The sequence below is a fragment of the Triticum aestivum genome, chromosome 5A (genome assembly GCF_018294505.1).
Source record: "Triticum aestivum cultivar Chinese Spring chromosome 5A, IWGSC CS RefSeq v2.1, whole genome shotgun sequence".
Taxonomy (NCBI): Eukaryota; Viridiplantae; Streptophyta; class Magnoliopsida; order Poales; family Poaceae; genus Triticum; species Triticum aestivum.
In genome coordinates this window covers 645,328,458-645,400,546 of record NC_057806.1, presented here as the reverse complement: position 1 = coordinate 645,400,546, position 72,089 = coordinate 645,328,458, and the positions used below count along the sequence as shown (strand labels likewise).

Genomic DNA, 72,089 nt, shown 5'->3' with positions numbered 1-72,089 from the left:
GCTTCCACAACAACATCCCAGAAGAAAAAAAAAGGCCAAATACATTTCTTTCCCTAGTGGGAACCACCCCACGGGTTTTGCCCTTACTTTCCGGCTCTGCTCATTTTTTACTTTAGATTTGTCTGTGTGGTCGTCCAAGTGTCCTTTGACCAATACTTTGAAAATTCATAACAAATTCATATGAACTCATAATAATGCAAATAAGATATCAAATGCTCAAAAAAACATTAACTTTATGTGCATGTAATTTCATTCAGTAAAAAGTAATGTTTAAACTACCTGAGGTCATTAATGTTATTAACATTATTTAGCATAAAAGGTATAACCAATAAATTTTCATGAATAAAAATCACAATTATAGGTGATAGTTTCTAAACATTCTGGTATCTTATTTGCATTTTTCTGAGTTCACATGAACTTGTTATGAATTTTCAAAGTAATGGGCGAAGTTGTTTGAAAATTCATAACAAATTTGTATGAACTCAGAAAATGCAAATAAGATATCAAAATGTCCAGAAAACATCACCTATATTTGCATGTGATTTTTGTTCATGAAAAAGTATTGCTTATACCTTTTTTGCTTAACAGTGTTAATAACATTAATTACCTCGGGTACTCTAAATAGTATTTTTTTTCTTAATGCAAATGACATGCACATGTTTTTTTAAAACATTTTGATATCTTATTTGCATTCTTATGAGTTCACATATATTTGTCATGTTTTTTTAAAGTATTAGTCATACGGCCAAAGGCACTCGGACAACCTCAAAAACAAATTGAAGGGTCAAAATGAGCAGTGCTCACGGGCAAGCCCAACTAAGTGCAAAAGTGTAATTGTCAAAAGAAAAAAGAAAAATCCAGAGCATGGGGTTGGTGGGTTGTACTTCAGGCGAAGATACAGCTGATCATGGATCGTGGATACGGATCAACTATAATATGCCGCCTCTCGACATATTTATTCAGGGTTGATGGGAAAATCATGGATACGGATCAAATATGTCATCTCTCTAGAGTAATTGACAAAAAACTACCACATTTCACATATCCATCCCACAGAACTACCATATTTTGAAAACTGACCAAAAACTCCAGATTAGTACTAATTCTGTGACAAAAAACTACCACTTTCACAAAATGGTCAGTTTAGACAATTTAAACATGTTTATGACAGGAGGGGCCCATTTGTCAGGGCTGACGTGGCGGAAATCGTCAACTCCATTTATTTTGACTGTCATGTTGACCGTGATGATGGGTCAGGCCCGCATGTCATTCTTCTTCTTCCTCCTCTTTCCCTATCTGACATTTTAACAAACACTTCATGTGCTCCCCTACAACACCATCTGGACCAGCATTCCGTGCGTCGCCGAAGTGGTCCGTCCATGCCAAAGACCTCCTCCTCCACGCGCCCTCAGGCCAGTGCTCGCCCGCGCCATGCGCCCTCCGGCCACTACTCGCCCGCGCCGCACATGGGCACCTCCTCTCCTATGCTCCACGCTCTCCTCCTCGTTCTCTTCTCGGCGGCCGGCGGCCACGACGTGTCCAGCGGCGTCACACCCTATTTGATAGCCCTCGGACGGGTGGCCGCGGCCGAAGCACGCGCTGGTGGGGGAAAGGCGAGGCGCAGGGGTGCGGCACGGGCACGGCCAGAAGAAGTCGAGCGCGGGCGGCAGTGGTGCTCTGGCCATGGTGAGCATCAACGATGGCGGGAGCGCTACAGTGGGCGGAGCTAGCAGGGCGTGGCTGGGCGCTATCGGCAGCGGCGCTGGGGCAGCAGCAGTGCATCAGTAGGCAGGGGCGCTTTCACTTAATAGGGAGCAGGGAGCAGGAGGAGGAGGAGGAAGGTCGCTGGTGCCACGGGTTGCCGCTGCTCACTGGTGTCGACGCGTCGGCACGGTGGTGCTGCCCGATGCACATAAGGTGCTTGTTGAAATGTCAAACAAAGAAGGAGGGGAGGAAGAAGAAGGTTGATGATGACGTGTGGGTCTCATTTGTCATAACGGTTAACTTCACGGTCAAAATAAACAGAGTTGACTTTGCTGCTGGTCCCACATGTCATAAACAGGTTTAAAATCATTAAAACGGTCATCAACTCAACTTGGTAGTTTTTTGTCACAAAATTAGCACTAATCTGGAGTTTTTGGTCTGTTTTCAAAATGTGGTAGTTCTGTGGGACGGATACGTGAAATGTGGTAGTTTTTCGTCAATTACTTCGTCTCTCTACGTAGGTCGGCGTGGGTGTTTCCAAATCCCAAAGGAAAATGATTAAATTCAACCGGCTGATTTTCTGCGGGAATCAACCGCGTCACGAGACGTTCGATCCAGCTGGATCATGCGGCCCTCATCACTCACACGCGTACTCCCGCACTCCATCCCGCGTGTGACACACGTCCTTGGCGGGATCCACCCACTGCCCCATCCATCTTATCCTCATCTCTTTCTCGGTCGAGTCGTCTTCTTCCTTCGATTTGTCCTTCCCCATTCCCATCCACCTCCACGAACGCAAGAGGACGCTGTTGCAAGCCCCACCCAAATAGTCGTTGCAAGCCGCTCTAAGGCTGCAAGGCAAGGCGCCGGCCACTGCTCCCAGCCACCGGTGTGCGAGATGTTGTAGGATCGAAAGTATGTCTAGAGGGGGGGTGATTAGACTACTTGACCAAATAAAAACTTAACCTTTTCCCAATTTTAGTTCTTGGCAGATTTTAGCTATTGTAGGACAAGTCAAGCAATCATCATACAATTCAAGCAAGCATGCAAAGAGTATATTGGAAGCGGAAAGTAAAGCATGCAACTTGCAAGAATGTAAAGGGAAGGGTTTGGAGAATTCAAACGCAATTGGAGACACGGATGTTTTTCCTGTGGTTCGGATAGGTGGTGCTATCCTACATCCACGTTGATGGAGACTTCAACCCACAAAGGGTAACGGTTGCGAGAGTCCACGGAGGGCTCCACCCACAAAGGGTAACGGTTGCGCGAGTCCACAAAGGGCTCCACCCACAAAGGGTAACGGTTGCGCGAGTCCACACAGGGCTCCACCCACGAAGGGTCCACGAAGAAGCAACCACCCACAAAGGGTCCACGAAGTAGCAACCTTGTCTATCCCACCATGGCCATCGCCCACACAGGACTTGCCTCACTAGCGGTAGATCTTCACGAAGTAGGCGATCTCCTTGCCCTTACAAACTCCTTGGTTCAACTCCACAATCTTGTCGGAGGCTCCCAAGTGACACCTAGCCAATCTACGAGACACCACTCTCCAAGAAGTAACAAATGGTGTGTAGGTAATGAACTCCTTGCTCTTGTGCTTCAAATGATAGTCTCTCCAACACTCAACTCTCTCTCATAGGATTTGGATTTTGTGGAAAGAAGATTTGAGTGGAAAGCAACTTGGGGAAGGCTAGAGATCAAGATTCATATGATAGGAATGGAATATCTTGGTCTCAACACATGAGTAGGTGGTTCTCTCTCAGAACATATGAGTTGGAATTGTGTATGTGTTTTGATGGCTCTCTCCCAGAATGAAGAGGAGGTGGAGGGGTATATATAGCCTCCACACAAAATCCAACCGTTACATACAGTTTTCCAATCTCGGTGGAACCGAATCAACAAACTCGGTCGGACCGAAAATGTAAACCTAGTGACCGTTAGAGATTTTCGGTGGGACTGACATGCAACTCGGTAGGACCGATATGGTCAGGGTTTGGGCATAACGTAATCTCGGTGAGACCGATTACACAAACTCGGTGAGACCGAATTTGGTAATTAGCTAACCAGAGAGTTGGTCAGGCAAACTCGGTGGGACCGATTTGCTCTTTCGGTGAGACCGAAAAGTTACAAAAAGGAAACATTGAATTTACATTGCAATCTCAGTGGGACCGATTCGCTCTTTCGGTGAGACCGAAAAGTTACGAAAGGGAAACAGAGAGTTTGCAATCCCATCTCGGTGAGACCGAGATCCCTATCGGTAGAACCGAATTGCTAGAGTTTGGCAGTGGCTTATGACAAGTGAAACTCGATGGCGCCGGATAGAAAGAATCGGTAGGACCGAGTTTGGCTTAGGGTTTAGGTCATATGTGGAAGTGGGAAAGTAGCTGGGGATTTTGGAGCATATCACTAAGCACATGAAGCAAGAGGCTCATTAAGCAACACCTCATCCCTCCTTGATAGTATTGGCTTTTCCTAAAGACTCAATGTGATCTTGGATCACTAAAATATAAAATGAAGAGTCTTGGGCTTTTGAGCTTGAGCCAATCCTTTGTTCTTAGAATTTTGAGGGTTCCACTTTCACCATCCATGCCATGCCAATCATTGAGCTTTCCTGAAATAATCATCTTGGAATAGCATTAGCTCAATGAGCTATATGTTGTTATGAATTACCAAAACCACCTAGGGATAGTTGCACTTTCAATCTCCCCCTTTTTGGTAATTGATTACAACATATAGATCAAAGCTTCGACAAATGATAATAAGCATGAAATATATCGTCGCTTTGAGAAGTATGTGATAAGTAAGAGCTCCCCCTAAATTTGTGCATATTTAAAATTTGCTTTGGACTGCAAATGCACAGGCGTTAGAGTCATGGGTTACTCTTCCATGTCACATACATCTTGGTGGAGCGCTTAAAATGATAAGAATGAAATACATGCACTCATCACCAAGAATAGTGAATGATCACATAAGATAGATAAGATAATAACATTAAGTAAACATTAAGTGTAGCTTATGATCAAACACATGATCATCAATGTCTCACAAGCAATGACATAGTATCTCAAGCACTCAAAAGCAAACAAAGTTCGAAAAACCACCAAATAAAGCAAGAGAGAAAAAAAAGCAACACTCTCTCTCTCGAAGCCTATGATCTATACATTTTTCTCCCCCTTTGGCAACAAGTTACCAAAAAGTTCCTAGAAAATGCATAGTGCTAGATCGACACTCAGGCTTGATCTTCTGGTGGTTGTGGAGTCCGGATCACTCCAAGGACGAAGGCTTCCGTAGACACTGAAGTAGACGTTGGAGTTGGAGCTGAGGTAGATGCTAGAGCTGATGGAACTGAGGCTGTAGCTGGTGCAGACGTGGTGGCTCTGGTGTCAGCAACTGGCACTGCAGATGACCTTGGACCTCGTGGCACTCTGGCAAAGGCATCAGTTGTAGTCCTGCCTCTCCTCTCCTGCATGTCATCCTAGAGCTGCTCCACTGCAGTCTGAATCTCTGTCACCTTGACATCCAAGTCATAGAACTTTTGTTCCATGATTCTCTCTAGGCTTGCCTGGTTCTGAGTTAGGGTGGCTAGTCCTTTCTCAATCCGCAGGGTGGATGCAATCAGGTAACCAAGCTACTCTTGTTTGGTCTTCAAGAAATACTCAGATGCCTCCTCTTGAGTTGGCATCTTGGCAGCTTTCTCCTTCCTTGCCTTCTCCTTCTTGACTTGTGCTTGGGCAGACGATGGTTCATTCTCAGTCATAATAACTTGATTATCCTCAAAATCTGGACGGATGGGCAAGTGTTCCTTGTCCAACAAGTATATGCCCGTGCCCATCTTGGAGTTAATGAGCTCCTGAATTTGTGGGGCATACCCATAGCTCCTCTTCTGATCTGCTGCAGTCCTCTTGATTGTCTCTACCATAAGGCTCATCACCTTGAACTTCTGTGGCACATCAAAGATATGTAGCAAATTGATTGCATGGCCTCTGATCATCTTGTGATCTCCAGACTTAGGCAATAAGGTGTGCCTCAGTATCCAATTGATTGTTGGCAGCCCTGACAGAAGATAATGCACAGAGCCAAACTTGAAAGTGTCAAGTGCCTCGTTTGGGATCTCCTTGTACATGTTGGACATAGAGTTGTGGTCCATCTTCTTCTTGGCATAAATGTCCAAGTCATCTGCTTGCTCCTCTGGGGCATTGATCAACTTTGCCCATTCCTCAATAGTTGATTGGTACCTTGTACCTTCAGACATCCATGTGATCCTACCATCTGGATAGAAGTGTGTTGTGGAGTAGAATTGCATAATGAGCTCCTCGTTCCACTTTGTGAGCTTCTGCCCAACAAAGTCTGCAACTCCACAAGCACTAAAGCTTTCATACACTCCAGGATAGTGTTCCTCATTTTCCTTCATGTAGGTCCAGTCGACCCATCTCATGTCACAAACAATGGGCTTCTTATCCAACAAAACTGTCTCATAGAAGTCCTGCTGTTCCTTAGTGTGGAACCTGTAGTCAATAGCAGTCCTCCTCCTTGAAGCATACGGATCTGCTTCTCTCCACTTCCTCAGCCCTGAGTCTCTCCTGAGCTTCATATCCTCAGCCACAGGATGAGCACCGTTGTGGTCTGGGATCTTGGGCTTGAGCTTTCTCAAAACATTCTCTTCCTCTTCTTCTGCAGCTTCAGGCACTGGGGCCTTGTTCTTTTCAGCAGCTGGGATGCTTCTTGTATTTCTCTTTGGTTTTGGCTTGGAGGCAGCTTTGGGTGCTTCTTTGGGCTTAGATGCAGCAGCCCCTGTCCTGATAGCATCACCCATAAGCTTAGGTGCCTTAGGTGCTAGTGCAGCAACCTCTTCTTCCTCTTCCTCTTCCATGATGGAAGCCTTTCCAAGCACTCTGGCTACGGTCTTCTTGACCCTTTCCTTCCTCTTCTTTCCTTCAGCAGCAACTGGCTCTTTGGGTGCAAGCTTTTCAGTTGAAGCTCTGGCCTTTGACATAGGCTGCCTGCCTGCTGGCCTTTTGACTTTCAGGCCTAGCTTTGTGCCCTGTGCTGGCTCAACTCTCTTTGATGTGGCTTCCTCTTCTGCCACATAGTCCTCATCCTCTGAGTCTGAGGTTCTCTTCCTCCTTTGTTTGGTGGCAGCTTTAGGCAGATTGCTTGGGGTACTCCTGCTGCCTTCATCTGAAGAACTTGAGGGACTAGTGCCCTCACTCATCTGCACTTGCTCTTCTGACATGTTCTGGCTATCACTTTGGTCTGACATGATGAACAAGCTGACTGCTGACCCTGTGAATAGTTTATAGATGAGGTAGAATAGATGAGCATCACAAAATGCAGAGATTTTTGCAAAAGAATGATCCAAAAACTTAGTTTTAGTTTCCCACTGAAATCATCTCAGATCTACCGATTTTTAAACTCGGTGATACCGAAGCAGTTTTGGAACCTAAACTAGTGAACTCGGTCAGACTGAGTCACAGTTCGGTGGCACCGAGACTGCTAGGGTTTCACAGAGTTCCAAAATCGGTCACACCGATAAGTAATTCTCGGTCAGACCGAGTCTCACTTGTGCAATGGCATAAGCCAAATCGGTGGGACCGAGTTTTTCAACTCAGTGGGTCCGAGATGGTTTCGGTGGAAACCTAACCCTAAAATTTTCGAATCAAAACTAATCTACGAACGCATTGACTGGACAGGAGTGTTTCAATCGTGGCAAGAATCATGATGATCACAATGTGCTAAGAATCAGATTGGGGAATAGCACAAAGATCGAGTCCATACCCTAGTTCGGCGGAGACTCGCTATGGCGGCAACGGCGCGGTTGAATTCCGTTGACGGCGATGGAGACCAGCGACTGGAGGCGGCTAGCGGTGACAAGACGATCCGGAGACCACGTTGGCAGAGCAGGCTATTGCGCGAGCGAAGGGGTTCGGAGAAATTTCCAAAGTTTGCCCGTGACTATATATAGCCCGACCCTGTCGGTGTGACCGAGTGGAACAACTCGGTGGCACCGAGATTCATAACTGCAAGCAGTTACTGAAACTCGGTGTGACCGAAAGGTTCAAATCGGTTGCACCGAGATCGAAAACCTAGATCAACTTAATGATCTCGGTAGGACCGAAAGTGGGGTATCGGTCAGACCGAGAATCATAAAGAGGTTTTGGAAGTTTAAGTCTATGACGAATCGGGGACTCCGAGCGCTCCTCACACAGAGTGGTTCGAATCTGACTTGATCAAATTTTGTGATGTAGCATGAATAGAGTTTGAGACGAGAAAAGCATAGATAGCTAGAGGAGGTTCTTAGGCATTCTTGTCCATCCACTTGGCAAAAGGAAATAAAACCAACCAATCAAAACAATAAGTGGATGTCCTCGAATGAGTAAAATATGCAACCAGCATGCTCACACAATAAGATGGCAAATGAAATATGTGACAAGGCATGCACAACCAATTCTAGCATCTATCAAGCAATTTGCGATGACAAGGTCATCTATATATGAGTATATTGACTTAGGAGTCAAGTGAGAACACTTGATCATAGGTCATACTCATCGTTTAAGCTCAAGTGGGGTTACCACTTTTACATAAAGCATTGTTGTGTTCACATCTTTAGAGTTGCTTTAGCTCAAGTCTTAGAGTAAAGCTCCCCCTAGATGTGATATCCCCCCTTAGAGGGATAAACTAACCTCGGGTTTTGTCGATGATGACTTCATGTAGATGTTGAAGATGTGGATGCTCAATGTTGATGTAGATCACTTTGGAGCTATCCATTTGAGTGAATTGCACTTTCAATACCTACATGGGTTAGTCCCACAAGGAACAAACAAGGATATCCATAGACATAGAGTGATGCACACACAAGATGATGTTCATGAAAACTTTTAGGTTACCTTGTCCCTTGTCTTACCAACAAGAGGGTTTGTGACTCCTTGAACTAGTGCAAGATGTGGAAGTTGATTGCACTTGTTCTTGCCAAAATGATAAGAGTGAAGTATGTTGGCGGAGTCACCCTCAAGAACTCTCTAGTTATTCTTCTTTTGGATCCACATCATCTTGATGGGAATCCTTGGAGTTGTAGTCCTACTTGATGAAGTAGAACTTGAAGTAGTCTTGGGAATCCACTTGACTAAGGTCTTAGGAGCTTCTTCAAATGCATCAATTTCCTCTTGAAGCTTGTCCTTGCCTTTTTGCTTGTAGTCTTGTGGTGGAAGATCATCTTGAGCTTGTGTCCCCTTGAAAGAAGTATCATACTTCTCTTGTTGAGGAACAAACTTTGTCTTGGGGTATTGATCTTCTTCCCACTCAACTCCATTGGCATTGAACTTTTGTTCAAAACCAACACCTTGATTCTTCCGGTGCATTCCTTGCTTGCGCACAATTTCCTTGAATTGTTTGCTCCCGGCAAGGCTTTTGTACACTCCTTTCTCTATAATTCCCTTCAATAAGCTATTTTCTTGCTCAAGTGTAACTTGGCTAAGAGAATCATTAGTGGAATCAAGAGAACTACTAGAAGCAACAATATTGGTTTAGCATGATCATTGTTACTGCTAGAGGAAGAATCTTTCTTGTTCTTGTTACTAGACTTGACTTGAGGCATGTAAGTGGATAAGAGTAAACGCTTGGCAATGTAAGAAGAACTTTTCTTGCGGAGATCATCATTGATTGCTTTTAAGAACTCATGCTCTTGCTCAAGATTGAGCTTTTCAAAGCGTAATTTCTCATGAGCTCTTAAAAGTTCTCGATGATCTTCGAAGATAGTTTCATGAGCTAACTTAAGAGTGTTTAGTTCTTTAGTTAGAGCCTCAATTTTCTCCTTATCATTGTCATTCGTTTTTATCTTGATTAGCATGATTAATTGACGTTTCATCATAGTATTCATCACTAGAGTTGTCAACAAGCAAATCATCACCTAACAAGTCATCTTCATCACTATTGAAATCAACATACTCGGGGTGTGTTACCTTAGGACCTTTGGCCATGAAGCATCTTCCAATTCCTTCATTTGGTGAGTCAAATATGTCGTAGGAGTTGGTTGACACAAGTGCTAGACCGGCAACACCTTCATCTTGAGTATCTTCGGAGTCGGAGTGATAACTTCTCTCGGAGTGGCTGTCGGAGTCGGAGCCGGATACCCATTCACCAACATGAGCTTGATGTCTTCATTTTGTGTAGTTCCTTGATGATTTTTCCTTCCTTTCCGAATCCTTGCTTCTCCGTGAGTATCTTCGTTCATAACGATCATTTCTACTCCTTCTCTCTCTTGGTGGCGATTCTTTGCTTCTTCTTTTTGGAGAATCTTCTCTTCTCTTGTAGGGAGCCGTACACTCATTGGAATAGTGTCCGGGTCTTCCACAACTATAGCAGTTTCGCTCTCGACTAGAAGATCTTTTGTCATTGTAGGACCTTGACTTGAAGCTTCTATCTTTGCTTCTACTCTTGTAGAACTTGTTGAAGTTCTTCACCATTAAGCTCAATTCTTCATTGAAGTCTTGTTTCTCACTTGATGATGTAGGGGCTTCACATGAGGCTTTGTAGGCACCACTTGATTTGTTGTGAAGTTCCTCTTTATCCTTAAGTGACATCTCATGAGCAACAATTCTTCCAATCACCTCCGTTGGCTTGAGATCTTTGTAATTGGGCATCATTTGGATCAATGTGCACACGGTATCATATTTTCCATCCAAGGCTCTTAGAATCTTCTTGATGATGAATCTATCAGTCATCTCTTCACTTCCTAAGCCGGCAATCTCATTTGTGATGAGAGCAAGCCTAGAGTACATTTCAGCGACACCTTCACCATCCTTCATCTTGAACTTGTCAAGTTGACTTTGAAGCACATCCAACTTGGATTCCTTGACGGAGTCGGTACCTTCGTGCATATCAATCAAAGTGTCCCAAATTTCCTTTGCATTCTCAAGACGGCTGATTTTGTTGAATTCTTCGGGGCACAATCCGTTGAAGAGAATATCACAAGCTTGAGCATTGTATTGCAACATCTTCAACTCATCCGCGGTAGCTTCACGGTTTGGTTCTTTCCCATCAAAGAAGTCACCTTGCAAACCAACACACACAATAGCCCAAACGGCGGGGTTATGTCCAAGAATATGCATTTTCATTTTATGCTTCCAACTAGCAAAATTAGTACCATCAAAGTAAGGACCTCTACGGTGACAATTTCCCTCGCTAGACGCCATACTCTCCTAGGTTGTGAAACCAAGGCTATGACCACCAAAAGCTATGGAGATCAAAGCAAATGGAGACCAAAGCTCTGATACCACTTGTAGGATCGAAAGTATGTCTAGAGGGGGGGTGATTAGACTACTTGACCAAATAAAAACTTAACCTTTTCCCAATTTTAGTTCTTGGCAGATTTTAGCTATTGTAGGACAAGTCAAGCAATCATCATACAATTCAAGCAAGCATGCAAAGAGTATATTGGCAGCGGAAAGTAAAGCATGCAACTTGCAAGAATGTAAAGTGAAGGGTTTGGAGAATTCAAACGCAATTGGAGACACGGATGTTTTTCCCATGGTTCGGATAGGTGGTGCTATCCTACATCCACGTTGATGGAGACTTCAACCCACAAAGGGTAACGGTTGCGAGAGTCCACGGAGGGCTCCACCCACAAAGGGTAACGGTTGCGCGAGTCCACAAAGGGCTCCACCCACAAAGGGTAACGGTTGCGCGAGTCCACACAGGGCTCCACCCACGAACGGTCCACGAAGAAGCAACCACCCACAAAGGGTCCACGAAGTAGCAACCTTGTCTATCCCACCATGGCCATCGCCCACACAGGACTTGCCTCACTAGCGGTAGATCTTCACGAAGTAGGCGATCTCCTTACCCTTACAAACTCCTTGGTTCAACTCCACAATCTTGTCGAAGGCTCCCAAGTGACACCTAGCCAATCTAGGAGACACCACTCTCCAAGAAGTAACAAATGGTGTGTAGGTAATGAACTCCTTGCTCTTGTGCTTCAAATGATAGTCTCCCCAACACTCAACTCTCTCTCATAGGATTTGGATTTTGTGGAAAGAAGATTTGAGTGGAAAGCAACTTGGGGAAGGCTAGAGATGAAGATTCATATGATAGGAATGGAATATCTTCGTCTCAACACATGAGTAGGTGGTTCTCTCTCATAACATATGAGTTGGAATTGTGTATGTGTTCTGATGGCTCTATCCCAGAATGAAGAGGAGGTGGAGGGGTATATATAGCCTCCACACAAAATCCAACTGTTACACACAGTTTTCCAATCTCGGTGGGACCGAATCAACAAACTCGGTCGGACCGAAAATGTAAACCTAGTGACCGTTAGAGATTTTCGGTGGGACTGACATGCAACTCGGTAGGACCGATATGGTTAGGGTTTGGGCATAATGTAATCTCGGTGAGACCGATTACACAAACTCGGTGAGACCGAATTTGGTAATTAGCTAACCAGAGAGTTGGTCAGGCAAACTCGGTGGGACCGATTTGCTCTTTCGGTGAGACCGAAAAGTTACAAAAAGGAAACACTGAATTTACATTTCAATCTCGGTGGGACCGATTCGCTCTTTCGGTGAGACCGAAAAGTTACGAAAGGGAAACAAAGAGTTTGCAATCCCATCTCGGTGAGACCGAGATCCCTATCGGTAGAACCGAATTGCTAGGGTTTGGCAGTGGCTTATGACAAGTGAAACTCGGTGGCGCCGGATAGAAAGAATCAGTAGGACCGAGTTTGGCTTAGGGTTTAGGTCATATGTGGAAGTGGGAAAGTAGCTGAGGATTTTGGAGCATATCACTAAGCACATGAAGCAAGAGGCTCATTAAGCAACACCTCATCCCTCCTTGATAGTATTGGCTTTTCCTAAAGACTCAATGTGATCTTGGATCACTAAAATATAAAATGAAGAGTCTTGGACTTTTGAGCTTGAGCCAATCCTTTGTTCTTAGCATTTTGAGGGTTCCACTTTCACCATCCATGCCATGCCAATCATTGAGCTTTCCTGAAATAATCATCTTGGAATAGCATTAGCTCAATGAGTTATATGTTGTTATGAATTACCAAAACCACCTAGGGATAGTTGCACTTTCAGATGTGCTTGGCTGCTGCCCATCCAGCGCACCAGCGTGCGAGATCAGGGCTCGGCGGCGCCCCCAATGCACCGGTGGATGATCCTTGCAGCAGGCACGTTCACGACCGGCCGTGCGGCACCGGCTAGCCATGGATCTCGCATGGGGGCGGCGACGCTTCATGGTGCAGTAAAGCGATGTCTGGCGCGACGCGCTCGTGGTGTTGCCAACATGACGAGCTCTGCGGGTGGTGCTGAAGGGAAGTGCGCCGGGTTGCAATGGAGCGCTGATGGAGGCTGCAATGGAGTGTCGCGTGAGTCGTTGAAGCGACGCCGGAGCTACAATGAAGCGCACCGGAGCTTCGTTGAAGCACGCCGGTGTTGCAATGAAGCACGCCGGAGCAGCGATGAAGCGTGCCGGAGCTTCATTGAAGCACGCCGGAGCTGCGATGAAGCGTGACGGAGCTTCATTGAAGCACGTCGGAGCAGCGACGAAGCATGTCGGGGCTTCATTGAAGCATGCCAGAGCTGCACTAAAGTACACCGGAGCTGCAGTGAATCACGTCAGGGGTCGTTGAAGCTCGTCAGGGGTTGCAAGGAAGCGCTTCCAGGGATTGCTATGGAGTGTCGTTGGGGCTGCAATGGAGTGCCGCACGGTGCTTCCATGGAAGCTGTTGTGCTGAAGCTTTTTTGGTCGCGCTCGTCATTGCCATTTGAGCAGCACCCAGATGGCTCCCCGGTGCTGTGATGGAACGGTCGCCGGCGGCTCCAGTGCCGCGAGGTCACCAACGTGCTGTGAGGTAGCAGACGGGTGCAGAACTGCAGATACTAGATGCTGTGCGTGGTGGACGGAAGAACAAAGGAGGAAGAAGTTGACTCCGTCTGTTGTGATCGCACGATCAGTATCCGTCAGATCGGACGGCTGGCTAGGCGGCTTAATTCTGGAACAAATCATCTGGCTGATTTGTGGCAGCCGCCCAAAACCTAAACAATGTTCACATGGCGTGAACCGTGGATAGCAAGTAGCACGCTCCTGTTTGACTAGCAGTAAAATACTTCGTGCGTGGATAGCCACGGCGCGGCAGAGTGCTCAGCCTGAGCCCATTAAGCCGCCATTCCTTCTCACCAACCGCCCCACCGGCAAGTCCAGCTTCTGATCGCGCCATGGACGCCGGTTCCTCGTCCTCGCCGCTGCACATCATGGTCGTCCCGTGGCTCGCGTTTGGCCACCTGCTCCCGTACCTGGAGCTCTCCGAGCGGCTCCCCGAGCGCGGCCACCGCGTGTCCTACGTCTCCACGTCGCGCAACCTCGCCCGCCTCCCCACGCTGCGCCCCACCGCGGTGCCGCGCGTGGACTTTGTCATGCTCCCGCTTCCGAGCGTCGACGGCCTCACCGACGGTGCTGAGTCCACCAATGATGTGCCCGACGACAAGCGGGGGCTCCACTTCAAGGCCTTCGACGGCCTCGCCACGCCCTTTGCGGAGTTCATGGCCGCCGCGTGCACCGACGAGGCCACCAGGCCTCACTGGGTCATTGCTGATTGCTTCCACCACTGGGCCGCTGCCGCCGCCGAGCACAAGGTTCGGTAGATCTGTGCCGCTTGGCTCCACACTTGCACTAATTCCATGCCATGTAGGAGTATATCTCAGATCTTGCTCGATGATCCATCCTTCACCAGGTCCCATGCGTGATACTTCTTCCGACCGCTGCTTTGATCGCTACAGTGCACCGCGACTCGCTATCGGAACACGGGGGAGCACCGGCTGTGACCCGCACTACCCGCCCTCTGAGGAGGAGGAGACAGCACCCGTCTACGATGACCATGGCGCGTCGGGCATGTCCATCGTCCAGCGCTTTTACTTGACGAAAGAGAAGTGTGCGCTTGCGGCCATTCGGAGCTGCATCGAGTGGGAACCCGAGTCCTTCCCGCTGGTGCCAACGGTCATCGGCCTACCGGTTGTGCCCCTCGGCCTTCTGCCGCCGTCACCCGATGGAGGCCACCGTGCTGACGGCACCAATGGATCAGCAGAGCACGCCACCGTGCACTGGCTGGAGTGCAGCCGCTGGGCTCGTTGCTGTATGTGGCGCTGGGGAGCGCGGTACCGCTGCGTGTGGAGCAGGTGCACGAGCTGGCCCTCGGGCTGGAGCTCACCGGGACACGCTTCCTCTGAGTGATGAAGCTATGTACCTAGGGTAGGGTCATGGACCTGATCCAGACATCCTACCCTAGGACAGCATCCTAAAGCCAAGATCATTCAAAGAGTACCATCATCCACTCGACCATAGACATTTCACTCGGAAGAGTCAATGTTACTCGACCGTCACAAAAGTCACTTGACGGGCAGAAGAGCTAAAGTCACTTTGCACGAACAACGGTCGAGCATTTACTTGTAGGCTTAATTGTCATTTATAGCACCTAAATACAGGCGTTACCAGTAACGTCTCCATCTTTATGTACCTTAAACCCTTTGTAACTGAGGGCGAGAGAGGTCTGGCAAACTCTATATAAGCCACCCCCCTCCTCAGGGACAAGGGTTCGCACCCCTTGTAACTCACACGCATATAATCCAGTCGACCGCCTCCGGGCTCTAAGACGTAGGGCTGTTACTTCCTCCGACAAGGGCCTGAACTCGTAAAACTCGCGTGTACAATTCCTCCATAGCTAAGATCTTTGCCTCTACATCCCTACCCCCTATATTACTGTCACACTTAGAACCACGACAGTCGGCGCCCACCTTGGGGCAGGTGTTTTAGCGACTTGTTGGAGAAGTTGCGATTTCTCCTATCCCCATCAACATGGTTTCAGGCGGCGGTTTGGCCGAGGGCCGCGAGATCCGTCTCGGTGCGCTCGTATTCATCGCCGACAACTCCGCTTGGCTCCAAGAAGCGCCACTTGACGTCGAGGCGCTCCCCATCTGCGGGGCAACGCACTTCCACGCATGCATCCATGGCGTCCTTCTACGACAGCCGTCGACTCAATATCGGTCGGCTCCTGTGCTGACCTCCCTCCCTGCAGCCCGCCAGAGCAAGTGTTCCGGTCGATCAAGGCTTCAGCGGTGGATGAAGCATGCGGTGGCTCGCCAGTCGGCCACCCCCCAAGTCGCGGCAATCGAGCCCGACGAAACTCTCTACGGCCTGTTCGACCTGTCGACTGGCTCCGTAGAGACTACATCCGAGTGTGACAGCAGCGACCCCGCGGCGGAAGTTTTGATGGTCAATGGACCATGTAGTCCTCCTGGCTTCACCCGTGAGGACAAAGGCGATGGTGGCGGCGATCCGTCGAGTGTCCACGAAGAGTACCGACCCGAACCCCTCTCTTCGCAGAGGAGGGAGGAACTTCGCCACCGGAACATGGATGCACTTCACACTCCTATCGTTGGAGAAACCCCTGAGGCCCAGGCCTTGGAGGAGGCGCACCTGGCCAACTTGGTTGAGCGCACTCGAGTGGAGAACCTCCAGTGCGCACTCGACGAGCGTGCTCGGCAGCGTGCTCCCGAATCCAGTCGACGTCAACTTTTTCCACCTTCGACTCAGGTATACCAAACTCCAATCCAGAATCTCGCAGCTGCCGCCCGAATAGCTGCTCCGGGCCGCAGGAGAGCAGAATACAGTAGTATCTCAGTCGCGGAATAGGACTCGCAGCAGATCCGTGGTAGCAGACATAGTCCAGTCGGCTCACAGCCCAAGATCGCCCCGAGGCGTGAAGGACATGGAGACCGACGAGATCAGTATAGAAACCGTGAGCATTATGATCACCGACTCGATCATGATGATCATCGTCGAGTGCCCACGCCTCCCCCAAGGAGTGGATCATACGTGCCTCGGCAGCAGGATGATAGACGTCCTCATAGTGGTGGGCGAAGGATTCCAGTCGACCCCAGGGAACCGGGCTTTGATGCGAGATCTATTCTCGTTCAGGGTCTGGTCGACAGAAACAGAGCTCACAGAGAAGGCCCCGACAGAGATTTTCCAACCAGCAGCGGAGTGCATGTCTCAGGTCTAGAGTGCTTCAGCAGAGCCATCAGGGCTGCGGTGATTCCTCCCAACTTCAGGTTGGCGACTGGAGTCAGTAAGTTCACTGGTGAGTCCAAGCCCGACACTTGGCATGAGGATTACCGAGTGGCTATGCAGATTGGCGGTGGCAATGATGAAGTGGCCATGAAGCACCTTCCTTTGATGTTAGAGGGCTCGGCCAGGGCGTGGCTGAATCAGTTAGCTCCTGGTAGTATTTATACTTGGGAAGATCTTGCTCGAGTATTTGTCAAAACATTTGAAGGTACTTGCAAGCGGCCAGCAGGGTTGACAGAAATACAGTGTTGCGTTCAGAAACCGAATGAAACTTTGAGGGATTATATCTAGAGATGGATTATGTTGCACCACACGGTGGAGAATGTGTCAGATCGCCAAGCAATTTGTGCCTTCAAAGAAGGCGTTAAGTATCGGGAGTTGAATCTGAAATTCGGTCGGACAGGAGATATGACTCTGACTCGGATGATGGAGATTGCCACCAAGTATGCCAATGGTGAATAAGAAGACCGACTCCGGAGTGGCAAACACAAAATAGTCACCGATGAAACCGGAGGAGGGAACTCCAGTCAGAAGCAGAAGCGCAAAGCCGAGCCAGCTGCTCCTGGAGAAGCCTTGGCCGTAACTCAAGGGAAGTTCAAGGGGAAACCCAAAGGACCGTGGAACCCCAAGAAAGTAAAAGATCAGGATGGAAATGATGTACTAGATTTACCATGCCACATTCACACCAAGAAAGATGAAGAGGGAAATTTCATTTACCCAAAGCATACCACTCGATAGTGTCGGCTCCTAATTCAGCAATTCCAAGGGAAACAGCCCAAGGCAAAGGAGAAGGAAGTGGACAAAGTTGAGGAAGAGGAAGGGGACGATGATGGTTACCCCCACGTCAATTCCACCCTGATGATTTTTGTTGATGTTGAGAGTAAGAGTCGACTGAAAGTCATCAACAGAGAGGTGAACATGGTCGCCCCGGTGACACCCAGTTATTTGAAGTGGTCTCAGACTGCCATTACATTCGACTAGTCCGATCACCCGGTGCATATAGCCACCCCTGGGAGGCAAGCGCTGGTGGTCGACCCAGTAGTCGAAGGCACTCGATTGACTAAAGTTCTGATGGATGGTGGCAATGGTCTGAATATACTGTATGTAGAGATGTTGAAAGGAATGGGCATTCCGATGTCCAGACTCAGTGAAAGCAATATGAATTTCCATGGAGTCATTCCTGGCAAGAAGGCTGCATCACTCGGCCAGATCGCCCTTGATGTAGTATTCGGAGATTCCAAGAATTATGGCAAAGAAAAGTTGACATTTGAAGTTGTGGATTTCCAGAGTGCTTATCATGCTATTCTGGGCAGGCCAGCTTATGCACGTTTTATGGCTCGACCATGTTATGTGTACCTCAAATTGAAGATGCCTAGTCCCAAAGGGGTGATCACTATGTTGGGGATCGTAGCAGAAATTTAAAATTTTCTACGCATCACCAAGATCAATCTATCGAGTAATCTAGCAACGAGGGAAGGGGAGTGCATCTACATACCCTAGTAGATCGCTAAGTGGAAGCGTTGCAAGAACGCAGATGAAGGAGTCGTACTCGTAGCGATTCAGATCACGGTTGATTCCGGTCTAAGCGCCGAACCACGGCGCCTCCGCGTTCAACACACGTGCAGCCTGGTGACGTCTCCCACTCCTTGATCCAGCAAGGGGAGAAGGAGAGGTTGGGAAGACTCCGTCCAGCAGCAGCACGATGGCGTGGTGGTGGTGGAGGAGCGCGGGACTCCAGCAGGGCTTCGCCAAGCACTACGAGAGACGAGGAGGGAGAGAGGTAGGGTTGCGCCAAGAGAGAGATCAAATCGTATGTTCGGCAGCCCCCATACCTCAAGTATATAAAGGGGAGGGGAGGGGGCTGCGCCCCCTCTAGGGTTCCCACCCCAAGGGGTGCAGCAGCCCCAGATCCCATCTAGGGTGGCGGCCACAAGGGGGAGAGGGGGAGGCGCACCTGTGGTGGGCCTTAGGGCCCATCTGCCTTAGGGTTTGCCCCCCTCCCCTCTTGGAGGCGCCTTGGGCCTTGGTGGGAGGCGCCCCAGCCCACCTAGGGGCTGGTCCCTTCCCACTATTGGCCCATGTAGGCCTCCGGGGCTGGTGGCCCCACCTGGTGGACCCCCGGGACCCTCTCGGTGGTCCCGGTACGTTACCGATAGCACCCGAAACTTTTCCGGTGACCAAAACGGGACTTCCCATATATAACTCTTTACCTCCAGGCCATTTCGGAACTCCTCGTGACGTCCGGGATCTCATCTGGGACTCCGAACAACATTCGGTAACCACGTACATACTTTCCCTATAACCCTAGCGTCATCGAACCTTAAGTGTGTAGACCCTACGGGCTCGGGAGTCATGCAGACATGGCTGAGACATCTCTCCAGTCAATAACCAACAGCGGGATCTGGATACCCATGTTGGTTCCCACATGCTCCACAATGATCTCATCGGATGAACCACGATGTCAAGGATTCAATCAATCCCGTATACAATTCCCTTTGTCTATCGGTACGATACTTGCCTGAGATTCGATCGTCGGTATCCCGATACCTTGTTCAATCTCGTTACCGACAAGTCTCTTTACTCGTTCCGTAACACGTCATCCCGTGATCAACTCCTTGGTCACATTGTGCACATTATGATGATGTCCTACCGAGTGGGCCCAGAGATACCTCTCCGTTACACGAAGTGACAAATCCCAGTCTCGATTCGTGCCAACCCAACAGACACTTTCGAAGATACCCGTAGTGTACCTTTATAGCCACCCAGTTACGTTGTGACGTTTGGCACACCCAAAGCACTCCTACGGTATCCGGGAGTTGCACAATCTCATGGTCTAAGGAAATGATACTTGACATTAGAAAAGCTTTAGCATACGAACTACACGATCTTTGTGCTAGGCTTAGGATTGGGTCTTGTCCATCACATCATTCTCCTAATGATGTGATCCCGTTATCAATGACATCCAATGTCCATGGTTAGGAAACCGTAACCATCTATTGATCAACGAGCTAGTCAACTAGAGGCTTACTAGGGACGTGGTGTTGTATTTGTATCCACACATGCATCTGAGTTTCCTATCGATACAATTCTAGCATGGATAATAAAGGATTATCATGAACAATGAAATATATAATAATAACTAATTTATTATTGCCTCTAGGGCATATTTCCAATAGTCTCCCACTTGCACTAGAGTCAATAATCTAGTTCACATCGCCATGTGATTAACACTCACAGGTCACATCGCCATGTGACCATCATCCAAGAGTCTACTAGACTCAATGATCTAGTTCACATCATCATGTGATAAACACTCCAAGAGTTCTGGGTTTGATCATGTTATGCTTGTGAGAGAGGTTGTAGTCAACGGGTCTTGCCATATTCAGATCCCTATGTATTTCGCAAAACTTTATATCGTAGATGCTGCTACCACGTTCCACTTGGAGCTTATTCCAAATTGTTGCTCCATTATACGTATCCGGTATCTCTACTCAGAGCTATCCGGATAGATGTTAAGCTTGCATCAACGTAACTCTTTACGTCGAACGCTTTATCACCTCCATAACCGAGAAACATTTCCTTATTCCTCTAAGGATAATTTTTTGACCGCTATCCGGTGATCCACTCCTAGATCACCTTTGTACCCTCTTGCCAGACATGTGGCAAGGCACACATCTGGTGCGGTACTCAGCATGGCATACCGTATAGAGCCTATGACAAAAGCATAGGGGACGACCTTCGTCCTTCCTCTTTCTTCTGCCGTGGTCAATCTTCGAGTCTTACTCAACTTCACACCTTACAACTCAGGTAGAACCCCTTCTTTGACTGATCTATTTTGAACTCCTTCAAAAACATGTCAAGGTGTGCGTTCTTTGAAAGTATCATCAGGCGTTTTGATCTATATCTATAGATCTTGATGCCCAATATGTAAGCAGCTTTATCCAGGTCTTCCTTTGAAAATCACTCTTCAAACAACCGTTTATGCTTTCCAGAAATTCTACATTATTTCGAATCAGCAATATGTCATCCACATATACTTATCAGAAATGTTGTAGTGCTCCCACTCACTTTCTTGTAAATACAAGTTTCTAGCAAACATTGTATACACCTAAAAGCTTTGATCACTCCATCAAAGCATATATTCCGACTCTGAGATGCTTGCTCTAGTCCATAGAAGGATTGCTGGAGCCAGCATACCTTTTAGCATCCTTAGGATCGACAGAACCTTTTATTGTATCACATACAACTTTTTCTTACGAAAATTGGTAAGAAAACTTGTTTTGACATCCATCTGTCAGATTTCATAATCGAAAAATACAGCTAATGCTAACCTGATTCCGACGGACTTAAGCATCACTACGGGTGAGAAATTCTCATCGTAGTCAACTCCTTGAACTTGTGAAAAGACTCTTTCCCACAAGTCGAGCTTCATATATGGTAACATTACCACCCACGTCCGTCTTCTTCTTAAAGATCCATTTATCTCAATGACTCGCAGATCATCGGGCAAGTCCACCAAAGTCCATACTTTGTTCTGATGCATGGATCCTATCTCGGATTTCATGGCTTCTAACCATTTGTCGGAATACGGGCCCACCACCGCTTCTCCATAGCTCGTAGGTTCATTGTTGTCTAACAACATGATATCTAAGACAGGATTACCGTACCACTCAGGAGTAGTACATATCCTTGTCGACCTACGAGGTTCGATAGCAACTTGATCTGAAGCTTCATGATCACTATCATTAACTTCCTATTCAACAGACGTAGGTGCCACAGAAAACATCTTTCTGTGTTGCATCACTTTCTGGTTGAAGTGAAGGTTCGACAACCTCATCAAGTTCTATCTTCCTCCCACTCAATTCTTTCGAGAGAAACTCCTTCTCTAGAAAGGATCCGTTCTTAGTGACAAACAATTTGCCCTTGGATCTGAGATAGAAGGTATACCCAACTGTCACCTTTGGGTATCCTATGAAGATGTGTTTGTCCGCTTTTGGGTTCGAGCTTCTCCGGCTGAAGCCTTAAGCAGCAGCCCCAAACATTAAGAAACGACAACTTTTGTTTCTTGCCAAACCAATGTTCATACGACGTAGTCTCAACAGACTTATATGGTGTCCTATCTAAAGTGAATGCAACTGTCTCTAATGCATAACCTCAAAATAATAGCGGTAGATCGGTAAGAGACATCATAGATCGCACCATATCTCATAAGGTTCGATTACGACGTCCGGACACACCATTACGCTGTGGTGTTCCAGGTGGCTTCAACTGCGAAACAATTCCACAATGTCTTAAGTGATTGCCAAACTCATAACTCGGAAAATTCCCCTTTGATCAGATCATAGGAACATGATCTTCTTGTTATGATGATTCTTAACTTCACTCTGAAATCGCTTGAACTTTTCAAACGTTTCAGACTTGTGCTTCATTAAGTAAATATACCTATATCTACCCAAATCGTAAGTGAAGATGAGAAAATAGCGATATCCACCGCATGCTTCAATTCTCATTGGATCACACGCATCAGCATGTATGATTTCCAATAAGTCACTTGCCCGTTTCATTGTACCTGAAAACGGGGTCTTAGTCATCCTGCCCATGATGCATGGCTCGCATGTGTCAAGCGATTTAAAATCAAGTGGCTCCAAACATCCATCGATATGGAGTTTCTTCATGCATCTTACGCCAATATGACCTAAGCGGCAGTGCCACAAGAAAGTGGTACTATCATTATTAACTCTACATCTTTTGGCGTGAACATGTGTATTACCACGACCGAGATTCAATGAACCATTCACATAGGGTGCATGACCATGAAAGGTATTATTCATGTAAACAGAATAACCAGTATTCTCTAACTTAAATGAATAACCGTATTGCAATGAACATGATCTAATCATATTCATGCTCAACGTAGACACCTGATAACATTTATCTAGGTTCAATATTAATCCCGAAGGCAGATGGAGCGTGCAATGGTGATCTCATCAACTTTGGAAACACTTCCAACACACATCGTCACCTCGCCCTTAGCCAGTCTTCGTTTAGTCCGTAGCTTTTGCTTCAAGTCACCAATAATAGCAACTGAACCGGTATCCAATACCCAGGTGCTACCAGGAGTACTAGTGAGGTACACATTAATAACACGTATATACTTTGTTGAAGTTGCCAGCCTTCTTATCTACCATGCATTTGGGGTAATTCCGCTACCAGTGACACAATAGAAGCACTTAGTCTCGGGTTTGGGTTCAACCTTGGGTTCCTTCACTGGAGCGGCAACTGGTTTGCCATCCATGAAGTTTCCCTTCTAGCCCTTGCCCTTCTTGAAACCAGTGGCCTTGTTAAACCATCAACACTTGATGCTCCTTCTTGATTTCTACCTTTTGTGGTCTTAAGCACCGCGAACAGCTCCGGGATCATCTCCATCCCTTGCATGTCATAGTTCATCACGAAGATCTAGTAGCTCAGTGATAGTGACTAGAGAACTCTATCAATCACTATCTTATCTGGAAGTTTAACTCCCACTTGATTCAAGTGATTGTAGCACCCAGACATTCTGAGCACATGCTCACTAGCTGAGCTATTCTCCTCCATCTTGTTGGCAAAAGAACTTGTCAGAGGTCTCATACCTCTCAACACGGGCATGAGCCTGAAATCCCAATTTCAGCTCTTGGAACATCTCATATGTCTTATGGCGTTCAAAACGTCATCGGAATCCCGATTCTAAGTCGTAAAGTATGGTGCACTAAACTATCAAGTAGTCATCAGGATGTGTCTGTCAGGTGTTCACAACATCCACAGACGACGTTGTAGGGGTTTGCACATCGAGCGGTGCACCAAAGACGTAAGCCTTCTGTGTAGCAGTGAGGACACTCCTCGGACTACGGACCCAGTCCGCATCATTACCTACAATATCTTTCAACTTGGTCTTTCTCTAGGAACGTATTGAAACAGGGAGCTACAACGTGAGATATTTACCTCCAACAGATTTGCAAATACAATTTAGACTATGTTCATGATAATTAAGTTCATCTAATCAAATTATTTAATGAACTCCCACTCAGATAGACATCCCTCTAGTCATCTAAGTGATACATGATCCAAATCGACTAGGCTGTGTCCGATCATCACGTGAGACGAACTAGTCATCAACGGTGAACATCTCATGTTGATCGTATCTTCTATACGACTCATGTTCGACCTTTCGGTCTTCCGTGTTCCGAGGCCATGTCTGTACATGCTAGGCTCATCAAGTCAACCTAAGTGTTTCGCATGTGTTTTGAGACCATGTCTGTACATGCTAGGCTCGTCAACACCTGTTGTATTCGAATATTAGAATCTATCACACCCGATCATCACGTGGTGCTTCGAAACAATGAACCTCCGCAACGGTGCACAGTTAGGGGGAACACTTTTCTTGAAATTTTAGTGAGGGATCATCTTATTTAAGCTACCGTCGTTCTAAGAAAATAAGATGTAAAATATGATAAACATCACATGCAATCAAATAGTGACATGATATGGCCAATATCATTTGCTCCTTATGATCTCCATCTTTGGGGATCCATGATCATCATTGTCACCGGCATGACACCATGATCTCCATCATCATGATCTCCATCATCGTGTCTTCTCAAAGTTGTCTCGTCATCTATTACTTCTACTACTATGGCTAACGCTTTAGCAATAAAGCAAAGTAATTACATGACGATTATGTTGAAACGCATGTCATAAATAATTTAAGACAACTCCTATGGCTCTTGTCGGTTGTCATACTCATCGACATGCAAGTCATGATTCCTATTACAAGAACATGATCAATCTCATACATCACATATATCATTCATCACATCCTTTTGTCCATATCACATCACAAGGCATATGCTGCAAAAACAAGTTAGACGTCCTCTAATTGTTGTTGCAAATTTTTTACGAGGCTGCTATAGGTTTCTAGCAAGAACGTTTCTTACCTACGCCAAAACCACAACGTGATATGCCAATTTCTATTTACCCTTCATAAGGACCCTTTTCATCGAATCCGATCCGACTAAAGTGGGAGAGACAGACACCCGCTAGCCACCTTATGCAACTAGTGCATGTCAGTCAGTGGAACCAGTATCACGTAAGCGTACGTGTAAGGTCGGTCCGGGCCGCTTCATCCCATGATGCCACTGAATCAAGATAAGACTAGTAACGACAAGTAAATTGACAATATCGACGCCCACAACTGCTTTGTGTTCTACCCGTGCATAGAAACTACGCATAGACCTAGCCCTGATACCACTATTGGGGATCGTAGCAGAAATTTAAAATTTTCTACGCATCACCAAGATCAATCTATGGAGTAATCTAGAAACTAGGGAAGGGGAGAGCATCTACATACCCTAGTAGATCGCTAAGCGGAAGCATTGCAAGAACGCGGATGAAGGAGTCGTACTCGTAGCGATTCAAATTGCGGTTGATTCCGATCTAAGCGCCGAACCACGGCGCCTCCGCGTTCAACACACGTGCAGCCCGGTGACGTCTCCCACGCCTTGATCCAGCAAGGGGAGAAGGAGAGGTTGGGAAGACTCCGTCCAACAGCAGCACGACGGCGTGATGGTGGTGGAGGAGCGCGGGACTCCAGCAGGGCTTCGCCAAGCACTACGAGAGACGAGGAGGGAGAGAGGTAGGGTTGCGCCAAGAGAGAGATCAAATCGTATGTTGGGCAGCCCCCATACCTCAAGTATATATAGGGGAGGGGAGGGGGCTGCGCCCCCTCTAGGGTTCCCACCCCAAGGGGTGCGGCAGCCCCAGATCCCATCTAGGGTGGCGGCCACAAGGGGGAGAGGGGGAGGCGCACCTGTGGTGGGCCTTAGGGCCCATCTGCCTTAGGGTTTGCCCCCTCCCCTCTTGGAGGCGCCTTGGGCCTTGGTGGGAGGCGCCCCAGCCCACCTAGGGGCTGGTCCCTTCCCACTATTGGCCCATGTAGGCGTCCGGGGCTGGTGGCCCCACCTGGTGGACCCCCGGGACCCTCCCGGTGGTCCCGGTGTGTTACCAATAGCACCCGAAACTTTTCCGGTGACCAAAACGGGACTTCCCATATATAAATCTTTACCTCCAGGCCATTTAGGAACTCCTCGTGACGTCCGGGATCTCATCCGGGACTCCGAACAACATTCGGTAACCATGTACATACTTTCCCTATAACCCTAGCGTCATCGAACCTTAAGTGTGTAGACCCTACGGGCTCGGGAGTCATGCAGACATGGTTGTTACATCTCTCCGGTCAATAACCAACAGCGGGATCTGGATACCCATGTTGGTTCCCACATGCTCCACGATGATCTCATCGGATGAACCACGATGTCAAGGATTCAATCAATCACGTATACAATTCCCTTTATCTATCGGTACGATACTTGCCCGAGATTCGATCGTCGGTATCCCGATACCTTGTTCAATCTCGTTACCGACAAGTCTCTTTACTCGTTCCGTAACACATCATCTCGTGATCAACTCCTTGGTCACATTGTGCACATTATGATGATGTCCTACCGAGTGGGCCCAGAGATACCTCTCCATTACACTAAGTGACAAATCCCAGTCTCGATTCGTGCCAACCCAACAGACCTTTCGGAGATACCCGTAGTGTACCTTTATAGCCACCCAGTTACATTGTGATGTTTGGCACACCCAAAGCACTCCTACGGTATCCGGGAGTTGCACAATCTCATGGTCTAAGGAAATGATACTTGACACTAGAAAAGCTTTAGCATATGAACTACATGATATTTGTGCTAGGATTAGGATTGGGTCTTGTCCATCACATCATTCTCCTAATGATGTGATCCCGTTATCAACGACATCCAATGTCCATGGTTAGGAAACTGTGACCATCTATTGATCAATGAGCTAGTCAACTAGAGGCTTACTAGGGACGTGGTGTTGTCTATGTATCCACACATGCATCTGAGTTTTTTATCGATACAATTCTAGCATGGATAATAAACGATTATCATGAACAATGAAATATATAATAATGACTAATTTATTATTGCCTCTAGGGCATATTTTCAACACACTATCACTGGCAATCGAAAGAAGGTGGAAGAGTGCTTCCAGAAAGGCTCAAAAATTGCCGATGCACAGATGGCAGTAGTAGAATTGCAGGAATATCAAAAAAAATGTAGATCCGAGTGATTTGTTGCGAGCTAAGAAGCCTGCCATAGATTCAGCATTCCAGTCGGCTGGCGAAACAAAGTCGATTCACATTCACCCGACGGATCCCAATGCTGCTCCGACTCACATTTCAACAACACTCGACTCCAAATAGGAAGAAGCGCTCATCCAGTTCCTCCGTGAGAACTGGGACATTTTTGCATGGAAACCTTCTGACATGCCAGGTGTTCCCAGGGGACTGGCTGAGCATCGTCTGCGAGTCGACCCAAAAGTGAAACCAGTCAAAGAACATCTTCGACGGTCTGCCGTACAGAAGAGGAAGGCAATCGGTGAAGAAGTGGCTCGACTTCTAGCAACTGAGTTCATCCGAGAAATTTACCACTCCGAGTGGTTAGCTAATGTTGTCATGGTCCCAAAGAAGGAGGACTCACTTTGCATGTGCATCGACTTCAAACATATCAATCGGGCCTGCCTGAAAGATCACTTTCCTCTCCCTCTCATCGACCAAATAGTCGACTCGACCGCGGGGTGTGAGCGTTTGTCCTTTTTGGACGCTTATTCCGGGTATCATCACATCCATCTGTATGGACCCGATGAGATAAAAACAGCTTTCATCACCCCATTTGGGTGCTTCTGGTATGTCACTATGCCATTCGGTTTGAAGAACGCCGGAGCCACATTCATGCGGATGATTCAGAAGTGTTTGCTCACTCAGATCAGTCGGAATGTGGAAGCATACATGGATGACATTGTGGTCAAGTCACGTAAAGGTTCTGACCTACTGGCTGACCTTGCTGAAACCTTTGCTAACCTCAGAAGGTATGATATCAAGCTTAATCCATCAAATTGCACGTTTGGAGTTCCAGGCGGAAAATTACTCGGTTTCTCGTTTCTGAATGAGGGATCGACGCTAACCCAGAGAAAGTGGGTGCCATACTCCGGATGAAATGCCCCGTGCGTGTGCATGATGTCCAGAAGCTTACTGGTTGTTTGGCCGCCCTAAGTCGATTCATTTCTCGCCTCGGTGAAAAGGCGCTGCCTCTTTACCGACTAATGAAGAAGTCAGATAAGTTTGAGTGGACTCCTGAAGCTGATGCAGCATTTGCAGATCTTAAAGCCCTGCTTTCCACCCAGCCGGTGCTTGCTGCTCTAATCAATAAAGAGCCTTTGTTGCTTTACATTGCAGCCACTGGACAAGTCGTCAGTACAGTACTAGTGGTCGAGCGGGAAGAAGAAGGAAAAGCCTACAAAGTTCAGTGCCCAGTATACTATGTCTCTAAAGTTTTGACTCCATCAAAGAAAAGATATCCACATTATCAGAAGCTTGTTTATGGGATTTATATGACCACAAAGAAGGTTGCACATTACTTCTCTGATCACTCCATTACAGTCGTCAGCGACGCTCCATTGTCAGATATTCTGAACAACAGAGATGCACCTGGTTGAGTGGCAAAGTGGGCGATTGAACTCCTTCCTTTAGATATCAAGTTTGAGGCAAAGAAAGCTATCAAGTCCCAAGCAATAGCAGATTTCCTCGTCGAGTGGATCGAACAACAACTGTCGACTCAAGTTCACTCGGAACACTGGACCATGTTCTTTGACGGTTCCAAGATGTTGAATGGTTCCGGTGCTGGGGTGGTACTGGTGTCCCCCCGAGGAGACAATCTCAGATATGTCCTTCATATTCACTTTGATTCCTCCAATAAGGAAGCAGAATATGAAGCACTCTTGTATGGGTTGCGTATGGCCAACTCACTCGGTGTCCGTCACCTCATGGTCTATGGCGACTCAGATTTGGTAGTCAATCAAGTGATGAAGGAGTGGGACGTCAGAAGCCCAGCCATGACTGGTTACTGTAACGCGGTGAGGAAGTTGGAAAAGAAGTTTGAAGGGTTAGAGCTCCATCATATACCCCGACTGAAAAATCAAGCAGCAGATGATTTAGCAAAGATAGGCTCCAAGAGAGAAGCCATTCCCAGTAATGTGTTCCTGGAGCATATTCATGCACCTTCAGTTCAAGAAGATCCCTTCACTGAAGAACCCCCGCAGCCTAAGAGTGCCACAGATCCGACTGAAGTCGAGGTCCCAGCCATGGTCGACTTGATCATGGAGGTGTTGGTCATCATTCCCGACTGGACAGTGCCATACATTGCATATATCCTTAGGAAAGAGCTCCCATAGGATGAAGAAGAGGCTTGACAGATCGTCCGTTGATCCAAGGCCTTTACTGTAATAAGAGGACAGCTGTTCAGAGAAAGTGCAACCGGGATCAGCCAGAAATGCATAACGCCAGAAGAAGGTCGAGTGATCCTCCACGACATCCATTCGAGGACCTGTGGTCACCATGCGTCCTCTCGGACCATTGTGGCTAAAGCATATCGAGCTGGATTTTATTGGCCACGAGCAAATGAAATGGCGAAAGATATAGTCGACAGATGCGAAGGCTGCCAGTTCTACTCCAATATGTCGCACAAACCTGCATCAGCCCTGAAGACCATTCCACTCGTCTGGCCCTTTGTTGTTTGGGGATTGGACATGGTTGGTCCACTAAAGACTGGTAGGAGTGGCTTTACTCACGTGCTTGTAGCAGTCGACAAGTTTACCAAATGGACCGAAGCCAAGCCTATTAAGAATCTTGAAGCTAGTACTGCTGTCAGCTTCATCAGAGAGTTGATATTCAGATATGGGGTTCCGCATAGCATCATCACTCACAACGGATCGAACTTCGATTCTGATGAGTTCAGAACCTTCTGCGCCTCACAAGGCACACGAGTCGACTATGCTTCAGTCGCCAATCCCCAGTCGAATGGACAAGCAGAAAGAGCAAATGGTCTGATTCTCAAAGGACTGAAACCCTGACTGATGCGAGATCTCAAGCACGTAGCGGGCACCTGGGTTGATGAACTTCCATTAGTCTTTGGGGATTGAGGACAACCCCTAATCGGTCGACCGGCCGAACTCCATTCTTCTTGGTCTATGGGGCTGAAGCTGTTCTACCGAGTGACTTGCTTCATGATGCACCACGAGTTGAGCTCTTCTCTGAAGATGAAGCAGAACAAGCTCGGCAAGACGCAGTCGACCTCCTAGAGGAGGAAAGAGAGATGGCCTTGATCTAGTCGACCATTTATCAGCAAGACTTGTGTCGATTCCATGCTAGACACGTGAAGAGTCAGGCCTTTCAAGAGGGTGACTTGGTTCTTCGAGTGGATCAGCAGAAACCACACAAGCTCACCCAGCTTGGGAAGGTCCCTTCATTGTCACCAGAGTGCTCCACAATGGAGCATACCACCTTTACAGTGTCGAGCATAAGAAGGACGAGCCACGGGCTTGGAATGCGGAGCTGCTCCGCCCCTTTTATACTTAAGTACTCATTTGAATAAAATGTAATAAGAAATACCTTTGTAATTTGTTTATCAAAGACAAGAGCTTTACAGTCCTCTTAAACGATTGATTGTTGCTTTTATTTGCGTCTGAAATCCCTTAGTGGGTGACTTAGCAGCGAATCTGTTTCTCCTAAGTTCAAAAGAAAATCCTACCGAGTGGTGAGCAAGCCTCTCACTCGGGGGCTTAGCTGCGAATCCGTTTCGCCTAAGTTTAAAAAAATCCTACCAAGTGGTGAGCAACCCTCCCACTCGGGGGCTTAGCTCCAGTCCAGTACTCGCATAAGTTTGAAAAATCCTACCGAGTGGTGAGCAACCGTCCCACTCGGGGGCTTAGCTGCAGTCCAGTACTCACCTAAGTTTGAAAAATCCTACCGAGTGGTGAGAAAGCCTCTCACTCGGGGGCTTACCTGCGAATCCGTTTCGCCTAAGTTTAAAAAATCCTACCGAGTGGTGAGCAAGCCTCCCACTCGGGGGCTTAGCTGCAGTCCAGTACTCGCCTAAATTTGAAAAATCCTACCGAGTGGTGAGCAACCCTCCCACTCGGGGGCTTAGCTGCAGTCCGGTACTCGCCTAAGTTTGAAAAATCCTACCGAGTGGTGAGCAAGCCTCTCACTCGGGGGCTTAGCTGCGAATCCGTTTCGCCTAAGTTTAAAAAAATCCTACCGAGTGGTGAGCAAGCCTCCCACTCGGGGGCTTAGCTGTAGTCCAGTACTCGCCTAAGTTTGAAAAATCCTACCGAGGGGTGAGCAACCCTCCCACTCGGGGGCTTAGCTGCAGCCCAGTACTCACCTAAGTTTGAAAAATCCTACCGAGTGGTGAGCAAGCCTCCCACTCGGGGGCTTAGCTGCAGTCCAGTACTCGCCTAAGTTTGAAAAATCCTACCGAGTGGTGAGCAAGCCTCTCACTCGGGGGCTTAGCTGCAGTCCAGTACTCGCCTAAGTTTGAAAAATCCTACCGAGTGGTGAGCAACCCTCCCACTCGGGGGCTTAGCTGCAGTCCAGTACTCGCCTAAGTTTGAAAAAACCTACCGAGTGGTGAGCAACCCTCTCACTCGGGGGCTTAGCTGTAGTCCAGTACTCGCCTAAGTTTGTAAACTCCTACCAAGTGATGAGCACCCTCTCACTCGGGGGCTTAGCCGCAGTCCAGTACTTGCCTAAGTTTAAAAAAATCCTACTGAGTGGTGATCAACCCTCCCACTCGGAGGCTTAGCTGCAGTCCAGTATTCTCCTAAGGTTTAAAATCTGTCCCTATCTGCAAGGACGACGAGGTGCAGGTCGACCACGGCCTTCTACTCCGAGCTATGCCACAAGTACAACATGCACTCCATCCCCATCCGCAAGGACGACGAAGTGCAGGTCGACCATGGCCTTCTACTCCGAGCTACACCACAAGTACAACATACGCTCCATCCCCATCCGCAAGGACGACGAGGTGCAGGTCGACCGCGGCCTTCTTCTCTGAGCTACGCCACAAGTACAACGTACGCTCCATCCCCATCCGCAAGGACGACGAGGTGCATGTCGACCGCGGCCTTCTTCTCCGAGCTACGCCACAAATACAACGTGCACCCCAACCCTGCCCGCAGGGACGACGAGACGCAGGTCGATTGGACTCTCCACTTCAGGGCTACATCCCAAAGAGCAAATTCCATACGAAGGCAAATACAAACATATTCAGAAATAAACCAAGTTCAGATAGATCCTAAAAATTCCAGGCGACGGATCAAAAGTATTCGAGCATCAAGCCCGAAGGAGTTTAATGGTTACAGCAACCACTCGGCATCCCGAGGCAAATTTAAGGCAAGTTTAGATCTCAAAGTTTGTTCATTCGGCAGGAGGAGGGCTGGCAGGTTCAACGAATTCGTCCAAGTCGATTCCATCTGCAATCCGAGTGGCGGCAGCTATGAAAGTCTCCATAAAGGACTGGAAATCGTGCCTTTTGGTGTTGGCGACCTTGATCGCCGTCAGCTTGTCTTCGCGAGCTTCCTTGCAGTGGACTCTTACCAAGGACAACGCCACGTCAGCACCATACCGGGCAGAGGACTTCTTCCACCCTTGCACTCAACCAGGAACCTCATTGAGCCGAGTCATCAGAGATTCGAGGTCATTTTGAAGCATCGCCCTTGGCCAGAGTGATGAGTCGATCCATGAAACTGCCACCTTCAGACGAGCGAGGTAACTTGTCACACTCGCGACACGAGATTCCAGTCAAAGCACATTCATGGCAGCCTCGTCGCCGACTGGAGAAGTAATAGGGTCCAAACCCGTCTCGATCCGTCCAGTCTCCTCCTCAAAGTTTTGGCAGAATTCTGTAGTCAAGGAGTTAGTGAATTGACTGGACTGGACTAACTCACAAGTAGTAGAGCAGTCGGATTAAAAGGAGTACCTTCCAACATAAGAAAGAGCTTCTTGACAAGGTTCTCAGATAAGCTTCCACGTCATTTCTCTTACGAGTCACGGATTCCAGCTTCTCATTCAAAGCCATCTTATCCTTCTTCAGACGAGTTACCTCTCGGTTGGATTCAGTGAGACATGACTTCAGCTTGCTTACTTCTTCTTCCAGCACTCCGATCGAAGCCAGCTTCTGGTCTGCAAGGGCAGTCTTATCTTGAGCTTCCTTCTGCGCAGCTGCAAGGTCTGAGTCCTTCTTCTCCAGAGCCAACCTCATTTTCTCTGCAAAATAAGCAATCGGATCAAACAAGAGATCGAAGAAATATTTTAAAAAGGATGATCGACGCGAACAGTCGACAGGCAGTTACCTTCCATACCAGCAGCTTCATCTTGAGCTTTCTTTAACTTTTGTTGGGCCAGCTCCAAGTCAAGGTTGAGTTGCCTCTACTTCTCCTCAAATTCGGCGAATTTAGAAATGAGAGTACAGGATTTCTGCAGAAGGTAAAAGACATATCAATCGACAAGATCAAAGATTATTTACTTCCGAGTGAATAAAACTTTAAAGTTGACTCAGACCCCAGCCGACTGCCCGTAGTCGACTGTGGTCTCGGGGACTACACCTAGTGGGTGCACTTGACGTGCCCCCACTGGTTCAGATCCCACTCGGCCGGTCTGCCCAAAAAAAAGAGAGAAGAACTATTCAGACCCTGGCCGACTGCCAGCAGTCGACCGCGGTCTCGGGGACTACACCCAGTGGGTGCACTTGGCGTACCCCCACTGGTTCAGATCCCACTCGGCCGGTCCGCCCGGGTCGAGTGGAAGAAAGGAAAGGGAAAAGTACTCAGACCCCAGTCGACTACCCGCACTCGACTGCAGTCTCGGGGACTACACCCAGTGGGTGCACTTAGCTTGCCCCCACCGGTTCAGATCCCACTCGCCCAGGCCGAGTGGAAGAGCGCAAATGCTAAAGATAACAAAACACCCATTGGGTGTACAGATTCAACGCAAACAATAAGAGATTGTATGAAAGAAAATATTCCAGGTAGCATATCCTAATAGAACAAGGTCAGTCGAAAGCCTACTTACCTAGACATTGGCCCGAAAAAAGCCTGGTTGTACGACTGGCATCATAAGCAGCCTGGTTGTTCTCGTGCACCGTCTTCATCTGCTCCATCATCACGTTAGTCTGACGGATGGCCTCCGCAGCCGCGGCCGACTGGCTTTCCGAAACATGGTAGTTGGTGAAGAAGGGGGCAGACGACCCAGGTGCGGCAGCTTAGAGCTCCGAAGCATGGGGTTGGACGACTGAAAGAAACACCGGTACAATCGACGGTGCAGGGCGCTCACTCGACAATGGGACGGCAAAAGTTACAGAGGCCCCACCTGCGTCTTCAGATTGCTGGACGGTTGGTGTTGTCATCGGTCCCTGCTGAGATGTCTTGCCAGTTGCTACTTTTTTGTTCTTTCTGGGCCTAGGGGCCACATCTTCATCATCATCCGGAAGCTCGATGACGTTGGGTGGGGCTGCAAATAAATCAATTGACCCCAAGTGAATCGCTAGAATTTAATCGACCAAATAATCAAGAACAAGATCATGAGAGTTTTACCTAGGTTGGAGGTAACCGCGTCTTCCATTTCCTCATCTCGGTATTGGTAGGAAGAAGTTCCAGATGTAGCAGCACTACAAATGTCAACATTCAGTTGGTTATGTTCTGTTGCTCAAGTCGACCAAAAGATCGGGCCAAATGATTACCCGGAGATGGTGGGGATGGTCACTTTGATTCTGGGCTTCGTTGGTTTGGAGGGTGTGTCCTTCAATGCTTTTGGCACAGGAGGCGGCGCAGTCTTGAGCTGTTTCAATACCTTCTCAGTCAGCACCGGAGAAGACGTCTGAGGGCGCTTCGAAGATTGCCCAGTCGGTGCGGTCGCCAGGTTAGGGGTGCTCGCCGGGTCGTGAACGTGCTTGGACCTCCTTTCTCTGCGAGAAGGCGAGTCGACCTCTTCTTCATCACTCGGGGCGTCGCTCTCGCCGTCCTCCTCTGCATCCGAATGCCACTCGCCACTCTCGCCCCCGCTCGCCTCTTCCTCGACATTTTGCTCCTGCACTCCATTGGGCATCAAGTACATATCAATAAGAGACTGAAAAGACAATGAACAAAAGAAAGACAATCGACCGTCAACAAGATGTTACATAGTAAATCAAGAAGACACTCAACAGTGCAGAATCATACCTGTTCCGGCTGGCACAAATGGTCGAATGGAACCACCCTCCTGGACCCCCGGGGGTTATCCTTGTTGCTGGTAATACCCCTCAGCCACTTCGCCACTGTGTCCTCACTAAAATCCTCCGGGTGGATCCGAGTGGAATCCTCGAGTCCCGAGTACATCCACATCGGATGGTCACGAGCTTGGAGTGGTTGGATGCGTCGACTGAGGAAAACCTCCAGCAGGTCCATACCAGTCACTCTGTCGCGGACAAGTTGGACGACCCGCTCGACCAACACCTTCACCCGCGCCTTCTCTTCCAGGATCACTCTCAAGGAGGAGGGCTTCTCCACTCGAGCCATGAAAAAGGGGGGAAGTCCATTCGACTGACCCAGGGTCGGCTGGTCCTTGTAGTAAAACCAAGTCGACTGCCAGCCCCGGACCGAGTCGGGAAGGATCATAGCTGGGAAGGTGCTCTTGTTCCTCATTTGAATTCCAAGGCCCCCGCACATCTGTATCACGTGCGTCCTCTCGTCACTCAGATTGGCCTTCTTGACCGTCTGGGAGCGACATGTGAATATGTGCTTGAAGAGACCCCAGTGCGGTCGGCAGCCCAAGAAATTCTCGCACATGGACACGAAAGCAGCAAGGCACACGATGGTGTTTGGAGTAAAGTGGTGGAGTTGAGCCCCGAAGAAGTTCAAGAAACCACGAAAGAAAGGGTGGGGAGGCAAAGAAAACCCGCGGTCGACATGAGTGGCGAGGAGAACGCACTCACCCTCCTGCGGCCGCGGCTCAATCTCGTTCCCCGGGAGCCGCGCCGATTCGTGGAGGATCAGTCCCCCCTCAACCAGATCGTCGATGTCATCTTGGCTGATCATCGAGCAGATCCAGTCGCCCTGGATCCAGCCAGGCGGCAGGCCGGACCTCGACGAGGATCCGCCCCGGCTGGTCCTCTTCCCTTTCGCCTTCGTCGTCGCCTTCTTCGCACGCTCCAACGCCACCGTCTTCTCCTTCCCCATGGCGGCGAACCGAGTCCGAGCGGAGCTACGGCACCGAGAGCAGAAGCAGGTGCAGCGGAGAAATCTGAGGAAGAGGAAGGAGAATGAGGGCGCACTGTTCAAAAGCCCCGGTCCGGTGCTTTATATAAGGACACTTCCGAGTGACTGACTTGTAGGCCCGGACGATCTTATCAAATCCCGCAACAGTCGCGCGCGCGATACGTGGCAAAAAAGGTGGCACGGGGATCGAGGCGACCTGCCTAATCCGTCCCGATTACCGCGGCCTCCCCCGCCCAGCGCGCTTCCCAAAATTCGAATCCCGTGAAATTCGCAGATGGCAAAACAACCCACCAGACGGAAGATTTGTTCCATATCAACACTCGAAACTTAACAATGAAAGTTCACTCGACAAAACCAAGAATGGATCAAGGCGACTGAACAAGCAGTTGAAGTCATTATAAAGGTTCATTCGACCTTTGGGTGAGATATTCTCAAAGCACAAAAGCTAAATCAGAGGGGTTATCAACTCCTTCTCCACTCGAACCCTGAACCATTCAGGGGCTAATGATGAAGCTATGTACCTAGGGTAGGGTCATGGACCTGACCCAGACATCCTACCCTAGGACAGCACCCTAAAGCCAGGATCATTCAAAGAGTACCATCATCCACTCGACCATAGACGCTCCACTCGGAAGAGTCAATGTCACTCGACCATCACAAAAGTCACTCGATGGGCAGAAGAGCTAAAGTCACTCTGCACGAACAACGGTCGAGCATTTACTTGTAAGCTTAATTGTCATTTATAGCACCTAAATACAGGCGTTACCAGTAACGTCTCCATCTTTATGTACCTTAAACCCTTTGTAACTGAGGGTGAGAGAGGTCTAGCAAACTCTATATAAGCCACCCCCCTCCTCAGGGACAAGGGTTCGCACCTCCTGTAACTCACACGCATATAATCCAGTCGACCGCCTCCGGGCTTCGAGACGTAGGGCTGTTACTTCCTCCGAGAAGGGCCTGAACTCGTAAAACTCGTGTGTACGATTCCTTCATAGCTAAGATCTTTGCCTCTACATCCCTAACCCTCCCTATCTTACTGTCAGACTTAGAACCACGACACTAGGCTCTCCGGAAGCCCAACGGCGCAGCAGTCGACGACGACGGCGCCGACATGCTTCCTCCCGGTTTCCAAGAGCGCACTCGTGACCAGGGGCTGGTGACCACGGGGTGGGTTCCCCAGATCAGCATCCTGGCGCACGCCGCTGTGGGCGGGTTCCTGACGCACTGCGGCCGGAACTCGCTGATTGAGGGTCTCCTGTTCGGGTACCCTCTCGTCATGCTGCCCATCTGCGGGGCCCAGGGGCCCAACGCGCGGCAAATGGAGGTGAAGAATGTAGGGTTGCAGGTGGCGAGGGATGAGAGTGATGGGTCGTTCGGCCGCCATGGCGTCGCGAGCGCGGTCCGGGCTGTCATGGTTGATGGAGAGGCCAGGAGGAGCTTCGTGGCAGGTGCAGCGAAGATGCAGGAGGTCGTAGCTAATACGGAGCGGCAGGAGAGGTACGTTGACGAGTTTGTACATCGCCTTAAATCTTACACCGCCGAAGGCCATTTCCGTACAGTCGCGTCTGCCTCGCTTTGAGCCACTGACAGGTGGGTTAATGGCCCTAAGTCAGCTAAGATGAAGTCAGTGAATCTCAACCCCCTCATTACCTCAAACTTCATGAATTGTGTATTGTACTATGGATATAATTTTCAAGATTTTGTGATACTACTACCAAGTATAAACATCACTACCCATGTGTCCATTCAGTTCTATCACAACTAGGATCTATGATGTTCCTTTGGGGGCGACTATGTGTAAGGTGACTGGATTTTTTATGCCGATCAGTCATTTATTTTTCTTTTCTGTTCGATTAGGATCCGATAGTGACAACAATAACATAAAATATCCTAAAACTAAAAAGAATTAAATCATCAACATCTACAATGCCATTAGTCACCCCAATGGATATGAACAGAAGTTCCTCGCATGGTGGATCCTTGGTATGCACTCTCTTCTACTCTTCCAAACCCAGTGCGGTCTTAAAGGCTGAATGAAGGATTGTCTTTAAATAAATAAGAAAAGAAAAACGGGTATGTACGCTGCGCAAAGACATTTCTACTGGCGACGGTATGTGACGACAAGGGAACCCACCACTCGACTGTTCCAAAATTCGTGCAATAGGGTTTCCATGCTAGGAGCATTTCACTTTATTGTGCACACTCTCCTAGGTATGTCTATTTACGCCAGGTCATGTGGTCTACCACTTCCTGTGAGACACTACGACCTCCTTTGGTTTATATTTATAGGATAGAAAAATTGTACGAACAAAAAAAATCATAAAAAATAAGATAACATGTATCTTAAATCGTATGAAGAGGAATAGAAAAAAAATGTTTTTTGGTTCACATCATAAGACTTTTTTCATTGAGTCTAGATTAATATTTATTTTACTATGAAATATACGGGATAGGAATAATTCCTTCATGAAAATAGGATTCTATTCCTACAAATTAAAGAGTTCTAAAGAAATTTTTTCTATCGAACCCTATCCTATGAAATTCCTACATAATTGGCCTACAACAGAGTTGCATGCATGCGCTCCTCATTCTCTCTTCTCTCTTCCAAACAAATCCACCATTTTATTCCACCTTGCCTAACTTAAATCAGCTATGTCTTTTAAACCCATATTTTGATTTCTCGAACTTATTATATAACCAAATTCCTCGCGTAAAAACCTGCAGGTTGATGTTTTTTGTGTGGTTCCAATCTATTTTTTGAATTGAGTGTATTTGTTTTTATAAACGAGTAAAATCAGTTTTTGGAATGAGTGAATTTCACTTTTAAAATAGAGTGAAATCAGTGAAATTTGTTTTTGAAACGAGTGAAACCATGTGTTTAAAAAGAGTGAAATTTGTTTCTTGATTTCTTAGAATCATTTTTGAAATGACTAACAATAACACCTCGCAGTCCACAAAAACACCTCTTCTCAAACATAGTTGAAAAGACTAATAAAATAAATCAAGTAAAATGCGAGAACAAGATACACCGCTACAGGTGAGGCCGAGTAGCACAGTCCTACTTGACCACTGCGGCCGGGCGTGGAAGTAAGCGTCGACACTCGACACTACCCAACAAATACACGGAATCTCATTTCGCCAAGTCCACCGCGTGAGCAGAGCACTGAGCACGAACAGAGAGCACCACCAAGCTCCCGATTCTAGGCCACGCACCGCCAAGTGGACGAGCTAGCAACCTCCTGATCTTCGCCATGGACGACGCCGGATCATCATCCTCGCCGCTGCGCGTCGTGATCGTCCCGTGGCTCGCGCTGGGCCACCTGCTCCCGTACATGGAGCTCGCCGAGCGGCTCGCGTCCCGGGGCCACCGAGTGTCCTACGTCTCCACGCCGCGCAACCTCGCGCGCCTCCCGCCGCCGGCGCCGCGCGTGGAGCTCGTGGCGCTCCCGCTGCCGCGCGTGCACGGCCTCCCCGACGGCGCCGAGTCCACCAACGACGTCCCGGCACACCAGCGGGAGCTCCACTGGAAGGCCTTCGACGGCCTCGCCGCGCCCTTCGCGGAGTACCTGGCCGCCGCGTGCGCCGACGAGGCCACGACGCCTCACTGGGTCATCGCCGACACTTTCCACCACTGGGCCGCCGCCGCCGCCCTCGAGCACCGGGTGCCGTGCGCCATGCTTCCCCCGACCGCTGCCTTGATCGCCACCGTGCTCAGTCACAGCCAGCCGTCGGAGCACGACGGAGCGCGCGCTCCTCCCCGTTATGAGCAAGAGGGGAGGGAACCGATTTACAGCAACCATGGCGTGTCGGGCATGTCCATCATGCAGCGCTTATTGTTGACAAAGGAGAGGTGCACGGTCGTGGCCATCCGTAGCTGCGTCGAGTGGGAGCCCGAGTCTTTCCCGCTGGCGGCCACGATCCTCGGCAAGCCGGTCGTGCCCCTCGGCCTTCTGCCGCCCTCAGCCGATGCAGCCCGCCGTGCCGCCGCCAGCGGGGCAGAGCACGCCACCGTGCGCTGGCTGGACGCGCAACCTCCCGGCTCGGTGCTGTACGTGGCGCTGGGGAGCGAGGTGCCGCTGCGCGTGGAGCAGGTGCACGAGCTGGCCCTCGGGCTGGAGCTCGCCGGGACGCGCTTCCTCTGGGCTCTCAGAAAACCCAGCGGCCCCGGCGCGGCCGCCGTCGATGCCGACATCCTCCCTCCTGGTTGCCAAGAGCGCACGCGTGGCCAGGGGCTGGTGACCACGGCGTGGGTTCCCCAGATGGGCATCCTGGCGCACGCGGCCGTGGGCGGGTTCCTGACGCACTGCGGCCGGAGCTCGCTGATCGAGGGCCTCCTGTTCGGGCACCCGCTCGTCATGCTCCCAATCTTCGGCGACCAGGGGCCGAACGCGCGGCAAATGGAGGCGAAGAAGGTGGGGCTGCAGGTGGCGAGGGACGAGGACGACGGGTCGTTCGACCGCCATGGCGTCGCGGCGGCGGTCCGGGCCGTCATGGCTGACGGAGAGGCCAGGAGGGGCTTCGTAGCAGGCGCAGCGAGGATGCAGGAGGTGGTAGCCGATACAGAGCGACATGAGAGATACATCGACGAGTTTGTGCAGCAGCTTAGATCTTACTCCGCCGCAGGTGCAACGAACTGATGACAATTTCACTACTGCCAAATACTAAATCAGTAAAATCGTTCCAGATTACTTTGGAAACCACACATTCAAAGAATTAAATCGGTGGTCACTGATTCAAGTTCTTATACAGGAAACACATTCAAGTGGTTTCTTCATATGCATCTTACTCAAGTTGTCTCTAGTCTTTAATTTATTCTGAGAAAACAACCATGGGAACACACAAAGTTCAGGAGGGATTTTCAGTTTCAAAACAACAGGAAGGTAGAGATAGGCGTATAGTTGACTTGGCGGTCATCTGAGACACCCTGTATAGTTTTATTAACCTCATTGGCAATATGATACAAGTCCCATTGCTGGTTGACCAAAGGAGCGGTGACCAACAATCCTCCAAAAACATGGTCATGTTACCTTCCAGCGATACCCTAATATGACAGCTTTGGAGGCCCAGATGACCCCTTTCCAGATGAAAGAAGCACAAGTGTCTTTAAAACAGACTACATTGGGTTTAGTATTTGCTACTGTACAAATCATCTACAATAAGTTGTGGTGCCCTCGAAATCATTCCACATGCAGTTGGCCATTTGAGTGTTGATCATTTCTAAAGCCCATTTGAGGAGTTTAAAAAAGGAGAGTACGTAAACAGGGATACTCGCTAAACAGGAGTAAGAGTAAGCATGACAAAGTTCAGTCTAAACAAGTCTAAATCATTGCTTCCCCAAGCAATCACTGTGACATGCCATATTTTTTTGCTAAAACATAAAAGAAAGGCCATCAAGGCCTGGAGCTCCATCAGAAGAAGAACAAAAAGCAACATCTTTCACTTCCTCCTCGGAGAAAGGTGCATCAAGTGAATTCTTTTCCTTAAGTTAACTTTTCCTCTTCTCTAAAGAAGTCTTCTTTAAGGGATGATATGTGAGGTCTGTTCTCAAAGCAAACAAGATAATCAGTTGCTACTTCTATCGTCCTCCACTTCAGTTACATTACAAGGCCCTCATGTCTCGCTAGTTCATGGATAGGGTTTTCCTCTCCCTTTGATTAGCAAGATGTACTTGTATCCCCCTAGAGAAAATATCTATCCCTAGATCTCTAGCCTTAGTTTCTTCCATCACCCAAAGATGAAAAGCTATTTATTTCTATAATAACCTCCTGCATTCTAGCATGATCTACATAAGACACATAGGATATCATAGATTTATATCTAAGAGATCATACTCCTCCAACATACTTTTCTTGTGGTCTCTCATTGCAGACTCTATGTTAGCACCCCAACCCATTTATGCTTTCTTAAATTTTCTTACTTTAAATTATTGCCAAACATCTATAGAGTTGGAACAATCACAGTGACTATTCCAAGCTTCCTAATAGTTTCAAGAAGTCAATCAAGAAGTCAGTCCTAGCCAACCACAATTTCTCAAACTTAAACTAGATTTACCTAGGTGTCTTGTTATACGCAGGTTCCCACAGAAAAAGTGACATAATCACTGCCAAGCCTCCAGCAGCAGATAAAGGGAAAATAGCATCTAAATTTGTGGTGCAAAAGATCCTATCAATCCTAGACATAATGAAGTTTCTCTGGTTGTTAGCTCAGGTAAACTGTCTACCAGATAAGTGAATGTGCATGAGAGACCAGATATCTACCCATGCATTAAACCTATCACGTCATTTAAAATCCAGAGAGTCACTATTCTTATCAGATTGATATCTAACTAAGCTAAAATCCCCACCTATAACAGTAGGAACATGGCACTCAATGAACAGATCATGCAATTCAGTTATGAAAAGTTGGATCCAGGAATTGACTTATTTTTACGAGCTGCACCACAACAAAACTTGCAGGTTACAAAAGTACTCACAATGCTCTTCCCCGCTGCCACCACTAAAGCCCCACACACGCACACAGAAAGCAGACCAAAGTAGCCAGACAAACGAAAACTCCACCAACTCAACACGAGAGCAGTCAATCATCGCATGTCTCTTCATCAATCATCAATGGGGGTGCATGGCAATGAAGGCACGCTGATGTTCTCCTCCATCGCGCTGCTGCGGCAAAGGTTCAGCGAGCTGGAGAGGATCAAGGAGAAACAGGAGGTCAGGCTTTACCACATACTCGCCCTCGCGGACCCGACTTCACTCACATTGTCAGTAACAAAACCAGAATTGAGTGGAGCCGCCGGTCAGATGATTCTTCCACTCAGAGCTGCTGCATCCATACAGGCCTCTGTGCGGCACTACTACCTTCTGTCCAGTCGTGCCAGCCACCAAAACTGCTTCGGAATGCAAAACCATCCAGCTCGGCAGCGATTCACTCACCGTGGCCCAGCGAGGCCTACAAGCACGCGTGCAGCGAAGTTGATGCCTGACACCTCAGTGCACCTCTAGATTACTACTAATGTTACTAGAAATGTTGTCCTAAGCTGTTAGCCTTCGCAGTCTCCTTGGTGTTACTGTCGCTGTTTTCCGTAGCCTATTATGTTTTCCCTCTTTTCTCTTCTTCGGTTGTATGTTGCAACAAGGGCAGGAGGTTGGTGAGCTGTAATTATTGCCAGTAGTACAATGGTGCTAATTGTTTACTTTGTTACCTTGTCCCACAGAACTGCCAGAATCTTCTAGCTCCGCACTATCATCTGAGTATGAAACTAGCTCTGCAGGACAACCATTTTCTGTTATATCAGGGCACTCGTCGTCATCATCGCTGTCGGAAGAATTACCAGAGTCCTTCTTCTTCCGTTTGATAATCTTTTTTGACATCAGCCGGTTGACACCCTTGTTGTCAACGTCTACACATTCGCTGCTTATTGGCTTGAAACATACTTTACTGACCTTTCTTGCATTAGCTTCAAGTATCTCAAGTTCATAAGCTTGAGTTGCTTCTCGTTCATCTTGGTGATCAGATCCTTCGTCCTGATATTCACCATTCTCCTCGCTTTTATCCCTTTCGAGTATCACAAGCATTTTCCCACCTTCTTCTGGTATATAGCCAAAGGATTCACAAACAAAACCAGACACGGTCTCATACTGATGGCCCTCTGGTATTTTAACACCAAGCTCTTCAGAAAGATCGTCTATAGATGTGTTTGCATCGACAACAAATGTTCCATCTTCCAGCATTACTATATTACCTGTTTTCTTCTGGATTTCCTCCTTTGAATCATTCTCATCAAAGATTTCACCGACTATTTCTTCCACCACATCTTCTAATGTCACGATACCAATCGTTCCACCATACTCATTGAGGACCACTGCCATATGAACCTGCCTGATCCGGAACTCTCTCAGCAGGTTCCAAACGGACATGGAATCTGGGACAAAGTATATAGGCATATGTGCGATTTCCTTCACAGTGATGTCCTTCAACTTCTCAGCCTCTTCAACATATTCAAGCATGTCCATTGCATATACAATTCCCACGATATTATCTATGCGCTCCTCAAATACAGGAACTCTAGAGTACTGGTGGGTTTCCCATAGGTTTTTGAAATCAATCAGTGTTGCGGCTGCATCAATTGCAACCACATCTACCAAAGGTGTCATCACCTCCCTTACATGTGTGTCTTTAATCTCGAGCACATTCTCAATCATATCCTGCTCGTCTTCTGCAATTGCACCACTCAACTCCGCTCCCCGGAGCATTAGCTTCAGTTCATCTTCAGTCACATATGGCTCACTTCTTCCTTTAAGGCCTAGAAGCTTTAGAATTCCCATGGATATAATTGTAACAATACGCCCAACGGGGTACAGGATGATTGAAAGCCAAGCGATTGGTCTGACCACAAACCTGGCAACTTCTGTGGCATTGTGGACTGCAACATTCTTAGGTGTGATTTCTGTAAGAAGTAGAACGGCGACAGTCATGACGCCTGTTGCTGCACTGACACCTGCTTCACCGAACATTGCTGTGGCCGCCTCAGTGACAATTGCCGTTGCGCCAATGTTAACCACAGTTGTGCCGATGAGTATGGTTGTGAGGAAGCGAGTGACATCATTTCGGAGCATTTTGAAGACGCCGTTCTCGGGTTCCTTATCGGCCAGCTCACGGACCTTCCAGGGCCAGAGCGTGGTGATGGAGGTCTCGGCCATGGAGAAGAAGGCGGAGAGGCCGAGTAATAGGGCGAGAATAAGGCCCTGCTCCCTGAGCAGCTGCAGAACCTGCAGCACCGTGGGCCAGCTCCCTCGCAGTCGCAGCGCCACCCAGCCGACCACATCGGCCGCCTCCACCGCCGTGGACGCCCCCGCGCCTGCTCCCGCCGCAGCGGCCCCCGCGGCAAGCGCCCGATGGCACCACACTGCCGCCAGCGCGCTGCAGATAAGCGCCACCGCGACCCTCCTCGCAGCCGCCAGCCGGCCGCCCGATTCATCCTCAGCCTCCGACGCCAGGGGAGGAGAAGCCGCCGGCCGGCCCGATTCATCCGCAGCCTCCACCCCCAGCGAAGGAGCAGCCGTCACCCGGAGGGAAGCGGGCGTGGGGACGAGCAGGGGGCGCCTGGCGACGCCGCGGAGCCACGGGCGGCAGGGGGAGGGGGAGGCGGAGCGGTACGGGGGCTTGGTGGGGGCGCGGGGCGACTGGATCTGGAGCCGCGGGAGCCTGCTGCCGGCGAGGAGCAGCGAGGCCGTGGAGGGGAATGGGGTGGAAGGGGGCGACATGGCGCCGGCCGGCGGCGGAATTGTGAGGTGGATTGGACGGGCAGGGGCGGAGGGTGGTTGCGTGAGGGGACGAAGCGGGGATGATGCCATCGAGCCGGAGGTGCGGGGGTGGGGCCGGCGGCCGGTGCGCAACAAACCTGGCCACGTGGGCATGGGCCGGCGCGGCATGGACGTGTCGGACATTTGTAAATGGGCTGCGCCGTGACGGCCCGAAGGCCCGGCCATGGGGATCGGCCCGGCACAACACAGCTGCGGCCCGGCCCATGTTGCTTTTCAGCTTTGTGGGCCATTTCAGCCATCCGAGCCTTTTATTTTTATTCTTATTCTGAAAATTCTAAATTAAGAGGAAAATGTTGAAAAATCTAAAATAATTAAGAAATACACAAAAAAACCTCAAAAGAGACAAAGTGTCATATGAATAAGTATTTAGCTTTATTAGTAGATGTCTCATTAAAACATTCTAGGTAAAACTCCCCTTGAAGCAGAGTACAAAGCTTGCTCAAAATTACAAAAAGAAAATAAAATTACAAAGATTACAACTGATCTTCTAGTTGTTCATTGTCTAGCTAAAGATTTTAGAACATGGATGTAGATCTGTGCTATGTGTGGTGTGTTGGGCTCTTTGTCTGGCTAGTTTCCCATCTTTCATGGTCATTAGTGTCATAACCATATTAATTGTGAGATTGGTTCCTCTCTCGCTGAGTATTATTCCAATTAGAATGAAAGCAGACTCCAATGATACCATTGAGACGAATACACTTAACACATCTTGTGCTAATATGTCAATCACTAGATATGTAAGCTTGTGGTCATGCCACCACTGCAAATGTTGAAGTCATCATCATTTTTTTACAGGGAAAAGAGAGCTTTATATATTACTTTGTACCCAGAGTACTGTCTTTCAAGATTACATCAGTTATACTATAAGGCACCCTGCCCATCACAAAAAAACTGCCATTAGCTCTACCATAAGCAGCAAGTTTATGAGCAGCCTTGTTGCTCTCTCTTCCAATCTTTGTTATTCTTCAAGATGGAGAATTCTTCAGCAAGTCCAACGAATCGTTGTAAGTAGCCCACCATCTTGGCAGGATCACAGAATTTGCATTGAGGGCCTCAATCACAGCTGCGTAGTCTGTCTCGAACATCGTCGGACCAATATATACTTTTTTCCAGAGCTCGCATGCCTAAAAGCATCGCCTGCCCTTCAGCCTCTTCAGCATCACTGCAATCAGGAAGGGTCCAACCTGCACTAAACAAAATCTCGCCATTGCTATTTCTTGCAATGATTTCCGCCGCAGCCAAACCCGTACCAACAATAAAAGATGCATCAGAATTTACCTTCATAGAGCCAACAGGGGCCCTAGTCCAAGCATTGGATGCATGAGCACTAAACTCTTGTTTTGCTCTAGGCATTTCAACCACAGGACTCTTGCCCTTTAAGTCATCCGTTGAATTAATGCCTCCCATAAGATAGTTCCAGTAATTAGACAAGAAGATGACAGATTCGGCGATGGAGACAGTACCTTCATGATGCACAATGTCGTCGCGTAAATACCAGGCTCTCCATAACAACAACAAAATCTTATCTCTGGAGGTGCTGTCACATTGGCTAAGTAACATCAACATCCAATCGGGACCGGAGCAAGCGAAACAATCTTCTTTCAGCAAAGACCATACCCCCCTCATTGCTTCTCTGAGAGCTCTAGCTTTAGTGCAGCGAACAGTAGCATGGTGTGCATCCTCAAGCTCCCTACCACAAATATTGCAAATGCTATCATGTTCCGAAGTCCTCTTCAATTTGTTTTCTTTTGTTGGTAAGGAATCAGTAGCGGCTCTCCGCGCAAATATTCTGGCCCTGTGGGGAATGTGTGCTTTCCAAATGAGCTTCCAAAGAGACTCTCTTCCATTGCCGTGGCTATGTGATGTTTCTTCCCAGCTTGTCCCATTTTTTAGGTTCAGCCCCAGTTTGTAAGCGCTCCTCACCGTAAAGCAACCATTCTTTTCATAATTCCAAGCCAGCAAGTCATCAACAGGTCTTGAAGGTATTTTAATTTTGCATATCTCAATAGCATCAAAATCATGGAATAGACAATGAACCAAAGGCCTATTCCATACATTTGTGTTTGGCATAATCAATTGGTTCACCCAATGAATTCTGCTTCTCCTTTTAAGGGACAGGACCGACATCCCCTCTTGGCGAGGGATCCAATTATCTCTAAGAATCTTGTCGGATTTCGGGTTCCGGCAGACCCTTGAGGTTCAAACACTGGGGTGCGCGCGGAGATTTCGCCTCCTACCTACCTGCACCCCTCCGCCTCGCTAAGATCTAAGCTAAGGAAAGAACAACACAAGAGACACAGGGTTTATACTGGTTCGGGCCACCATTGTGGTGTAATACCCTACTCCAGTGTGTGGTGTGGTGGATTGCCTCTTGGGCTGATGATGATGAACAATACAAGGAAGAACAGCCTCGCGAGGGTCTGTTCTTGGCTGGGGCGATGAACTGCTGGGAGGAGCTCAGTCACCCTTCTCTCTCTCTACCTGAACGCCGACAGTAGCCCCCGGGCCCAAGGCGCGCCCGGACTTGGCCGTGCAGGGAGGCGGAAGGGCAAGAGCGAAGCGCCGCGGGCCCTAACAGCATGCGGTCTTGGGCGCCGCGTGGCGGTTGATTGGACGTGGGCGTCTCCACTTTCCCATGGCGCCTCGGCAACTGCACGGATTGGACAAGCCCCTACATGCAAAGCGGGTCATGATTACCTGCGATCGTGGAGGTCGGCGGTTGGCCTTCGCCGGCCATAAGTGCGGAACGGCGCGCGCCCTTCCAGTCCATCCCTTCTTGCTTCTCCTTCTTCCCGGTCCTTGCTCCGTCTTGCTGCGATGGCTCCGATCCGCCAGTTCTCGACGACAGAGAAGGGAAAGGCTCCCTGAGAGGAACCAGACCCGCTCCCGCCGAAGAAACGGCTCGCCCTCCGCGGCCCGGACGAGGGGGCCCATCAGGTGGTGTCGAGGCCCTGGTGCGAGCGGGCACCGCCGGGGTTCCCTCTTCCCTTGTATGCCCACATCGAGGGATGTGAAGGAGTTGATGCTAATCGCCACGGGCGGCGCCGCCGTCTGCGCCGATGGGTCACGAAGGTGTGGGTCGTCCCCCCTGGGGTCCACACCGAGGGCTCCTCCCGAGAGTTCGTGCTGCACGCCGCCATGCCTCCTTAGTCTTGGATTCGCCTTCCTCCCTTCTTCGCCTCCATCATTCCGCAGGGAGAACTCCTGGAGCTTTGGCTGCAGCACGCCGGTTGCAGCACCCTCGCGACCGAGGCAGAGGTCGCGGTCGTCGCCCCGGGCGAGGTCTTCATGACTCAGGGCTAGAGCGAAGTCGCCCGGGTTTGCAGGACAAGCGGCGCCTTCATGATCCACTTGGAGTACGACGGTGCTTCTGTGATGTTCTTCAAGGTCTTCGATGCGAACGGGCGTCGGCTGGAGTGCTGCCCCGGGAGAGGTGGCCGGGACCCTGCTGCGGTGAGGACTGGGCCCGCCGACCGCTCCCTTGGCGGCTCCTCAGGCGGTGGAGGCGTCGAAGGTTCCAGCGACTCCGGCGAGCTCTTCGCGACTCCGGGGACGAGCGACGACAGCTACGAGCCCCCGAGCCGGTGTCGCTCCTGGAGCAGGGCGGGCTCGTCAGGCCGTCGCCACCTCTGATCTGGATGGTGTTGACGCCGGTGCTTGACGACCCACTGTTGATGATGGCGTCTTTTGCAGGGGCGCACGTAGTTAGCATCCTTTTAGGATCTGTTCCCTGTGAGGAATCAAAGACGCGTCCCGTGGGGGCTTGTAAGGTGCATGTGATCCTGTTTTGTTAATATAACCCTTGTCGTAGAATTGTGCGAGTTGCTCATTCCGTCTTGGCTCAGTTCTCCCTTTCGAACCTCACAAGGGCTTGGTGCTCTACGCCGACAGGTCCCAGTCCCAAGGCGGCTTCAGCCGTCGCTGGTATGCCAGGTCGCGATGTCGTGGTCAAGGCCAGGAGGTGAGCGACCCAGAGTTCGGTAAGATCCCCTGAGTCGCGATGCTCAGGAGGTCTCCTTTGGCGCTCAAGCAGCCGTCGTTCGGTGAGAAAGGAGAGCGGCGTCGCTAACACGGGATTGCATTAGGTGCGGGGATGGTGCCACGGTAGCTGGCGCTTCCGGGTGGTGACTTATCTCGAGAATCAGGGGTCGCTCTCTGGTGTGTCGCCGGGTCCGTGCATCGGCAGGCGTGAGGCTTCTCGGCAAGGTCCTCGTGTGTCCCTCCCCTCTCGCCTTTGCTCCCCTTTCTGCTCTACGTCCTCGGGTCCCGGCCCTCGAGCGAGTCTCAGCCGTCGCTGGTATGCCAGGTCGCGATGCCGTGGACAAGGCCAGAGGGTGAGGGCTGGAGAGCCAGTAGGAGCCCTGAGTCGCGATGCTCAGGCACCCCCCCCCCTTTAACGTGCAAGCGGTTCGCGCGGATGAGAGTGAAGAAGACACCGCAAGGGCCTCGCCTGACGCGACTCCTTTAGGAGATCCTGTAAACCCATCATAGAAAGAACGAGGGGTTGCCATGACAATTGACAGTCAGCCGTTGGTTGCTTCCGAGGGGCGATGAGGCACTGAAGGCTTGATGAGGTGGCGCCATGCGGGGCTGCTGCGGCCAGAGCTCAGCCATTCAGGTTTGTCGGCGTTGCAGGGACGGACCCATGCGCAAGCGTCGTGTCGTTTGGGAGCAGTTCCGTTAGTTGGCGTCAGTTGAGCGGGCAACTAGGTCAAACACATTAGCCGTGAAGGAGTGGATTCATTCAAATAGATGCTGGGAAGGCGGACATCACTGGGTCAGGCCCGAGCGACTTGGGGATGATGCGACCCGAGGGGCGCCCCCAACAAGGTAAGCTAACAACATGAAATAAAAAGGGATACATGCCGCAGGGATGGACCCACGCGGCCTGGGAATAATGCAGCCCTGGGGGGCGCTCCCAGCTGGAAATGAAACTTGAAAGATGTCACCTGATGATGTTGAGGATGAAGGATTGTTGGTGTAGCAGACTCGATGGGCTGCGGAAGCCGATCCTCACGAGCCCCCAGGCCTAGGGGCCTCGGGAGGCTCCGGAGGCGCTGGTGGCTCCTCACGGACCATCTCCATCTTCGCCAGGGCTGCGGAACGCCTGGCCTCTTGTGCCTCCATGATGCCCCTCATGAGGCGCTGGTACGTGGCAGCCGCGTTCGGTAAGCCGTAAGGCATGCGAACGTAGTTGTGGGGTGGACCTCCGCAGTGCCCCACTCGCGAGGGCCAGAGGCGCTCCAGAGAGGCGACTCAATTGAGCCCTGGTATGTCGATGCAGACGCACAGCCCACCATCCTCGCCTGGATGGGGAGCCACTGCTAGTAGGCGGCGGCCGCCTTTCATGACTCTTGACTCCTGTAGCTCCTGAATGGCCTTGCTGACGAACTCCTGAGGGTCTGGCTCTCCTTGCCTTACTCCTTCTTGAGGGAAACGTGCTTCGAAACACGCCTCCATGTGGTGCCCAAGCGCCTCCCTCATGACCCTAGCCAGGTCGGTGGCCCTCCAGGGGAGAGCCCCCAAGCCCTGCCTGAGGAGGGCGCCGGGCGCGCTTTCCTATGCGATGGAAGAAGGTTCCCCCTGGGCAGGCGCGGGCACAGAGGGGCCTGCCTCCTGAGGGGCCGGGCCGGACAATGTCTTCTTCTTCTTGGGGGCGGTCTCGGGACGCCTCCTGCTTCCGCGATCCGGGTCTTCCAGTGACGCGGCCTGAAAGGATCGCTCTAGGGAACACATCACGTCCTTCTCTTCACAGGGCACTGTGATGACTCCGCTACTTCCTGGCATCTTGAGGACGTTGTAGCCGTGGTGAGTCATGACCATGAACTTGGCCAGCGCTGGGTACCCAAGGATGGTGTTGTACAGCAGGCGAATGTGAGCGGCGTCGAAGTCGATGAGCTCGGTGCGGTAGTTGTCGCGTGCCCCGAAGGTGACAGGGAGGTGGACCTGCCCAATCGGGGCCGTGGAGCCGTCGGTGACTCCGGAGAAAGGCTTGGTTGGCAGAAGCTGGCTGTAGGGCACTTGGAGATTGTTGAATGTTTCCACGGACAGGACGTTGAGCCCTTCCCCGCCATCGATGAGGGTCCTGGTGACCACCACGTTGCTGATGATTGGGGAACAAAGCATCGGGAGGACTCCGGCTGTAGCCGCACACTTGAGCTGATCTGCTGAGCTGAACATGATGGCGCACGCCGACCACCTGAGAGGGCGCGTGGCTTCGAGCTTGGAGAGGACTGCATTCACTTCGCGGGCGAACTGCTTGAAGATGCGTTGAGAGGCTGGGGCTTGAGCCCCGCCCAGGATGCAGGCGATCGCGCGCGGCTCCTGGAAGCCCCCAGCCCCCTCGTCCTAGTGGCGGTCCTCGTTCCTCCTTGGCTACGGCGGCAGCGGAGGGAGGCCTACGTTGCCTTGTGGGCGATCCTCGCGAGGATGATCCCTCCAGTCTCCCTCGCGAGGCGGATCTTGCCAGCGATCCTCGCGAGGTTGATCGCGCCACCCTTGGCGCGGGCCACGGTCTTCCCAGCGTCCTGCGTTCCTTCCTCCTCCTCGACCATAGCCCCGGTCACCGCGGTCGGGGCGACGGCCGATCCTTCCTTCTCGCACGGCTCGGAGCTCTTGACATTCGTTGGTGTTGTGGGTGTGGAGGTCGTGGTACACACAGTATCGACTGCCCTTGGGAGGTTCGGGCAGATCTCTGCCCCGCTTGGTATCTGGTTCTGCCGCGAGCACGGCAGCCCCCTTGCGCTTCACATCCTTGGCCTTGGGGTCTACGGCAGGCAGCTCGAGGAGGGAGAGACGCCCTTCCTCGGTCCTGGCGCACTTGGTTGCCAAGTTGAACAGTTCTAAGGAAGTGCACAGGTCTTCAGGCATCGCCAACTCATCCTTCATCTTGACATCGCGCACGCTGTCGGAGAAGGCTGAGATGATGGCCTCCTCAGTCACCTTGGGAATCTTGAGGCGTGCGTTGTTGAAGCGCTGGATGTACTTCTGCAGGGTCTCCCCGGGTTGTTGCTTGATGCAGCGCACGTCGCTCACGGTGGGTGGCCGGTCGCGAGTACCTTGGAAGTTGGCGATGAAGCGGGTGCGCATCTCGTCCCAGGAGGAGATCGTGCCCGGGGCCAGGTTCAGGAGCCAGGTGCGGGCCCCGTCCTTGAGTGCCATGGGAAACCAGTTCACCATGACCTTCTCATCTCCGTTGGCAGCTTCGATGCCCAGCTCATAGAGCTGGAGGAACTCCGCAGGGTCGGCCGTGCCATCGTAACGAGGAGGCAGGTCTGGCTTGAACTTGCCGGGCCATGTGACGCTGCGTAGCTCGGTGGTGAAGGCACGACAGCCTGATGTGGCCACGGGAGGCCTTGGGTGACGGAGAGCTTGGTCTTGCATGTCCTCACGCGCTGCAGCTGGGAACAGCGCGGGGTCTTGGCGTGCGGGAGCAGGAGCATGGTCGTGACGTGCTGGAGCAGGGAGCGCCCGGGCAGCTTCTTGCGGGCGAGGGGCTTCTTGGCAGCTCTGCTCTTGCCGCGCTGGCACCTGACGGAGCGGGTTCCGCCCAGGGGCCACGCGCCTTGGAGCCATGGCGCCTTCTTGAGGAGGAGGCGGCCGGGGCGCCGCCGGAGCCTCGTCGCCCGCGTGGGGCGGGATGCGGTGCAGCGGAACGGACGGCGCAGGAGAGCCCCCTGCGGACGAGCTCGGCGACGCGGTCAAGCCATTCTTCGTAGACGTCGCCGACGGGACGATAGTGCAGGAGCTCGTTTGCCACGATGAGCGCAGCTCGAGCCTCCATGGGTGCACGGAGCGCGCGGGACGAAGAACCAGCTGGTGTGAGCGAGGGAGTAGCGGTGCGGTCGTCTTGCCGCACTGACAGATGCTGAGACGATGCTTGCTGCTCGTTCCCCGCCGGGCCGGTGGCGGTGTTGACGGCAGGTGATGGGAACGGCGAGGACGCCCGTCGACAGGAGCCGTCTGGGCGACGCGGGAAGCGAGAGCGGCCCGGCGCTCGGCGCGGGCCCGACGAGCGTCAGACATGGGCGCGATGGTCGGAGGAGAACGGGGTGGTCGAAGACGAATTCCGGCGCACCCCTACCTGGCGCGCCAAATGTCGGATTTCGGGTTCCGGCAGACCCTTGAGGTTCGAACACTGGGGTGCGCGCGGAGATTTTGCCTCCTACCTACCTGCACCCCTCCGCCTCGCTAAGATCTAAGCTAAAGAAAGAACAACACAAGAGACACAGGGTTTATACTGGTTCGGGCCACCGTTGTGGTGTAATACCCTACTCTAGTGTGTGATGTGGTGGATTGCCTCTTGGGCTGATGGTGATGAACAATACAAGGAAGAACGGCCTCGCGAGGGTCTGTTCTTTGCTGGGGGGGCGAACTGCTAGGAGGAGTTCAGTCACCCTTCTCTCTCTCTGATTTCGATCTGATTCTTGATCCTCGATCTCTGTCTCTAACCTTCCTTTTACCTTGAACCCGAACCCCCGAACCTTGTGGGTGGTTGGTCCTATTTATAGGCAATGGCCCTGGGCCTCTTCCCAAATATTGAGCGAGAAGGGCGCCAACAATTGGCCATTTTGAAGGGGAACATCTAGTACACTTATCCTGACTAAAGTTGGTCCTCGCCTGCACAAAGCTCTGGTGGTGACGCCGTCTTGGGCTCCACGATGACCTCCGTCTTACGGTCCTCCTGGTCTTGGTCTTGTTGCACCGAAACGACAACCTTTGCCTGATGCCTCGGTACTCCGCGGCTGCGCTTGCCCCCTTTGCACCAAGGGGAAAGGAGGACACTGCGCGGGTTGGCGCCCGCCTGGCTCCCTTGGTCGTCATGGCTTGCGTCACGGGCACCTCGTGAGGTACCCCGCCTTGATCTCTCCGCCTCCTCGTGAGCCAGCCTGGTGAGGCCGTGCCTGAGGAAGCTCCGTGTCGTCCGCCCCGCGAGGCTTGGCCCCTCACGAGGGTCTTGGGTCTGTGTTGATGAAGATGGGCCGTGCTGGGCCCCCCTTTGAGCCACGCCGCAGGCCGCAGGCAGGCAAGTCTGGGGACCCCCATTCCCATAACGCCGACAAATCTAGATACTTTTTCCATTTCCCACTCTCCATATCATGCCCTTTTTTAACAACTCAAGGCCATGTTCAATCCCTCGCCAAACAGGAGAAGCATCCGAGGGGAAGACCGTACCCAAAAGATTACCTTTTGGGTAATACTTCAACTTCAAAGATTTTGCACACATACTGTTTGGCCTTTGAATAAGTCTCCATGCTGTTGGAAATATGCCCTAGAGGCAATAATATAATGGTTATTATTATATTTCCTTGTTCATGATAATTGTCTATTGTTCATGCTATAATTGTGTTATCCGGAAATCGTAATACATGTGTGAATACATAGACCACAACACGTCCCTAGTGAGCCTCTACTTGACTAGCTCGTTGATCAGAAGATATTCATGGTTTCCTGACTATGGACATTAGATGTCATTGATAACGGAATCACATCATTAGGAGAATGATGTGATGGACAAGACCCAATCCTAAGCATAGCACAAGATCGTGTAGTTCGTTTGCTAGAGCTTTTCCGAATGTCAAGTATCATTTCCTTAGACCATGAGATTGTGCAACTCCCGGATACCGTAGGAGTGCTTTGGGTGTGCCAAACGTCACAACGTAACTGGGTGACTATAAAGGTGCACTACGGGTATCTCCGAAAGTGTCTGTTGGGTTGGCATGAATCGAGACTGGGATTTGTCACTCCGTATGACGGAGAGGTATCTCTGGGCCTACTCGGTAATGCATCATCATAATGAGCTCAATGTGACCAAGTGGTTGATCACGAGATCATGCATTACGGTACGAGTAAAGTGACTTGCCGGTAACGAGATTGAATGAGGAATTGGGATACCGACGATCGAATCTTGGGCGAGTAACGTACCGACTGACAAAAGGAATTGTATACGGGATTGATTGAATCCTCGACATCGTGGTTCATCCAATGAGATCATCGAGGAGCATGTGGGAGCCAACATGGGTATCCAGATCCCGCTATTGGTTATTGACTGGAGAGTCGTCTCGGTCATGTCTGTGTGTCTCCCGAACCCGTAGGGTCTACACACTTAAGGTTCGGTGACGCTAGGGTTGTTGAGATATTAGTATGCGGTAACCCGAAAGTTGTTCGGAGTCCCGGATGAGATCCCTTATGTCACGAGGAGTTCCGAAATGGTCCGAAAGTGAAGAATTGTATATAGGAAGTCCAGTTTCGGCCACCGGGAAAGTTTTGGGGGTCACCGGTATTGTAACGGGACCACCGGAAGGGTCCCGGGAGTCCACCGGGTGGGGTCACCTATCCCGAAGGGCCCCATGGGCTGAAGTGGGAGGGGAACCAGCCCCTTATGGGCTGGTGCGCCCCCCTTGGGCCTCCCCCTGCACCTAGGGTTGGAAACCCTAGGGGTGGGGGCGCCCCACTTGGCTTGGGGGGCAAGCCACCCCCCTTGGCCGCCTCCCCCCATCTAGATGGGATCTAGAGGGGCCGGCGCCCCCCTGGACCCCTATATAAAGAGGGGGGAGGGAGGGCTGCGCACCGAAGCCCCTGGCGCCTCCCTCTCCCTCCTGTGACACCTCTCCCTCTCGCTGAGCTTGGCGAAGCCCTGCCGAGATCACCGCTGCTTCCACCACCACGCCGTCGTGCTGCTGGATCTCCATCAACCTCTCCTTCCCCTTGCTGGATCAAGAAGGAGGAGACGTCTTCCCCAACCATACGTGTGTTGAACGCGGACGTGCCGTCCGTTCGGCGCTCGGTCATCGGTAATTTGGATCACGACAAGTACGACTCCATCAACCCATTCTCTTGAATGCGTCCGCTCGCGATCTACAAGGATATGTAGATGCACTCCCCTTTCCCTCATTGCTAGATAAATCCATAGATTGATCTTGGCGATGCGTAGAAAATTTTAAATTCTGCTACGTTCCCCAACAGTGGCATCATGAGCTAGGTCTATGCGTAGTTTCTATGCACGAGTAGAACACAAGTTGTTGTGGGTGTTGATTTTGTCAATTTACTTGCCGTTACTAGTCTTATCTTGATTCAGCGGCATCGTGGGATGAAGTGGCCCGGACCAACCTTACACGTACGCTTACGCGAGACTGGTTTCACCGACTGACATGCACTAGTTGCATAAGGTGGCGAGCGGGTGTCTATCTCTCCCACTTTAGTCGGATCGGATTCGATGAAAAGGGTCCTTATGAAGGGTAAATATAAATTGGCATATCACGTTGTGGTTTTGGCGTAGGTAAGAAATGTTCTTGCTAAGAAACCTATAGCAGCCACGTAAAAATTTGCAACAACAATTAGAGGACATCTAACTTGTTTTTGCAGCATGTGCCGTGTGATGTGATATGGACAAAAGGATGTGATGAATGATATATGTGGTGTATGAGATTGATCATGTTCTTGTAATAGGAATCACGACTTGCATGTCGATGAGTATGACAACCGGCAGGAGCCATAGGAGCTGTCTTAATTTATTTATGACCTGCGTGTCAATATATAACGTCATGTAATTACTTTACTTTATTGCTAAACCATTAACCATAGTAGTAGAAGTAATAGATGACGAGACAACTTCATGAAGACACGATGATGGAGATCATGATGATGGAGATCATGGTGTCATGCCGGTGTCAACGATGATCATGGCGCCCCAAAGATGGAGATCATAAGGAGCAAAATGATATTGGCCATATCATGTCATTATTTGATTGCATGTGATGTTTATCATGTTTTACATCTTATTTGCTTAGAACGACAGTAGCTTAAATAAGATGATCCCTCGTAATAATTTCAAGAAAGTGTTCCCCCTAACTGTGCACCGTTGCGAAGGTTCGTTGTTTCAAAGCACCACGTGATGATCGGGTGTGATAGATTCTAACGTTCGAATACAACGGGTGTAAGCCAGATTTACACACGCAATACACTTAGGTTGACTTGACGAACCTAGCATGTACAGACATGGCCTCGGAACACAGAAGACCGAAAGGTCGAGCATGAGTCGTATAGAAGATACGATCAACATGAAGATGTTCACCGATGTTGACTAGTCCGTCTCACGTGATGATCGGACACGGCCTAGTTGACTCGGATCATGTTTCACTTAGATGACTAGAGGGATGTCTATGTGAGTGGGAGTTCATTGAATAATTTAATTAGATGAACTTAATTTTCATGAACTTAGTCTAAAATCTTTACAATATGTCTTGTAGATCAAATGGCCCACGCTAATGCTGCCCTCAACTTCAACGCATTTCTAGAGAAAACCAAGCTGAAAGATGATGACAGCAACTATACGGACTGGGTCCAGAACCTGAGGATCATCCTCATAGCTGCCAAGAAAGATTATGTCCTAGAAGCACCGCTAGGTGACGCACCCATCCCAGAGAACCAAGACGTTATGAACGCTTGGCAGCAGCATGCTGATGATTACTCCCTTGTTCAGTGCGGCATGCTTTACAGCTTAGAACCGGGGCTCCAAAAGCGTTTTGAGCAACACAGAGCATACGAGATGTTCGAAGAGCTGAAAATGGTTTTCCAAGCTCATGCCCGGGTCGAGAGATATGAAGTCTCCGACAAGTTCTTCAGTTGTAAGATGGAGGAAAATAGTTCTGTCAGTGAGCACATACTCAAAATGTCTGGGTTGCACAACCGCTTGACTCAACTGGGAGTTAATCTCCCGGATGACGCGGTCATTGACAGAATCCTTCAGTCGCTTCCACCGAGCTACAAGAGCTTTGTGATGAACTTCAATATGCAGGGGATGGAAAAGACCATTTCCTGGGGTATATTCAATGCTGAAATCAGCGGAGGTGGAGATCAAAAAGGAACATCAAGTGTTGATGGTGAATAAAACCACTAAGTTTAAGAAAGGCAAGGGTAAGAAGAACTTCAAGGACGGCAAGGGGGTTGCCGCGCCCGGTAAGCAAGCTGCCGGGAAGAAGCCAAAGAATGGACCCAAGCCCGAGACTGAGTGTTTTTACTGCAAGGGAAGTGGTCACTGGAAGCGGAACTGCCCCAAATACTTAGCAGACAAGAAGGCCGGCAACACTAAAGGTATATGTGATATACATGTAATTGATGTGTACCTTACCAGTACTCGTAGTAGCTCCTGGGTATTTGATACCGGTGCGGTTGCTCACATTTGTAACTCAAAGCAGGAGCTGCGGAATAAGCGGAGACTGGCGAAGGACGAGGTGACGATGCACGTCGGGAATGGTTCCAAGGTCGATGTGATCGCCGTCGGCACGCCACCTCTACATTTACCTACGGGGTTAGTTTCAAACCTCAATAATTGTTATTTAGTGCCAGCTTTGAGCATGAACATTGTATCAGGATCTCGTTTAATTCGAGATGGCTACTCATTTAAATCCGAGAATAATGGTTGTTCTATTTATATGAGAGATATGTTTTATGGTCATGCCCCGCTGGTGAATGGTTTAATGAATCTCGAGCGTAATGTTACACATATTCATAGTGTGAATACCAAAAGATGTAAGGTTGATAATGATAGTCCCACATACTTGTGGCACTGCCGCCTTGGTCACATAGGTGTCAAACGCATGAAGAAGCTCCATGCAGATGGACTTTTGGAGTCTCTTGATTACGAATCATTTGACACGTGCGAACCATGCCTCATGGGTAAAATGACCAAGACTCCGCTCTCAGGAACAATGGAGCGAGCAACCAACTTATTGGAAATCATACATACTGATGTGTGCGGTCCAATGAGTGTTGAGGCTCGTGGTGGCTATCGTTATGTTCTCACTCTCACTGATGACTTGAGTAGATATGGGTATGTATACTTAATGAAACACAAGACTGAGACCTTTGAAGAGTTCAAGGAATTTCAAAGTGAGGTTGAGAATCAACGTGACAGGAAGTTCTTGCGATCAGATCATGGGGGAGAATACTTGAGTCACGAATTTGGCACGCACTTAAGGAAATGTGGAATAGTTTCACAACTCACGCCGCCTGGAACACCTCAGCGTAATGGTGTGTCCGAACGTCGTAATCGCACTCTATTGGATATGGTGCGATCTATGATGTCTCTTACAGATCTACCACTGTCATTTTGGGGCTATGATTTAGAGACTGCCGCATTCACTTTAAATAGGGCTCCGTCGAAATCCGTTGAGACGACACCGTATGAATTATGGTTTGGGAAGAAACCTAAGCTGTCGTTTCTAAAAGTTTGGGGATGCGATGCTTATGTCAAGAAACTTCAACCTGAAAAGCTCGAACCCAAGTCGGAAAAATGCGTCTTCATAGGATACCCTAAAGAAACTATTGGGTATACCTTCTACCTCAGATCTGAAGGCAAGATCTTTGTTGCCAAGAATGGATCCTTTCTAGAGAAAGAGTTTCTCTCGAAAGAAGTAAGTGGGAGGAAAGTAGAACTTGATGAAGTATTACCTCTTGAACCGGAAAGTGGCGCAACTCAGGAAAATGTTCCTGAGGTGCCTGCACCGACTAGAGAGAAAGTTAATGATGATAATCATGAAACTTCAGATCAAGTTGCTACTGAACTTCATAGGTCCACAAGGACACGTTCCGTACTAGAGTGGTACAGCAACCCTGTCTTGGAAATCATGTTGTTAGACAACGGTGAACCTTCGAACTATGAGGAAGCGATGGCGGGCCCAGATTCCGACAAATGGCTAGAAGCCATGAAATCCGAGATAGGATCCATGTATGAAAACGAAGTATGGACTTTGACTGACTTGCCCGATGATCGGCGAGCCATAGAAAATAAATGGATTTTTAAGAAGAAGACAGACGCAGATGGTAATGTGACCATCTACAAGGCTCGACTCGTCGCTAAGGGTTATCGACAAGTTCAAGGGGTTGACTACGATGAGACTTTCTCACCCGTAGCGAAGCTGAAGTCCATTCGAATCATGTTAGCAATTGCCGCATTCTATGATTATGAGATATGGCAAATGGACGTCAAAACGACATTCCTTAACGGCTTTCTTAAGGAAGAATTGTATATTATGCAGCCGGAAGGTTTTGTCGATCCTAAGAATGCTAACAAGGTGTGCAAGCTCCAACGCTCAATCTATGGGCTGGTGCAAGCATCTCGGAGTTGGAACATTCGATTTGATGAGATGATCAAAGCGTTTGGGTTTACGCAGACTTATGGAGAAGCCTGTGTTTACAAGAAAGTGAGTGGGAGCTCTGTAGCATTTCTCATATTATATGTGGATGACATACTGTTGATGGGAAATGATATAGAATTCTTGGAAAGCATAAAGGCCTACTTGAACAAGTGTTTTTCAATGAAGGACCTTGGAGAAGCTGCTTATATATTAGGCATCAAAATCTATAGAGATAGAACGAGACGCCTCATTGGTCTTTCACAGAGTATGTACCTTGACAAGATATTGAAGAAGTTCAATATGGATCAGTCCAAGAAGGGGTTCTTGCCTGTATTGCAAGGTGTGCAATTGAGCACGGCTCAATGCCCGACCACGGCAGAAGATAGAGAAAAGATGAGTGTCGTCCCCTATGCCTCGGCCATAGGGTCTATTATGTATGCCATGCTGTGTACCAGACCTGATGTAAACCTTGCCATAAGTTTGGTAGGAAGTACCAAAGTATTCCCGGCATGGAACACTGGACAACGGTCAAGAATATCCTGAAGTACCTGAAGAGGACTAAGGATATGTTTCTCGTTTATGGAGGTGACGAAGAGCTCATCGTAAAGGGTTACGTTGATGCTAGCTTCGACACAGATCTGGATGACTCTAAGTCACAAACCGGATACGTGTATATTTTGAATGGTGGGGCAGTAAGCTCGTGCAGTTGCAAGCAAAGCGTTGTGGCGGGATCTACATGTGAAGCAGAGTACATGGCAGCCTCGGAGGCAGCACAAGAAGCAATCTGGGTGAAGGAGTTCATTACGGACCTAGGAGTCATTCCCAATGCGTCGGGCCCGATGACTCTCTTCTGTGACAACACTGGAGCTATTGCCCTTGCCAAGGAGCCCAGGTTTCACAGGAAGACCAGGCATATCAAGCGTCGCTTCAAATCCATTCGTGAAAGTGTTCAAAATGGAGACATAGATATTTGTAAAGTACATACGGACCTGAATGTAGCAGATCCATTGACTAAACCTCTCCCTAGAGCAAAACATGATCAACACCAGAACTCTATGGGTGTTCGATTCATCACGATGTAACTAGATTATTGACTCTAGTGCAAGTGGGAGACTATTGGAAATATGCCCTAGAGGCAATAATAAAATGGTTATTATTATATTTCCTTGTTCATGATAATTGTCTATTGTTCATGCTATAATTGTGTTATCCGGAAATCGTAATACATGTGTGAATACATAGACCACAACATGTTCCTAGTGAGCCTCTAGTAAACTAGCTTGTTGATCAGAAGATAGTCATGGTTTCCTGACTATGGACATTAGATGTCTTTGATAACAGGATCACATCATTAGGAGAATGATGTGATGGACAAGACCCAATCCTAAGCATAGCACAAGATCGTGTAGTTCGTTTGCTAGAGCTTTTCCGAATGTCAAGTATCATTTCCTTAGACCATGAGATTGTGCAACTCCCGGATACCGTAGGAGTGCTTTGGGTGTGCCAAACGTCACAATGTAACTGGGTGACTATAAAGGTGCACTACGGGTATCTCCGAAAGTGTCTGTTGGGTTGGCACGAATCGAGACTGGGATTTGTCACTCCGTATGACGGAGAGGTATCTCTGGGCTCACTCGGTAATGCATCATCATAATGAGCTCAATGTGACCAAGTGGTTGATCACGGGATCATGCATTACGGTACGAGTAAAGTGACTTGCCGGTAACGAGATTGAACGAGGTATTGGGATACCGACGATCGAATCTCAGGCGAGTAACGTACCGACTGACAAAGGGAATTATATACGGGATTGATTGAATCCTTGACATCGTGGTTCATCCGATGAGATCATCGAGGAGCATGTGGGAGCCAACATGGGTATCCAGATCCCGCTGTTGGTTATTGACCGGAGAGTCGTCTCGGTCATGTCTGCGTGTCTCCCGAACCCGTAGGGTCTACACACTTAAGGTTCGGTGACGCTAGGGTTGTTGAGATATTAGTATGCGGTAACCCGAAAGTTGTTCGGAGTCCCGGATGAGATCCCGGACGTCACGAGGAGTTACGAAATGGTCCGAAGGTGAAGAATTGTATATAGGAAGTCCAGTTTCAGCCACCGGGAAAGTTTCGGGGGTCACTGGTATTGTACCAGGACCACCGGAAGGGTCCCGGGGGTCCACCAGGTGGGGCCACCTATCCTAGAGGGCCCCATGAGCTGATGTTGGAGGGGAACCAGCCCCTGATGGGCTGGTGCGCCCCCCTTGGGCCTCCCCTGCGCCTAGGGTTGGAAACCCTAGGGGTGGGGGCGCCCCACTTGGCTTGGGGGGTAAGCCACCCCCTTGGCCGCCGCGCCCCCCCATCTAGATGGGATCTAGAGGGGCCGGCGCCCCCCTAGACCCCTATATAAAGATGAGGGAGGGAGGGCTGTGCACCGAAGCCCCTGGCGCCTCCCTCTCCCTCCCGTGACACCTCTCCCTCTCGCTGAGCTTGGCGAAGCCCTGCCGAGATCACCGCTGTTTCCACCACCACGCCATCGTGCTGCTGGATCTCCATCAACCTCTCCTTCCCCCTTGCTGGATCAAGAAGGAGGAGACGTCTTCCCTAACCGTACGTGTGTTGAACGCGGAGGTGCCGTCCGTTCGGCGCTCGGTCATCGGTGATTTGGATCACGACGAGTACGAGTCCATCAACCCCGTTCTCTTGAACGCTTCCGCTCGCGATCTATAAGGGTATGTAGATGCACTCCCCTTTCCCTCGTTGCTAGATAACGCCATAGATTGATCTTGGTGATGCGTATAAAATTTTAAATTCTGCTACATTCCCCAACACATGCTTGCTTCGCCAACAAAGTTTGGTTGAAAATTCTCATGTCCCGGAATCCCATTCCGCCTTGCGATTTAGATTGAGTCATTCTATCCCATGACATCTAGTGCACTTTTTGCTTATTTTGCTCATCGCCCCACCAAAAATCTCTGATGAGTTTTTCATACTGATCACAGAAACCAGCCCCCATCTTGAAAATGCTCATAGTATACGTGGGAATAGCATGTGCCACTGATATCACAAGGTTGTCTTTCGCTCCATGAGGCATAAACCTCTCATCCCAGTTTGTTAGCCTTTTAGTGAAGCATGCCACAATAGGTTGGAAAAGTTTACCTTTCATGCGTCCTTCCGGGGTTGGCAGTCCCAAATATTTCTCCTCAAAAGTAGCTGTTGTAATCTCCAAAATACTTGTGATATTCTTCCTGGCCGGTTCAGGACATGCCTGACTAAAGAAAATAGAGCATTTTCTGGGACTAAGAAGTTGACCAGTACCTTGTTGGAATAAAGAAAGAGCATCTTTCACACCTCGAGCTTGATCTTCGGTTGCTTTAAAGAAGAGCAAACTGTCATCCGCGAACAGCAGATGTGAAATCCCTAGGTTTCCCCTAGCCACTTTAATTGGGGTGATGATTCCATCTTCACACTGCATGTTCAGAGCCATGGATAGTCCCTCATCCACAAAGAGGAACAAGTAAGGGCTTAACAGTCACCCTGCCTGAGGCCCCTCGAAGGGTAAAAGTGTTGGGGAACGCAGTATTTCAAAATTTTCCTACAATCACGCAAGATCTATAGGAGATGCATAGCAACGAGAGGGGAGAGTGTGTCTATGTTGTTGGGGATCGTAGTAGAATTTTAAAATTTTCTACGCATCACCAAGATCAATCTATGGAGTCATCTAGCAATGATGGAGAGAGGAGTGCATCTACATACCCTTGTAGATCACGAGCGGAAGCGTTCAAGAGAACGGGGTTGATGGAGTCATACGCGACGTGATTCAAATCACCGATGACCTAGTGCCGAACGGACGGCACCTCCGCGTTCAACACACGTACAGTTGGGAGACGTCTCCTCCTTCTTGATCCAGCAAGGGGGGAGGAGAGGTTGATGAAGATCTAGCAGCACGACGGCGTGGTGGTGGAAGCAACGGTGATCTCGGCACGGCTTCGCCAAGCGCTGGGAGACGGAGGAGTGTCACGGGAGGGAGAGGGAGAGGCCAGGGGCTTGGGTGCGCAGCCCTCCCTCCCCCCACTATATATAGGGTGCCTAGGGGGGTGCCGGCCCTAGGAGATCCAATCTCCTAGGGGGGCGGCGGCCAAGGGGGTGCCTTGCCCCCAAAGGCAAGGGTGGCGCCCCCCACCCCTAGGGTTTCTAACCCTAGGCGCAGGGGGAGGCCCAAGGGGGGCACACCAGCCCACTAGGGGCTGGTTCCCCTCCCACTTCAGCCCATGGGGCCCTCCGGGATAGGTGGCCCCACCCGGTGGACCCCCGGGACCCTTTCGGTGGTCCCGGTACAATGCCGGTGACCCCCGAAACCTTCCCGATGGCCGAAACTGGACTTCCTATATATAAATCTTTACCTCCGGACCATTCCGGAACTCCTTGTGACGTCCGGGATCTCATCCGGGACTCCGAACAACTTTCGGGTTACCGTGTGCTAATATCTCTACAACCCTAGCGTCACCGAACCTTAAGTGTGTAGACCCTACGGGTTTGGGAGACGTGCAGACATGACCGAGAAGCCTCTCCGGTCAATAACCAACAGCGGGATCTGGATACCCATGTTGGCTCCCACATGCTCCACGATGATCTCATCGGATGAACCACGATGTCGAGGATTCAATCAATCCGTATACAGTTCCCTTTGTCAATCGGTATGTTACTTGCCCGAGACTCGATTGTCGGTATCCCAATACCTTGTTCAGTGTCGTTACCGGCAAGTCACTTTACTCGTACCGTAATGCATGATCCCGTGATCAACCACTTGATCACATTGAGCTCATTATGATGATGCATTACCGAGTGGGCCCAGAGATACCTCTCCGTCATACGGAGTGACAAATCCCAGTCTCGATTCGTGCCAACCCAACAGACACTTTTGGAGATACCTGTAATGTACCTTTATAGTCACCCAGTTACGTTGTGACGTTTGGCACACCCAAGGCACTCCTACGGTATCTGGGAGTTGCACAATCTCATGGTCTAAGGAAATGATACTTGACATTCAGAAAAGCTACAGCAAACGAACTACACGATCTTTGAGCTAAGCTTAGGATTGGGTCTTGTCCATCACATCATTCTCGTAATGATGTGATCCCGTTATCAATGACATCTAATGTCCATAGTCAGGAAACCATGACTATCCTTTGATCAAAGAGCTAGTCAACTAGAGGCTCACTAGGGACGTGTTGCGGTCTATGTATTCACACATGTATTACGATTTCCGGATAACAAAATTATAGCATGAACAATAGACAATTATCATGAACAAAGAAATATAATAATAACCATTTTATTATTGCCTCTAGGGCATATTTCCAACAGTCTCCCACTTGCACTAGAGTCAATATTCTAGTTACATTGTGATGAATCGAACACCCATGCAGTTTTGGTGTTGATCATGTTTTGCTCTAGGGAGAGGTTTAGTCAACGGATCTGCTACATTCAGGTCCGTATGTACTTTACAAATCTCTATGTCTCCATTTTGAACACTTTCACTAATGGAATTGAAGCGACGCTTGATATGCCTGGTCTTCCTGTGAAACCTGGGCTCCTTTTCAAGGGCAATAGCTCCAGTGTTGTCACAGAAGAGAGTCATGGGGCCCGACGCATTGGGTATGACTCCTAGGTCGGTAATGAACTCCTTCACCCAGACTGCTTCTTGTGCTGCCTCCGAGGCTGGCATGTACTCCGCTTCACCTGTAGATCCCGCCACAATGCTTTGCTTGCAACTGCACCAGCTTACTGCCCCACCATTCAAAATATACACGTATCCGGTTTGTGACTTAGAGTCATCCAGATCTGTATCGAAGCTAGCATCGATGTAACCCTTTACGACGAGCTCTTCGTCACCTCCATAAACGAGAAACATTTCCTTAGTCCTTTTCAGGTACTTCAGGATATTCTTGACCGCTGTCCAGTGTTCCATGCCGGGATTACTTTGGTACCTTCCTACCAAACTTACGGCAAGGTTTACATCAGGTCTGGTACATAGCATAGCAAACATGATAGACCCTATGGCCGAGGCATAGGGGACGACACTCATCTTTTCTCTATCTTCTGCCGTGGTCCGGCATTGAGCCGTGCTCAATCTCTTACCTTGCAATACAGGCAAGAACCCCTTCTTTGACTGATCCATTTTGAACTTCTTCAATATCTTGTCAAGGTACGTACTCTGTGAAAGACCAATGAGGCGTCTCGATCTGTCTCTATAGATCTTGATGCCTAATATATAAGCAGCTTCTCCAAGGTCCTTCATTGAAAAACACTTGTTCAAGTAGGCCTTTATGCTTTCCAAGAATTCTATATCATTTCCCATCAACAGTATGTCATTCGCAAGAACTTGATTTTCCTGTCACGTTGATTCTCAACCTCACTCTGAAATTCCTTGAACTTTTCAAAGGTCTCAGACTTGTGTTTCATTAAGTAGACATACCCATATCTACTCAAGTCATCAGTGAGGGTGAGAACATAATGATAACCACCGCGAGCCTCAACACTCATTGGACCGCACACATCTGTTGGGGAACGTAGTAATTTCAAAAAATTTCCTACGCACACACAAGATCATGGTGATGCATAGCAACGAGAGGGGAGAGTGTTGTCTACGTACCCTCGTAGACCGGCAATGGAAGTGTTGACACAACGTAGAGGAAGTAGTCGTACGTCTTCCCGTTCCAACCGATCCAAGCACCGAACATACGACACCTCTGAGTTCTAGCACACGTTTAGCTCGATGACGATCCCCGGACTCTGATCTAGCAAAGTGTCGGGGAAGAGTTTCGTCAGCACGACGGCGTGGTGACGATCTTGATGTTGAACTGTTGTAGGGCTTCACCTAAGCACCACTACAATATTACCGAGGATTATGGTGGAAGGGGCACCGCACACGGCTAAGAAAACGATCATGTGGATCAACTTGTGTGTCTAGGGGTGCCCCCTGCCCCCGTATATAAAGGAGCAAGGGGAGGAGGCCGGCTGGCCCTATAGGCGCGCCAAGGAGGAGTCCTCCTCCTAGTAGGAGTCCTACTCCTACTAGGAGGAGGACTCCTCCTTGGGGAAGGAAGTGGGGAGGGAGAAGGAAAGGGGGGCGCCCCCCCCCCCTCTCCTAGTCCAATTCGGACCAGGGGGGAGGAGGCGCGCGGCCCACCCTGGCTGCCCCTCTCTCTCTCTCCACTAAGGCCCATATGGCCCATTACTTCTCCCGGGGGGGTTCCGGTAACCCTCCGGCTCTCTGGTTTTCTCCGAAATCACCCGGAACACTTCCGGTGTCCGAATATAGCCGTCCAATATATCAATCTTTATGTCTCGACCATTTCGAGACTCCTCGTCATGTCCGTGATCACATCCGGGACTCCGAACTAACTTCGGTACATCAAAAACTCATAAACTCATATAACTGTCATCGAAACCTTAAGCGTGCGGACCCTACGGGTTCGAGAACAATATAGACATGACCGAGACATGTCTCCGGTCAATAACCAATAGAGGAACCTGGATGCTCATATTGGCTCCTACATATTCTACGAAGATCTTTATCGGTCAGACCGCATAACAACATACGTTTGTTCCCTTTGTCATCGGTATGTTACTTGCCCGAGATTCGATCGTCGGTATCTCAATACCTAGTTCAATCTCGTTACCGGCAAGTCTCTTTACTCGTTTCGTAATACATCATCTCGCAACTAACTCATTAGTTGCAATGCTTGCAAGGCTTATGTGATGTGCATTACCGAGAGGGCCCAGAGATACCTCTCCGACAATCGGAGTGACAAATCCTAATCTCGAAATATGCCAACCCAACATTTACCTTTGGAGACACCTGTAGAGCTCCTTTATAATCACCCAGTTACGTTCTGATGTTTGGTAGCACACAAAGTGTTCCTCCGACAAACGGGAGTTGCATAATCTCATAGTCATAGGAACATGTATAAGTCATGAAGAAAGCAATAGCAACATACTAAACGATCGGGTGCTAAGCTAATGGAATGGGTCATGTCAATCACATCATTCTCCTAATAATGTGATACCGTTAATCAAATGACAACACATGTCTATGGTTAGGAAACATAACCATCTTTGATTAACGAGCTAGTCAAGTAGAGGCATACTAGTGACGTTTAGTTTGTCTATGTATTCACACAAGTATTATGTTTCCGGATAATACAATTCTAGCATGAATAATAAACATTTATCATGATATAAGGAAATAAAATAACAACATTATTATTGCCTCTAGGGCATATTTCCTTCAGTCTCCCACTTGCACTAGATTCAACAATCTAGATTACACAGTAATGATTCTAACACCCATGGAGCTTTGGTGCTGATCATGTTTTGCTCGTGGAAGAGGCTTAGTCAACGGGTCTGCAACATTCATATCCGTATGTATCTTGCAAATCTCTATGTCTCCCACCTGGACTAGATCCCGGATGGAATTGAAGCGTCTCTTGATGTGCTTGGTTCTCTTGTGAAATCTGGATTCCTTTGCCAAGGCAATTGCACCAGTATTGTCACAAAAGATTTTCATTGGACCCGATGCACTAGGTATGACACCTAGATTGGATATGAACTCCTTCATCCAGACTCCTTCGCTTGCTACTTCCGAAGCAGCTATGTACTCCGCTTCACATGTAGATCCCGCCACAACGCTTTGTTTAGAACTGCACCAACTGACAGCTCCACCGTTTAATGTAAACACGTATCCGGTTTGCGATTTAGAATCGTTCGGATCAGTGTCAAAGCTTGCATCAACGTAACCATTTACGATGAGCTCTTTTTCACCTCCATATATGAGAAACATATCCTTAGTCCTTTTCAGGTATTGCAGGATGTTCTTGACCGCTGTCTAGTGATCCACTCCTGGATTACTTTGGTACCTCCCTGCTAGACTTATAGCAAGACACACATCAGGTCTGGTACACAGCATTGCATACATGATAGATCCTATGGCTGAAGCATAGGGAACATCTTTCATTTTCTCTCTATCTTCTGCATTGGTCGGGCATTGAGTCTTACTCAATTTCACACCTTGTAACACAGGCAAGAATCCTTTCTTTGCTTGATCCATTTTGAACTTCTTCAAAATTTTGTCAAGGTATGTGCTTTGTGAAATTCCAATTAAGCGTTTTGATCTATCTCTATAGATCTTAATGCCCAATATGTAAGCAGCTTCACCGAGGTCTTTCATTGAAAAACTCTTATTCAAGTATCCCTTTATGCTATCCAGGAATTCTATATCATTTCCGATTAGTAATATGTCATCTACATATAATATCAGAAATGCTACAGAGCTCCCACTCACTTTATTGTAAATACAGGCTTCTCCAAAAGTCTGTACAAAACCAAATGCTTTGATCACACTATCAAAGCGTTTATTCCAACTCCGAGAGGCTTGCACCAGTCCATAAATGGATCGCTGGAGCTTGCACACTTTGTTAGCTCCATTTGGATCAACAAAACCTTCTGGCTGCATCATATACAACTCTTCTTCCAGAAATCCATTCAGGAATGCAGTTTTGACATCCATCTGCCAAATTTCATAATCATAAAATGCGGCAATTGCTAACATGATTCGGACAGACTTAAGCATCGCTACGGGTGAGAAGGTCTCATCGTAGTCAATTCCTTGAACTTGTCAAAAACCTTTTGCGACAAGTCGAGCTTTGTAGACAGTAACATTACCGTCAGCATCAGTCTTCTTCTTGAAGATCCATTTATTCTCAATTGCTTGCCGATCATTGGGCAAGTCAACCAAAGTCCATACTTTGTTTTCATACATGGACCCCATCTCAGATTTCATGGCTTCAAGCCATTTTGCGGAATCTGGGCTCACCATCGCTTCTCCATAGTTCGTAGGTTCATCATGATCTAGTAGCATGACTTCCAGAACAGGATTACCATACCACTCTGGTGCGGATCTTACTCTGGTTGATCTACAAGGTTTAGTAGTGTCTTGTTCTGAAGTTTCATGATCATCATCATTAGCTTCCTCACTAATTGGTGTAGGTGTCACAGAAACTGGTTTCTGTGATGTACTACTTTCCAATAAGGGAGCAGGTACAGTTACCTCGTCAAGTTCTACTTTCCTCCCACTCACTTCTTTCGAGAGAAACAACTTCTCTTAGAAAGTTTCCGAATTTAGCAACAAAAGTCTTGCCTTCGGATCTGTGATAGAAGGTGTATCCAATAGTTTCCTTTGGATATCCTATGAAGACACATTTCTCCAATTTGGGTTCGAGCTTATCAGGTTGAAGCTTTTTCACATAAGCATCGCAACCCCAAACTTTCAGAAACAACAACTTTGGTTTCTTGCCAAACCACAGTTCATAAGGCGTCATCTCAACGGAATTTGATGGTGCCCTATTTAACGTGAATGCGGCCATCTCTAGAGCATAACTCCAAAACGATAGCGGTAAATCAGTAAGAGACATCATAGATCGCACCATATCAAGTAAAGTACGATTACGACGTTCGGACACACCATTACACTGTGGTGTTCCGGGTGGCGTGAGTTGCGAAACTATTCCCTATTGTTTCAAATGTACACCAAACTCGTAACTCAAATATTCTCCTCCACGATCAGATCGTAGGAATTTTATTTTCTTGTTACGATGATTTTCAACTTCACTCTGAAATTCTTTGAACTTTTCAAATGTTTCAGACTTATGTTTCATTAAGTAGATATACCCATATATGCTTAAGTCATCTGTGAAGGTGAGAAAATAACGATATCCGCCACGAGCCTCAACATTCATCGGACCACATACATCTGTATGTATGATTTCCAACAAATCTGTTGCTCTCTCCATAGTACCGGAGAACGGTGTTTTTGTCATCTTGCCCATAAGACACGGTTCGCAAGTACCAAGCGATTAATAATCAAGTGGTTCCAAAAGTCCATCAGTATGGAGTTTCTTCATGCGCTTTACACCGATATGACCCAAACGGCAGTGCCACAAATAAGTTGCACTATCATTATCAACTCTGCATCTTTTGGCTTCAACATTATGAATATGTGTGTCACTACTATCGAGATTTAATAAGAATAGACCACTCTTTAAGGGTGCATGACCATAAAAGATATTACTCATATAAATAGAACAACCATTATTCTCTGATTTAAATGAATAACCGTCTCGCATTAAACAAGATCCAGATATAATGTTCATGCTTAACGCTGGCACCAAATAACAATTATTTAGGTCTAATACTAATCCCGAAGGTAGATGTAGAGGTAGCGTGCCGACCGCGATCACATCGACTTTGGAACCATTTCCCATGCGCATCGTCACCTCGTCCTTAGCCAATCTTCGCTTAATCCGTAGTTCCTGTTTTGAGTTGCAAATGTTAGCAACAGAACCAGTATCAAATACCCAGGTGCTACTGCGAGCATTAGTAAGGTACACATCAATAACATGTATATCACATATACCTTTGTTCACCTTGCCATCCTTCTTATCCGCCAAATACTTGGGGCAGTTCCGCTTCCAGTGACCAGTCTGCTTGCAGTAAAAGCACTCAGTTTCAGGCTTAGGTCCAGGTTTGGGTTTCTTCTCTTGAGTAGCAACTTGCT

The 72,089-nt window shown here is 49.1% G+C and overlaps 2 protein-coding genes and 1 pseudogene across 2 annotated transcripts; 2 read left to right on the top strand and 1 right to left on the bottom strand.

Annotated features, from left to right (window-relative positions):
• Nucleotides 1–13,916: 13,916 nt before the first annotated feature.
• Nucleotides 13,917–37,600, top strand: LOC123101703 (UDP-glycosyltransferase 91C1-like; annotated as a pseudogene).
• A 1,472-nt stretch (nucleotides 37,601–39,072) lies between these two features.
• Nucleotides 39,073–40,797, top strand: LOC123105577 (UDP-glycosyltransferase 91D1-like). Its single transcript, XM_044527667.1, has one exon. It carries the CDS (start codon nucleotides 39,273–39,275, stop codon nucleotides 40,656–40,658), a length of 1,386 nt encoding a protein of 461 aa, XP_044383602.1. The 5' UTR covers nucleotides 39,073–39,272; the 3' UTR covers nucleotides 40,659–40,797.
• Nucleotides 40,798–42,415: 1,618 nt separating this feature from the next.
• Nucleotides 42,416–45,433, bottom strand: LOC123105576 (DUF21 domain-containing protein At1g55930, chloroplastic). Its single transcript, XM_044527666.1, has one exon. It carries the CDS (start codon nucleotides 45,369–45,371, stop codon nucleotides 43,200–43,202), a length of 2,172 nt encoding a protein of 723 aa, XP_044383601.1. The 5' UTR covers nucleotides 45,372–45,433; the 3' UTR covers nucleotides 42,416–43,199.
• Between the last annotated feature and the right edge of the window lie 26,656 nt (nucleotides 45,434–72,089).

Coding starts and splice junctions, on each gene's coding strand:
- LOC123105577 (XM_044527667.1), top strand. CDS start 39,273: ATGGACGACGCCGGATCATCATCCTCGCCGCTGCGCGTCGTGATCGTC.
- LOC123105576 (XM_044527666.1), bottom strand. CDS start 45,371: ATGGCATCATCCCCGCTTCGTCCCCTCACGCAACCACCCTCCGCCCCT.